The sequence below is a fragment of the Chiloscyllium punctatum genome, chromosome 47 (genome assembly GCF_047496795.1).
Source record: "Chiloscyllium punctatum isolate Juve2018m chromosome 47, sChiPun1.3, whole genome shotgun sequence".
NCBI lineage: Eukaryota > Metazoa > Chordata > Chondrichthyes > Orectolobiformes > Hemiscylliidae > Chiloscyllium > Chiloscyllium punctatum.
Window position 1 is genome coordinate 50,320,549 of NC_092785.1, and position 71,324 is coordinate 50,391,872.

Genomic DNA, 71,324 nt, shown 5'->3' on the forward strand with positions numbered 1-71,324 from the left:
GGGTAAAATCTCAGAACAAACAAATCCAATTTCAAAAAGACATTGTTCCTCTATTCTATACCGCACCCAAACAAATGATCCAGTCACATCAAAAGATGCAAAAATCCCCATCAAAAGCAAAAAGGAACCTTCCTGAATAAATCAGGTTGTTGTTACAGCATACATGAGACAATGTGTGTCCTGAGGTGCAAACATGTTGTGGGATGTACCTCGCCAACTGATGGACAGCACAGCCCCCTATCCAGAAGAATATTACACAAGAGATTTGCTGTGACTGTATATCAATGGGGAAGAAAGGGAATGGGGAAGGTTGTTGGCAATCAAGAGTGCTGTTTTGTCCCACCTGTTGATGAGCTTCTTGTGTTGTTGAAGCAGCATTCAACCAGGCAAGTGGAGAGGATTCCATATCACACCTGACTTATGTCTTGTAAGGTGGGCAGGCAGGAGGTGAGTTGAGCGCTGTAAGATTGTTTTGCCTCTGCCCTGATCTTGTATCAATTGCATGGCTACTCCTGTTCAGTTTCTCATCAATATTACACCCCCGGAATGCTGTTCATGGAGGATTCAACAATGATATTGCTGTGGAATGTCAACAAGGGATACTCGGATATTCTCTTGTTGAAGATGGGCTTTGCCAGGCACGGATGTGATACGGCTGTTACTTACCATTTGTGCAGATTCTAGATGCTGACTAGGTCTTGCTACATATGGATGTGTTGTGTTTGAGAAAATGTTTAGCTCAGGTTGAGGTTCAGGTTGTAAGATTGTTCTCAATGAGAACAAACCTACCAGCTCAGCGAGCAAACTTACAACCTGAACATATGGATATGTGCTACATCAGTATCGGAGCAGTTGAAAATGATGCTGAATATTGTCCAATCGTTAACCAACATCCCCACTTCTGAAGGGAAAGTGATTGACGAAGCAGCTGAAGATGGTTGACCCTGAGACTCCACCCTGAGGGACTCCCCTCGAACTAACAAGGCCTGGATTCTCAAGGCCCACCTCCTTCACAAGTGGGACATGACACGTCTGAACAGGTTGGTTAAAAATGTCACCTGCAGAAAACTCCAGGGGTTCAAGTAGACTGCTGTTTGTTTCAGAGATCACCTGAGGATGAAGCTGTTATAAAGCTAATGCCCAGGACACTGCACCACCCGGGCAATGGGTTCTGAAGAAGATGCACACAGAACTGAAATGGTTCACTCTGTTTCTCTGTCCACATCTCCTGCCAGACCCACTGACTTCCTCCAGCACTTTCTGATTTGATTTGGATGTGAGGCACAGTTAGTAAGTTTGCAGATGACACCAAAGTTAGAGGTGTAGAGGACAGAGAAGAAGGTTACCTCAGATTACAACAGGATCTTGACCAGATGGGCCAATGGGCTGAGAAATGGCAGATGGAGTTTAATTCGGATAAATGCAAGGTTCTGGATTTTGGGAAAGCAAATCTTAGCAGGACTTATATACTTAATGGTAAGGTCCAAGGGAGTGTTGATGAACAAAGAGACCTTGGAGTACAGGTTCATAGCTCCTTGAAAGTGGAGTCGCAGATTAATACGATAGTGAAGAAGGCGTTTGGTATGCTTTCCTTTATTGGTCAGAGTATTGATTACAGGAGTTGGGAGGTTATGTTGTGGCTGTATATGACATCAGTTAGGCCACTGTTGGAATATTGTGTTCAATTCTGGTCTCCTTCCTATTGGAAAGATGTTATGAAACTTGAAAGCGTTCACAAAAGATTTACAAGGCTGTTGCCAGGATTGGAGGATTTGAGCAAGAGGGAGAAGCTGAACAGGCTGGGGCTGTTTTCCCTGGAGTGGCGGAGGTTGAGGGATGACCTGACAGAGGTTTACAAAATCATTAGGGGCATGGATAGGATAAACAGACAAAGATTTTTCCCTGGGGTGGGGGTATCCAGAACTCGAGGGCATAGGTTTAGGGTGAGAGGGGAAAGATATAAAAGAGACCTAAGGGGCAATATTTTCACACAGAGGGTGGTATGTGTATGGAATAAGCTGCCAGAGGAAGTGGTGGAGGCTGGTACAATTGCAACATTTAAAAGGAATTTGGATGGGTATATGAATAGGAAGGTTTGGAGGGATATGGGCCGGGTGCTGGTAGGTGGGACTAGATTGGGTTGGGATATCTGGTCGGTATGGACGGGTTGGACCGAAGGGTCTGTTTCCATGTTGGACATTTCTGTGACTCCAGTCTCAGATTTTCAGCATCTGCATGAATCACCCTCAGGCCCCGCCCCGTGACGTCACATAACCGTGTGCGCATGCGTCCACGGTCCCGGCCAAGATGGCGGATTTTCACCATCGAAATTGCAAAACATTTATCCACACGTTATTTTTCAAGGTGCTCGCTTCTCTCTGGAAGGGTTTATTCTCGGTCCGAATCCCTCTGTCCAGCTCCTGCAGCCTTGCCGTCTGGAAAAGCGCGTCTCTTCCCGTTTCCCACGGAGACAGACCCGGCACTGCGGCTGCGCCGCCCTCGCCTGTAGTGAGTATAGAGGGTATTCCCCACCGCGGGGAATGCTGGGTAGGTACTCCGCCATTGAGGAGATTAACACAGAAGATTAATTCTGTTCATTAATAAGTTTCTCTTTCCTGTATTCCAATCTTCTGCTATCCAAATAATCTTTGGAAGAACACAATTAGCGGTTAGATAAATATCTTAAAATTTGAAGCAACTATCAAATCTCCCAAGTCATCTCTACAACATAACCTTGTCATTAAAATACTAATTCTCTCAAATCATTTGATCAATTCCCGTCCTCAACTGATGGTGGTAGATTTTGGAAACTCCTTCAATAGGTGGATATTTAACACTCAAGCCAAGGGCTGGTTTATTCTGAATGTCTCTCAACATGTTTCTTTTGTCATCTCATTTTACAGAGAAGTGGAATTCATGAAAACGAAGTGTTTGATGCCAGTCCTGTGCTAACTTCTCAGCTACAAGCTTCAGCCAGGGAGTTTACATTGAAGTACAATCACATTGATTCAGAGGTGAATGTTTTTGAACATTCATCTATAATTCAATTGTAAACTTGTTTTGCTGTGGTTCATTGGATAGGCCCTGGTATGATCCCCTTACTATGGATCTGAATGCATACCCATGCATTATTCTGTTTCATCCCTGTCCTTCATGACAATCTCTTTGCCATTGTCCAACCTGCACTACCTTTAATAATGAGTGTTTTGACTTTCTGTGACAGTTTACTGTTATTCTTCCAGTCATGTTCAAATGAGGGTTTCATCACTGCAGGTCCCTGAGGTATGTGCTGTTAATTTATTCCACTCGTATGTGTGGCCTCCCTCACAAACATCACTCAGACTCACTTTATGCTCCCTCTCACACACACTATTCCCTTCCCTGCTCGTACCACCCAGCCTCCTCCAGAGGCTTTCATATTCTGCTGTCTGAACAGCCCTTCCTATGTATTTCACCTTGGGGGAACATCACAGCCGTCCCGATCTGTTTAAACTCCTCCAGCCACTGCAACCTTCCCTATTACTGTCACCTCCACCAAACACTCCATCCCTCCCTATTACTGTCACCTCCACCAAACACTCCATCCCTCCCTATCACTGTCACCTCCTCCAAACACTCCAACCATCCCGAGCACTGTCACCTCCTCCACACACTCCATCCCTCCCTCTCACTGTCACCTCCCCCAGACACTCCAACCCTCCCTATCCCTGTCACCTCCTCCAAACACTCCAACCCTCCCAAGCACTGTCACCTCCTCCAAACACTCCAACCCTCCCTATCACTGTCACCTCCTCCAAACACTCCATCCTTCCCTATCACTGTCACCTCCTCCAAACACTCCAACCCTCCCTATCACTGTCACCTCCTCCAAACACTCCAACCCTCCCTATCACTGTCACCTCCTCCAAACACACCATCCCAATCACTGTCACCTCCTCTAAACACTCCAACCATCCCTATCACTGACACCTCCTCCATATACTCCATCCCTATCACTGTCACCTCCTCCAGACATTCCAACCCACCCTATGACTGTCACCTCCTCCAGACACACCAACCTTCCCTATCACTCTCACCTCCGCCAACCGCACCAAACCTCCCTATCCCTGTCACCTCCGCCAAACACTCCAACCCTCCCTATCACTGTCACCTCCTCCAACCACTCCAACCCTCCCTATCACTGACCACTCCTCCAGTAACATCAACCCTCCCTCTCACTGTAACCTCCTCAATATACTCCAACCCTCAATATCGCTGTCACCTTCTCGAATCACTCCATCCCTCCCTCTCACTGTCACCTCCTCCAGATAATCCATCCCTCCCTATCACTGTCACCACCTCCAAATACTCCATCCCTCCCTATCACTGTCACTTCCTCCAAACAGGCCAATCCTCCCTATCACTGTCACCTCCTCCAGACACTCCAACCCTCCCATTCACTATCACCTTCTCTGTATACTCCAACACTCCCTACCACTGTCACCTCCTCCAGACACTGTAACCTTCCCTATCACTGTCACTTCCTAAAAACACTCCATCCCTATCACTGTCGCCTCCTCCAAACACTCAAACCCCACTATCACTGTCGCCTCCTCCAAACAATCCAACCCTCCCTATCACTGTCACCTCCTCCAACCACTCCAACCCTCCCTATCACTGTCACCTCCTCCAGACAGTGTAACCTTCCCTATCACTGTCACCTCCTCCACACACTCCAACCCTCCCTATCACTGTCACCTCCTCCAACCACTCCAACCCTCCCTATTACTGTCACCTCCTCCAAACCTCCAACCCTCCCGATCACTGTCACCTCCTCCAGACAGTGTAACCTTCCCTATCACTCTCACCTCCTCCAAACACTCCAACCTTCCCTATCACTGTCACCTCCTCCAGACGCTCCATCCCTCCCTATCACTGTCACCTCCTCCACACACTCCAACCCTCCCTATCACTGTCACCTCCTCCAAACACTCCATCCCTCCCTATCACTGTCACCTCCTCAAACACTCCATCCCTCCCTATCACTGTCACCTCCTTCAAACACTCCATCCCTCCCTATCACTGTCACCACCTCCAAACACTCCATCCCTCCCTATCACTGTCACCACCTCCAAACACTCCATCCCTCCCTATCACTGTCACCTCCTCCTAACACTCCAAACCTCCCTATCGCTGTCACCTCCTCCAAACACTCCAACCCTCCCTATCGCTGTCACCTCCTCCAAACACTCCAACCCTTTCAATCACTGTCACCTCCTCCAAACACTCCAACCCTCCCTATCATTGTCACCTCCTCCAAACACTCCAACCCTTTCAATCACTGTCACCTCCTCCAAATACGCCAACCCTCCTGATCACTGTCACCTCCTCCAAACACTCCAACCCTCCCTATCACTGTCACCTCCTCCAAACACTCCAATCCTCCCTATCACTGTCACCTCCTCCAAACACTCCAATCCTCCCTATCGCTTTCACCTCCTCCAAACACTCCAACCCTCCCTATCACTGTCACCTCCTCCAAACACTCCATCCCTCCCTATCACTGTCACCTCTTCCAAACACTCCAACCCTCCCTATCACTGTCACCTCCTCCAAACACTCCATCCCTCCCTATCACTGTCACCTCCTCCAAACACTCCATCCCTCCCTATCACTGTCACCTCTTCCAAACACTCTAACCCTTTCAATCACTGTCACCTCCTCCAAATACGCCAACCCTCCCTATCACTGTCACCTCCTCCAGATACATCAACCCTGCCTCTCACTGTAACTTCCTCAATATACTCCAACACTACGTATCTCTGTCACCTCCTCGAATCACTCCATCCCTCCCTATCACTGTCACCTCCTCCAAACACTCCAACCCTCCCTATCACTCTCACCTCCTCCGGACCCTCAAACCCCACTATCACTGTCATCTCCTCCAAACACTCCAACCTTCCCTATCACTGTCACCTCCTCCAAACACTCCAACCCTCCCTATCACTGTCACCTCCTCCAAACACTCCAACCCTCCCTATTACTGTCACCTCCTCCAAACACTCCAACCCTCCCTATTACTGTCACCTCCTCCAAACACTCCAACCCTCCCTATTACTGTCACCTCCTCCAAACACGCCAACCCTCCCTATTACTGTCACCTCCTCCAAACCTCCAACCCTCCCGATCACTGTCACCTCCTCCAGACAGTGTAACCTTCCCTATCACTGTCACCTCCTACACACACTCCAACCTTCCCTATCACTGTCACCTCCTCCAAACTCCAACCCTCCCGATCACTGTCACCTCCTCCACACACTCCAACCTTCCCTATCACTGTCACCTCCTCCAAACACTCCAACCCTCCCTATCACTGTCTCCTCCTCCATATACTCCAACCCTCCCTATCACTGTCACCTCCTCCAAACACTCCAACCCTCCCTATCACTGTCACCTCCTCCAAACACTCCAACCCTCCCTATTACTGTCACCACCTCCTAACACTCCAACCCTCCCTATCACTGTCACCTCCTCCACACACTCCAACCCTCCCTATCACTGTCACCTCCTCCAAACACTCCATCCCTCCCTATCACTGTCACCACCTCCTAACACTCCAAACCTCCCTATCGCTGTCACCTCCTCCAAACACTCCAACCCTCCCTATCACTGTCACCTCCTCCAAACACTCCAACCCTTTCAATCACTGTCACCTCCTCCAAATACGCCAACCCTCCTGATCACTGTCACCTCCTCCAAACACTCCAACCCTCCCTATCACTGTCACCTCCTCCAAACACTCCAACCCTCCCTATCGCTTTCACCTCCTCCAAACACTCCATCCCTCCCTATCACTGTCACCTCTTCCAAACACTCTAACCCTTTCAATCACTGTCACCTCCTCCAAATACGCCAACCCTCCCTATCACTGTCACCTCCTCCAGATACATCAACCCTGCCTCTCACTGTAACTTCCTCAATATACTCCAACACTACGTATCTCTGTCACCTCCTCGAATCACTCCATCCCTCCCTATCACTGTCACCTCCTCCAAACACTCCAACCCTCCCTATCACTCTCACCTCCTCCGGACCCTCAAACCCCACTATCACTGTCATCTCCTCCAAACACTCCAACCTTCCCTATCACTGTCACCTCCTCCAAACACACCAACCCTCCCTATCACTGTCCACTCCTCCAAACACACCAACCCTCCCTATCACTGTCACCTCCTCCAAACACTCCAACCCTCCCTATTACTGTCACCTCCTCCAAACACTCCAACCCTCCCTATCACTGTCACCTCCTCCAAACACTCCAACCCTCCCTATTACTGTCACCTCCTCCAAACACGCCAACCCTCCCTATTACTGTCACCTCCTCCAAATACGCCAACCCTCCCTATCACTGTCCACTCCTCCAGTAACATCAACCCTCCCTCTCACTGTAACCTCCTCCATATACTCCAACCCTCCGTATCTCTGTCACCTCCTCGAATCACTCCAACCCTCCGTATCTCTGTCACCTCCTCGAATCACTCTATCCCTCTCTATCACTGTCACTTCCTCCAAACAGGCCAATCTTCCCTATCACTGTCACCTCCTCCAAACACTCCATCCCTCCCTATCGCTGTCACCTCCTCCACACACTCCAACCCTCCCAATCACTGTCACTTCCTCCAGTCACTCCAACCCTCCCTATCGCTGTCACCTCCTCCAAACACTCCAACCCTCCCTATCACTGTCACCTCCTCCAAACACTCCAACCCTCCCTATCACTGTCACCTCCTCCAAACACTCCAACCCTCCCTATCACTGTCACCTCCTCCAAACACTCCAACACTCCCTATCACTGTCACCTCCCCCAGACACTCCAACCCTCCCTATCACTGTCACCTCCTCCAAACACTCCAACCCTCCCTATCACTGTCACCTCCTCCAAACACTCCAAACCTCTCTATCACTGTCACCTCCTCCACTCACTTTAAACCTTCCCTCCCAAACCTGCCTCTTACTGTACTTTGTTCAGTCATTCCAAACCGCCCTCTTCCGCCCTAATCTCTCCCCCCACCGTCTTCTTCCCCCCCGTCTCCTTCCCCCCGTCTCCTTCCCCCCCGTCTCCTTCCCCCCCGTCTCCTTCCCCCCAGTCTCCTTCCCCCCTGTCTCCTTCTCCCCCCCGTCTCCTTCCCCCCCGTCTCCTTCCCCCCCGTCTCCTTCCCCCCCCCGTCTCCTTCCCCCCCCGTCTCCTTCCCCCCCCGTCTCCTTCCCCCCCCGTCTTCTTCCCCCCCCGTCTCCTTCCCCCCCCCGTCTCCTTCCCCCCCCGTCTCCTCCCCCCCCCCGTCTCCTTCCCCCCCCGTCTCCTTCCCCCCCATCTCCTTCCCCCCCCCGTCTCCTTCCCCCCCCGTCTCCTTCCCCCCCCCGTCTCCTTCCCCCCCCCGTCTCCTTCCCCCCCCCGTCTCCTTCCCCCCCCGTCTCCTTCCCCCCCCGTCTCCTTCCCCCCCCCGTCTCCTTCCCCCCCCCGTCTCCTTCCCCCCCCCGTCTCCTTCCCCCCCGTCTCCTTCCCCCCCCCGTCTCCTTCCCCCCCCCGTCTCCTTCCCCCCCCGTCTCCTTCCCCCCCCCGTCTCCTTCCCCCCCCCCCGTCTCCTTCCCCCCCCCGTCTCCTTCCCCCCCGTCTCCTTCCCCCCCGTCTCCTTCCGCCCCCGTCTCCTTCCCCCCCCGTCTCCTTCCCCCCCGTCTCCTTCCCCCCCCGTCTCCTTCCCCCCCGTCTCCTTTTCCCCCCCGTCTCCTTTTCCCCCCCCGTCTCCTTCCCCCCACCGTCTCCTTCCCCCCCCCGTCTCCTTCCCCCCCCATCGCCTTCCACCCCCCGTCGCCCCCCCCCCCATTATCTGCCCCTCCCAATCATCCCCCCGCTCCCCATCATTCCTCGGCCCCCATTGTTCCGCCTCCCCTAATTGTCCCCCCCATCATCACCCCTCCTCCCACCGTCTCCCCCGTCCCCATCGAACCCCCCCCACCCCTCACCTGCCCCCTTCTGTCCCCATCATTCCCCAGCAGACCTCATCTGTTTAATTCAGTCCCCACTCACTACCGTTCGTCCCTTGTCCAGTCCCCATCTTTCCCCACCGTTTCCCCCAGTCCCCACCTGTTCCGCTCTGTTCCCCTCTGTCCTGTGTCCCCACCAATCCGCATCTGACCCCATCAGAATCATCAGACCCCACCAGCCTCCGTGTCCCCACAGGTCCCACCAGTCCCAATGTGTCCCCACCAATCCCCCACCAGTCTCCATTTTTCCCCACCAGTCCCCGATCAGTCCCATCAGTCCCCCCATTCCCCATGTGCCCCTACCAGTCCCTATCAGAACCATTTGTCCCCCTCCTGTCTCCTTCTCTCCCCATCAGTTGCCACAAGAACCATCTGTCTCCCTCTGTCCCCTTCTCTCCCCACCTCGCCCCGCCAGTCCCTGCAGTCTCCCTCTGTCCCCACCAGTCCCCATTATTCCCATTCTATCCTCATCAGTCCCTCTCTGTCCCTGTCAGTCGCCACCAATCCCTCTCTTTTCCCCCCTCTCACTCTTTCCCCCCCTCACTCTCTCCACCCCCCCACTCTCCCCATCTGTTGCAACCAGTCCCAATCTCTCCCCATCTGTCGCCACCAGTCATCATCTGTCGCCATTATTCCCATTCTGTCCCCCTCTGCTCCCATCTGTTCCCACCAGTCTCCTCTGTCGCCATTAGTCATCATCTCACCACCAGTCGCCAACTGAATCATCTGTCCCCATCTGTCCCTATCAGTTCCTGTCAGTCCCCATCTGTCATCACCAGTCCCACTCCTTCCCCCTCCATTCCCACCAGTCCACATCTGTCCCCATCAGAATCACCTGTCCCCACCTGACCCCACCTGTCCCCCTCTGTCCCCACCCGTCCTGACCCGTTCCCATCAAATCCTGAGGGTTCTCCCTGAATATAACTGGAATAACCCGAACACTGAGATAACAACCAGAACCAGGTGAATGGGGAGGATTCTGCAGTGAGCATCTCCCTAGCCCCTGTCCCAATGTCAAAACACTCCCCCCTGCCCTGGTCAGTGTTATAATCCAGGACCAGAGCTCGGAATCAATGGGACCTTTGTTTTGGGATCAGGAATTTGCTTTCCCACCAAGACCCTCTTCCCTTCCCCCACCCCTCTCTGCCTTCCACAAGGACCGTTCCCTTTGACACTCCTTGGGTTTGTATCACTCTCACCCCCCAAACCCCCAGGTACCTTCCCCTGTCACTGGAAAAGATACAAACCCTGCTGTTACACCCCCAGCCCCCTCAGCTCCATCCCGGGCCCCCAACCCCTTCTTCCAGGGGAGACAGAGGTTCACCTGCCTCTCCTCCAACCGTGTTTCCAGCATCAGGTGCTCCCGGTGTGGGCTTCTCTACATCAGGAAGACCCAATGGAAACTTAGGGAACGGTTCACTGAGCATCACACCGGGCCCAGAGGGGCTGACCAGACCCGCCAGTCACCGCCCAGTTCACTTCCCCCCCAACATGACCATCCTCGACCTCCTGCATTACCACAACAAACCACACCACAAATTGGAGGAACAACATCTCATCCCCCTCCTGGGAAACCTCCAGCCCAGAGGATTCAACACGGAGTCCTCCAATTTCAAATAACCTCCCTCCCCCTCCCTTCCCCTGCTCTCTCCCACCAACTGGATTCATTCCTCCCATTGTCCAACCAGGTGGGACCCTCTACCTGTCCTCACCCCCTTCGCCCTCATTTCCCCCACCCTGACCTGTTCCACCCCTTCGTCCTCCCTCCCCCTCACCCTCCCACCCTATCCTCCTTCCCCCTCACCCTCAATCCCCCTCCCACCCCATCCTCCCTCCCCCTCCCCCTCTCCCTCCTCCCCCTCCCACCCCATCCTCTCTCCCACTTCCACCCCATCATCCCTCCCCCTCCCACCCCATCATCCCTCCCCCTCCCCCCATCCTTCCTCCCCCTCCCTCCCCCCTTCGTCCTCCCTCACCCTTCGTCCTCCTTCCCCCTCGTCCTCTCTCCCCCCTTGGTCTTCCCTCACCCTCCCTCTCCCTCCCCATCCTCCCATTCCCTCATCCTCCATCCCCATTCCCTCTACCTCTCTCCCCACTCCCTCCCTCCCCACTCCCTCCCTCTCCTGTCGGTCCCTCTCTCCGTTGTTCCACTCCCTTTCCATTCTGTTTTTTGGCCCATCCGTCTTTCTCTGGCCCCCTCCCTCCTTGTTCCTGCCCTCTGAACGTCCCCCTACGTATATAAAAGCCCCTCTGTGTCCTATATACCCTCCTCATTGTCCTCCCCCAATACCCGTCCAGGGGGTACAGGAGCCTGTGGGGACTGGCTGAGACCAGAATCCCTGATGGCTCACAGTCCAGGAGGAGGATATTCAGCCCATCGTGTCTATCCCCCCTTCTATTAACGGCCCAGTGTCCTGCCCCCCTGGGATTTGCCCCTGAATGGCCCCTGACTGAGTCCCCGTTCTGGCAGAGACCGCTCCTCACTGATAGCCCACCACCTCCCCACACAGTGAGCATGTGCAGACACTCACTGGCCTTTTGACTGACCGTGGATGGGCAGAGGAAGATCCCACTCTCCAGCAATTTCGTCACTTCTTCCTCCCCCCCCCCACCCCATGCCCCAATCTCACTCAAAGGGGTTTTACCTGACACCCCCTGCTCCCTAGTTTTCCATATGGATTCCCCCTAATTATTTGCCCTCCCAAAGTTTTGTCCCCACCCCTGGATGTTATGTCTGTTCCTAATTTGGCAGCACCCCCTCCCCCACCCACCCCTTTATGTTGGGGGGACACAGTGAGTACGTGCAGACACTCAGTGACCTTTTGAGGGACTGCTTCACTGCCCCTCACTCCCTGAGACAGGGACTTTACATAAACCTCCCCCCCATCACATTTTCACTCTATTGTGCTGCCCCCCCCCCCCCCCCGCCAATTATATTCCTGACCACAATTCCCAATACCCCCATGTTCAATCTCTCCCCCACTTCGGGGGGGTTTCCAGCCCATCCCCATTTATTTCCCTTTCCAATCCACACCCCCACCAAATATTGCCCCCCAATATTCTGTTCCCCCTACATTTACCATCCCCTTCCTCTGTAACCCCAAAGCCCCCCATCTTCGGCTAATTTGTGACCCCACCCATAATTTTCCACTCCCCTGGAATTTTCCAGCCCCCCCTATTTTCCCCTCCTTCCCCAATCTAATTGCCCCTCTCCCCCTGTGTACCTTCATTTACCCCCTACCCACCCCACTGTCCCCTCTGCCCATACTCCCCTATCTCTGTATAAAAGCCCCCTCTGTGTCTCCATTGTGTACAATTCCCCCACCCTCCCTCACCACCCCCACCCCTCACTGTGTCCCAGGCCATGGGCTGGGGGGGGGGGGTGGCACAGGGAGTATGTGCAGAGACTTACCGGCCATTCGACTGTGTGTGTCTTCATGCACAGCAAGATCCCAGTCCCCAGGCTTCCACCCTGCCCCACTCCACCCTGAGAAAAGGGCGTTATTTCCCCCCACCCACACCCACAGTTTGGACAACAACAGGAGTCCCAGGGAACAGCAAGATCCCACTGTGTTAATGATATGTGCAATACCACACGATACTGAGTCCAAATCTCCCTTAGGGACAGGAGGACAGGGAGGGAGGGCTGGGGCCATACAGACAGATAGAGAGAGGGACAGAGACCGAGGTGGGGAGAGAACACAAACAAGATTAGGGACAGAGAAATGGAGACAGACACAGAAAGAGAGAAAATCCCAGGGTTGGCAGTGTGAGGGAGGGAGAGAGGGAGATGGAAGTTGATTAAATCAGAGCCAAGATCTTTTGAATCAAAAAACAAGAAAAACAAACAAAATCCCATCACTGAGTGACTTCCCAAAGCTCCCGATTTTATCAGCACTTCCCCCTGGTTTTAAACCCAGAGAATGGGAACAGATTTCACTGGGACCCAGGGGGTCAATGCTTTCTGACTGAGACCCCCAACCCCACCCCAAGGGTTTATATTCTGAGACTCGATGGAAGGGAGTTGGTCTCAGAGCCTGGATCTTGTCCCTCCCTCCGTGTTTAACCTGCCCCCTCCAGCTGCTTCTCTCTCTCTCTCCCTCCTTCCCTCACACTGTCTCTCTTTCTCCTTCACTCCTTCCCATCTGTTTCCCTCTCTCATTCTCTCTCTTCTCCCCCACCTCTCTCTCCCTGTCCCTATCCCCCTCTCCATCTCTCCGCTCAGCTTCCTCCTGTTCTCGAGAATGGATTGTTCTCTCTCTCTCTCTCTCTCTCTCTCTCTCCATTCCCCCTTGTTCTGATTGAAATGCCCTCCCCTCCCTTCCTCCCATTTAAAGTGTGTTCCCATCTCCCCGCCCTGTCCTGTAGCCATTAGCCCCCTCACTATCACATTGTGGAGGGAGGGGGAGGAGAGGTGGTGGGGGGTCTGGGCTGGGGAAAGGAGGGATGATACACCCCACCCACTATCAGACCATCAGCAAATGGAGCCCGGGCCCTGTCGACAGACTCCTGTGATGTGTAAGGGGCAACCTGCAGGCTGAGGGGCACACAGCAAGATCCAACAGGAAGCTGGGTGTGGCATACCTGGGTATTTCCTCATCTTTACCCCCTGCGAGAACTAGTGCCATCCCCCAGCAACAACCCCTCCCCACAACAACCCCTCCACAAGCAAAATGCCCCCCCATGTAATTTTCACACAGCAAGATCCCAATAATACCAGCACTTTCCAAATCCAGTTTCTGATCATGAGTCTCTCTCTGTCTGTCTCTCCCTGCCTGGAATCCCACATCCTGTCCTCCACACCCCTCCCCATTAAAATGACGACAAGTCACAGGGTGGGCTATTGATGCACAGTGCGATCCCACAGGGTAGTCCCCTTCGTGCTCCACAATGTGCTCAAATCCCACTTTACATCCAACAGGAGGCTGTGGATTTCTGTGTGTGGGACGGTTTTATTTGTTTGAAAAATCAACCAAAGAAAGACCGAGAGAGAGAGAGATCCCCTCCCAGATACCTGGGGAATTGGCGAACCTGTGTCTTTTCTGTGCGATTATCACATTTGGTCACCCTGGTTGCAACGTAGGCCACCCTGCAGGTAGTTTGAGACACAGCAAGATCCCACATGTAGCATTATTCTGATATTAGAAGAAGTCTTTGGAGAAAGTTTCTCATTTAAGGTTTTACTTCCCTCCTTGGGGAGTCCTGTCTGTCAGACACTCACTGGGGATTGATGTGTTTGTGTCAAATCCCAGGGCCCCAGTTACTTTAACTCCAGGCTTCAAATCTGTTTAAAAACGACAGGGCTGCAATCTGACAGGAGCCAGTTACCCAGAGGCCCCTAAAACCCAGGGTCCCCCAGAGGAGATTAAACCTCGGGGTAAATTAACACACAACTCACGTGGGCCCCCACGGGGTGCAGCCTGTCGACTAGGCCTCAGGCCTCAGGCCCGTGTCCCCTCTGGAGAAAGCTCTTGTTCAAAGGTCTCCTGATCCCAAAGTTTCTCTCTTTGAATCTTCAAGTGGCCAGCAAGATCCCTTGGGAGGAAAGAGACAGCATTCATTGAAAAGCAAAGGAGGAAAATTATTACAGAGCGATAGCACAGCAAGATCCCAGGTTTCCCCCTCTCTCTGTGACACAGACAATTTCCCAGCGACATCCAAACACAAACATATCGGGTGATGAGCTGAGTTTTCATTCCAAAGCTTTGGAGAAACTTTGAGATACCAGGTTACCTGATTAAAACACTCACTGCTTGCAATGACGGCATTGGGGCAGCTGGTGCACAGCAAGATCCCACATGCAACAATGCAGCAGCAGCTAATTACTCTGATCATTTTCCCCCTCTGTGATGCTGCTTCAGTTTAATTATTTCCTGTCACCCCAGAATCAAACATTGCAGAATTTCACAATCTCAACACACCTCTCCCTCTCTCTCCCCTTCTGTTTCCCCTGCTCTCTCAATTTTTCAAATCTCTCTCTCACTCTCTTTCTCTCACTGTTGTATTTTCTCACCCTACCCTCTCTGTAACCAATATTACTCTGACATTATGACAAGTCTTTAGAGAGTGTCACATCATTTGGGTTTTAATTCCCCCTCTCAGATCCTGGGGATGGACATAGAGTCAAAGAGATGTACAGAACGGAAACAGACCCTTCGGTCCAACCCGTCCATACCGACCAGATATCCCAACCCAATCTAGTCCCACCTGCCATCACCCGGCCCATATCCCTCCAAACCCTTCCTATTCATATACCCATCCAAATGCCTTTTCAATGTTGCAATTTTACCAGCCTCCACCACATCCTCTGGCAGCTCATTCCATACACGTACCACCCTCTGCGTGAAAATGTTGCCCCTTAGGTCTCTTTTATATCTTTCCCCTCTCACCCTAAACCTATGCCCTCTAGTTTTGGACTCCCCGACCCCAGGGAAAATACTATGTCTATTTATCCTATCCATGCTCCTCATAATTTTGTAAACCTCTATAAGGTCATCCCTCAGCCTCCGATGCTCCAGGGAAAATAGCCCTAGCCTGTTCAGCCTCTCCCTGTAGCTCAAATCCTCCAACCCTGGCAACATCCTTGTAAATCTTTCAACCCTTTCAAGTTTCACAACATCTTTCCGATTGGAAGGAGACCAGAACTGCACGCAATATTCCAACAGTGGCCTAACCAATGTCCTGTACAGCTGCAACATGACCTCCCAACTCCTGTACTCAATACTCTGACCAATAAAGGAAAGCATACCAAACACCTTCTTCACTATTCTACCTACCTGCGACTTCACTTTCAAGGAGGTATGCACCTGGACTCCAAGGTCTCTTTGTTCAGCAACACTCCCTAGGACCTTACCATTAAGTGTATAAGTCCTGCTAAGATTTGCTTTCCCAAAATGTAGCGCCTCCCATTTATCTGAATTAATCTCCATCTGCCACTTCTCAGCCCATTGGCCCATCTGGTCCAGATCCTGTTGTAATCTGGGGTAACCCTGTTCACTGTTCACTACACCTCCAATTTTGGTGTCATCTGCAAACCTACTAACTGTACCTCTTATGCTCGCATCCAAATCATTTATGTAAATGACATACTTTAACACCAGGCTTCAAACCTGCTTTAAAAATGACAGGGCCGCAATCTGACAGTAGCCAGTTAACCAGATGCCCCTAAAACCCGGGAACCCCAGAGGAGATTAAACCTCGGGGTAAATAAACACACAATCCATGTCGGCCCCCACGGGGTGCAGCCTGTCAACCAGGCCTCAGGCCTCAGAACCACGTCTCCCTCTGGAGCTTGGCCAAGGCTTCCCTCGGCCTGAACATTTTGGATCTTCACGTTGCAGCTTTCCCAACAAAAGTTCAGCGGGATAAAAGAAGGAAAAGATTACTTGTAAGGGAATGTGAGAGCATTTTGAAGGCAAGTTACACAGCAAGATCCCAGGTTTAAAATCACCCCCGTCCATCCCCAATGTATTAATGTATCTAACATAGTCAGCAGTTAGGATGGAACATGGTGTGGGAGCAGATCTTCCCAGGGATTGGAGGGGGATAGTGAGGGAACACCATCAGATTCTTACACTCTGCAGTGACCTGGGATCAATTATCTTTTACTGAAAACAGTTCCCAACTTGTATGTGCCTGGAGCTCCCTCCAGTCTGAAAGTCTCATTCATCTCTATCATGTCTCCTGTCTCTGAGCCAATGGTATATTCATTCCCAGGATAGGGACAACATGGGGCTAGATACAGAGTAAATCTCCCTCCACACTGTCTGCATCGAATACTCCCAGCACATGTGCAGCATGGGGTTAGATACAGAGTATAGATCCCTCTGCACTGTTCCTATCAAACACACACAGGATCGGGACAGCATGGGGTGAGATACAAAGTTAGGCAGCATTGTAGACAGTGCAGATGGTACCTTAACATTACAAAGGGATATCGATAGATTGGGTGAATGGGCAAAGCTGTGTTAGATGGAGTTCAGTGTCAGCAAGTGTGTGGGTATCAGGTTGGAATACAGAGAGGGAGCACAAAGGAGGTTTACAAGAATGATCCTGGAGCGCAGGGATTACATTCTGAGGGGAGACTGGACAAATGAGGCCGTTTTCCTCCAGAATTGAGAAAGCTAAGGGGTGATCTGATCAAAGCCTTCAAGGAATAAACAGAATGAGACAGGATCAATCAAGATCAACGATTCCCACAGGTTGGAGATTCTAGACCAAGAGGGAGCAGAGTCTGAGAATGAGGGCCCAGAGTGTTCAGGAGAGATGGTAGGAAGCACTTTAACACACACAGGGTGGGAGAGGTTTGGGACTCTCTTCCACAAACAGCAGTGGATGCTGGATCAGTCGTTGAGGTTAAATCAGAGAGAGATACATGTTTATTCAGTGAAGATATTGAGGGATATGGGCCAAAGGAAGGAATGTGGAGTTAGGCCACAGATTAGTCATGATCCCATTGAATGATGGAACAGGCTCGAGGGGCTGAATGGCCTCCTCCTGTTCCTATGTTCCAAAATAACGATCCTCCTGCACTTTCCCTATCAACCCCTCCCAGGGCAGGGACAGGATGGGGTTAGATACACAGTAAAGCTCCCTTTTCTGTATCACCATCAACCCTTCCCAGGGTAGGGTCGGAACAGGGTTAGGTACAGAGTAAAGCTCCCCCTACACTGTCCCCATCAACCCATCCCAGGATTGTTTAATGGAGCTTTAATATTTGAAAATGCTTCTATTATTCTGTCATTCACTGTCCCTCAGTAACTGTGTGCGCGTTCGTGCGTGCATAAGTGAGAGACTGAGAGAGAGAAACGGAGACAGAGACCAGGGCCCTGCATTACTGGGTCAGGTAGTGTTGTGGAGAAACTATAGAGAACCACCAGGAGACGCAGAGAGTTCTTCAAGAAATAAGTCTTTTATTTGCCAACAAAAAACCGTGACACTGAGAAAGCAGATTCTCGAATGCCCCCGAACCTCAGGGTCCGTGGATTTTTATATAATTTTTGATCATGTTTCTGTGAGCTTGTCAGCATGACCAACTATCTTAATCAAAGTATCTCACTCCAGCTCCACAATAAACCAGTGATGTTAGTTCCCATTACCTCTTTAGTTGTACATTCTACTTGATGTTATTCGAATGTCATGATTAGATATTTATTGCGAACTCTGCTGCAGTGATCTTCCATTGCAGACTAACCTGTCATGATAGATACTTAGCTATTCCATCTATTACAATAGTCTCCTGTCTCAAGCTGACTCGACTAACTATTAGTTAGATATTTTAATGTCATGTCCCAAATATTTCCGGTCCCAATCCTGTCAGAATAACACTTACCAGAGAAACTTGCTTTATTACTAGTGTTATCTCATCTGGCCATAGTGACCCTTCAGCCTTAACCTTACTCTGCTAATGGGTGTCAGAATGTTCCACTATGGTTATCCCATCCTGCCCCTGCATTCCACAGACCACAGATTCCCAGTGGTCTTCATGCTTTAACCCTTCCTATGCTTTCATGGTCTTTATTTTCCATTGACCTCACTCCAACAACAATACATTTTATTAGTTAAACAGGATGGAAGACAGCATCAATTCTCAGGAAGTGTTTTACTGTTTCTGTTTTTGTTAAAACACTTGGGCGGTGTGCTGGCTCAGTCAGGAGACTGTCTGTGTGGTGTTTGCACATTCTCCCCGTGTCTGCGTGGGTTTCCTCCGGGTGCTCCGGTTTCCTCCCACAGTCCAAAGATGTGTAGGTCAGGTGGATTGGTCATGCTCAATTGCCCGTAGTGTTCGGTACATTAGTCAGAGGGAAATTGGCCTGGGTGGGTTACTCTCCGGAGGGTCGGTGTGGATTGTTTCCACACTGTCGGGAATCTAATCTATTTATGACATAACATCATACATAGTAATCTGAGATTGACCAGGTTCTGAATTTATTGTTACAATGGTTAAAGACTGTCACCTATATGCCCATCTCTCGTCAACTGGTCTGTTGAATTTCCCTCATGTTTTGCTCGATATACCAAGTGGGAAGTTGCTCAGTGACATCTTAGTTAGGTTACTCCGAAGTCCAAGCCCTCAAACAATAAAGTGCTCCTTTGAGATTAAATTTAAAGGTGTTTCTCTGCAAATGGCCAGACTCAAAATGATCACAGCAGATTCAGCCTTCACTTCACAGCAAAGTATCATCTTCCTTTAAATGGGAATATACATCATCTTAAAAGCTAAGGAAATAATTGTGACTTTAAATAAATACTTCCAGTAACTAACATAATCCAATAAATATTGCATACCTTTTGATATTTTTTACTGGAACTGTTAAGCTCAGACTATTATAAAGTTGTTTAAAACATAAGGAACTACAACTACATTAACATTGAAATGACTAATGTGGACTATTAGACCACTCACAACATTCTTAAGCAGGCAGCCCAGAGCATAACATTGCAGTTTGTTTCGATAAGTGTACAGTGAAAATTACCTGGAATAAAATAGCTCGGTTGCTGACTAGATTTTAAACAGGCACAATCATTACTCACAAAATTACACAAAGAACAAAGAACCCCTACAGAACCCCACCTATCCAGCTCGACGTAATTATGCTGTTCCGAGTACATCAGTTCCAATGTTAAACACCAGTATCAATGCTTCAAGTTGAAGTTGGAGGGCAGAAAAGAGAGTTTCTACACAACTCCCTGTTGAACTTTGCAAACCTGTTCAGCTTAGCTCAGCTAAAGAGCTGACCACTGCCCTTTGATTATGTCGGTGAGTTGTCAAGCACGATCACTTTGGCCTGAAGGCTCATCTGTTTACATGTAAACAAAAGGCCTCTTCAAATCCTTTTTATCTCTGTACCACACCAGACTGATCGGAACCTGCACCCCCCCCCCCCCCCCCTCCACCTCCAACAAAAAATCAAGGACAGAGTCTCCTTGAGCCAAGGAACAGCTTTCAGATAAAAATGGACGAGTTTTGTGACACTAAAGAAAGTCCACATTTTTGTTTCAAATGCAATCCCACTGTCTCTGATTACAGATAGTAGCTTTAATTTGGACCCTTGCCAAGTCTAACCTCAATCCTCCAATGTGTAGTCAGCAAACAATCAAACTGCAAGGTCTTGCTTCTTTCAGCAGAAGGACTGCAGTAGTTATTGGGGAGACAGACAGAGGAAGCCGAATCCAGACTGATTAATTCACCAGACTTGGTGCAGTTAATATACTGGTGCAATTATTTTCTGCTCACAACATTTAAAATTCAGTCCTCAGTTATAACTATGTGATCTTTGTTCAGTCTCATTCAACGATGCATGGTTCATCGCAGCTTCTCCCAAGAATTGGGATACAATGTCAGGACAATAAACTTTCCCAAAGTTATTAAGGTTCGAGGGAATGCAGTGAATTGTCACTTTGTTTCAGCACCTGTCAACACAAGTTGTCACCTGCTCCTTTTTCAAATGCACACACTTTTGTTCCACACACAAATCTCTTCACATCACCAAAATCATTTTTCTTGTTTCATATTATCTATTTTTTAAAAATATTACACATTCTGGACAAGATGGATTTTGGCCTGCATTGATGCAGCAATCTTCTATAATTTAAAACCAGCTTTCAGGGGAATATCAATACTGGTTTGAACTCACACCAAGCATAGCACAATAGTGTCTGCTGTTCAAATTTTTTTTAAAATCCTGCGCTAACATGCCTCAGCAATGTGTAACTTTTCCACTGTCTTGTGGACTTTAGTGAGACCGTCAATCAAGGAGTATACAGTGGGATTTAGGTAAAGTATTGTTACTTCTGCAATCATAATTACTTGAGCAAGGTAAATACACTCACACCAGTGGAGAATTGTTTCAACCAAGAGCTGAGTTAACAAGAATGAAAACTATGTGAAGGAAATATATAATTGTTTTTGTATTATCTCAGATGTGCATACAAGAATGAAACATGCCTGTAAACAATGGTAGATGTTATAGACAAATAGATAAGGTGCTGTGAGGGTGGAGGTTAAGCCAGATATGCCTGTACAAACAGTAGTTCGAAGCATCTGTTTCCCACTTCTGTAAAAACAAAAACAAACCCCAATTATAGGGTCATAGAGCTCAATATGGATGAGGAATGGGAGGAAATGTTAAAAGGGAAACAGATGGCAGTGAAGGAGGATATACCTAACAATGGGCCGCAGCAGGATGTGGTGAAATGGCCAAGCAAGACTTCTACTTTGTTATGTACAAGGCTGGATACGGCAAGAGATAGACAACAGTAATGGGCACCGGGTTGGGAGGAGTGAATCCTATATAAGATATGGACTTGCTAAACTCTGGGTGCCTTACGGCAGGCACCACGCTTGCAAGTGTATCATAAACAATACTGATTGCTTCAGATCTTGTCTCTGACTGAAATTATTGAAGTGCATGAGCTTTGTTTCTCAAAACTGGGGGTTCATCCGGGATATTCATCCATTGCTGGGGGGAGTGGCTGGCCCTGGACACTGGGAAGACATGTCCCGTTCCCGATTGAGGAGCGGTCTCGTGTCCCAGTTTGGTCCGCTCCCTTGGGTGACTGGTATGAATCCCACAAGAGAGACATCTGAATCAGACAGTGAACGGAGGTCGATAGAAAATACAGCAGAAAGGGGCAAGGCAACTCTGTGCACAGACCAAGGTAAGAAACCTGACTTTTAAGTATTGCCTTGGTGGCTGAGAAAAGGGGTATTTAATCGCTGAGGGACTGGCGAGGGTCCTGAGAAATGGAGGGTAGGCAGAGTAAGTCAAACTGTGACAAAGTAAAGGAAGAAAAAGTCCCTGCTAACATTCCTCCAGAAAGTCCGTTGGGGAGGATGTTGCGGGAATGGACAAGTAAGACTTGTACAAGGGAAAAAGATAAAAAGAAAATGATGAAATATTGTTGTTTATTATGGACCAAAGAACCAATCCTTCGTCCGGCTGTCTTCTGACCAAAGTATGGTTCGGACGAGGATTGGGCATATCAGTATTTAGATTTGTATGTGAATGAAAAACAACCTTTTAGTCAAGAGGAGGCGGACTATGCGTCTTGTTGGAAGGGCAGTTTGGGAATGATGGTAGTAAAGACAAAGGATTCCCCCTCTGCCCCACCCAGTCTCTGGGATCCTCTTGGCTGCTTCCCCCCGCTCCCCCCACCCCCGTACCATAAAATCAGATTAGGTGGAAATGGAGGAGGAGGAGGAGAGACAGATAGACGGGGACAGGGAACGGATGACCCACAAGAGGAGGAAGAAGGGGCGGTGGATGGGGATGTTTTTGTCCCAGACCCTCAATCCTCATTGAAAGAAAAGGAAGATAAAGTAGATGTTGAGGAGGCTCCGGAGTATCTAAACGAAAGCCTAGGGGAGGAAAACAAAAAAAGGGGAAGAACGTAAAGAGTTATCCCCTTCGGGAGGTACCAGTAGGGGACAAAGAGATTGGGTTTGTAAGTGCCCCCCTCACAAGTGGGGAGGTCAGAACATTTAAAAAGGAGATGAAGGTCCTGGTTGAGGATCCGGTAGGGTTGTCTGAACAAATTGATCAATTCTTGGGGCCCAGTCTGTACACATGGACTGAGTTAATGTCTATTTTGAATATCCTATTTACTGGGAAAGAAAGGGGACTTATTCGAGGAGCATCCATTAAAATATGGGACAGGGAATATCCCACTGGGGATGGGGATGCTGGACAGGGAGAGGTGAAGTTTCCCCTCAGAGACCCCCAGTGGGAAAACCAAAACCCGGATCATAGAGAAACAATGAGGGAATTGAAAGACCTGATTCTAAAAGGAATAAGAGAGGCAGTTCCAAAGTCACAGAATTTGACTAAAGCCTTTGAAGTTAGACAGGAGAAAGATGAGACTCCCTCAGCTTTCTTGAAAAGATTATGAGACTCAATGCGGAAATATTCTGGAATGAACCCTGAGGACCCAGTGGCACAGGGTCTTTTGAAAGTACATTTTGTGACAAAGGCATGGCCAGACATACAGAGAAAGATACAGAAGATAGAAGGGTGGAGTGAAAAACCATTAGATGAATTATTAAGAGAGGCACAGAAAGTGTTTGTAAAGAGAGAGGATGAGAGACAGAAACAGAAGGTGAAAATGATGGGAGCTACGGTTGGTGAGGTAGTTAAGAAACGAATGGAACCAATAGTGAGCAACTGGAGGGTGGGTGGCAGCAGGTAGGACAGAGAGGGAGAGGGAGAGGGGGAGAGGGAGAGGGAGAGGGAGAGGACGAGGGGGAGAGGGAGAGGGAGAGGACGAGGGGGAGAGGGAGAGGGAGAGGACAAGGGGGAGAGGGAGAGGACAAGGACAAGGGGGAGAGGGAGAGGACAAGGGGGAGAGGGAGAGGACAAGGGGGAGAGGGAGAGGACAAGGGGGAGAGGGAGAGGGAGAGGACAAGGGGGAGAGGGAGAGGGAGAGGACAAGGGGGAGAGGGAGAGGGAGAGGACAAGGGGGAGAGGGAGAGGGAGAGGACAAGGGGGAGAGGGAGAGGGGGAGAGGGAGAGGGAGAGGACAAGGGGGAGAGGGAGAGGACAAGGGGGAGAGGGAGAGGACAAGGGGGAGAGGACAAGGGGGAGAGGACAAGGGGGAGAGGACAAAGGGGAGAGGGGGAGAGGACAAGGGGGAGAGGACAAGGGGGAGGGGGAGAGGGAGAGGACAAGGGGGAGGGGGAGAGGGAGAGGACAAGGGGGAGAGGGAGAGGGAGAGGACAAGGGGGAGAGGGAGAGGGAGAGGACAAGGGGGAGAGGGAGAGGGAGAGGACAAGGGGGAGAGGGAGAGGACAAGAGGGAGAGGGAGAGGACAAGGGGGAGAGGGAGAGGGAGAGGACAAGGGGGAGAGGGAGAGGACAAGGGGGAGAGGGAGAGGGAGAGGACAAGGGGGAGAGGGAGAGGACAAGGGGGATAGGGAGAGGGAGAGGACAAGGGGGAGAGGGAGAGGACAAGGGGGATAGGGAGAGGGAGAGGACAAGGGGGAGAGGGAGAGGACAAGGGGGAGAGGGAGAGGACAAGGGGGAGAGGGAGAGGGAGAGGACAAGGGGGAGAGGGAGAGGGAGAGGACAAGGGGGAGAGGGAGAGGACAAGGGGGATAGGGAGAGGGAGAGGACAAGGGGGAGAGGGAGAGGACAAGGGGGAGAGGGAGAGGACAAGGGGGAGAGGGAGAGGGGGAGAGGGAGAGGGAGAGGACAAGGGGGAGAGAGAGAGGGAGAGGACAAGGGGGAGAGGACAAGGGGGAGAGGGAGAGGACAAGGGCGAGAGGGAGAGGACAAGGGCGAGAGGGAGAGGACAAGGGGGAGAGGGAGAGGACAAGAGGGAGAGGGAGATGACAAGAGGGAGAGGGAGAGGACAAGGGGGAGAGGGAGAGGACAAGGGGGAGAGGGAGAGGGAGAGGACAAGGGTGAGAGGGAGAGGGAGAGGACAAGGGGGAGAGGGAGAGGGAGAGGACAAGGGGGAGAGGGAGAGGACAAGAGGGAGAGGGAGAGGACAAGAGGGAGAGGGAGAGGACAAGGGGGAGAGGGAGAGGGAGAGGGAGAGGACAAGAGGGACAGGGAGAGGACAAGAGGGAGAGGGAGAGGACAAGGGGGAGAGGGAGAGGGAGAGGACAAGGGGGAGAGGGAGAGGACAAGGGGGAGAGGGAGAGGACAAGGGGGAGAGGGAGAGGGCAAGGGGGAGAGGGAGAGGACAAGGGGGAGAGGGAGAGGGAGAGGACAAGCGGGAGAGGGAGAGGGAGAGGACAAGGGGGAGAGGGAGAGGGAGAGGACAAGGGGGAGAGGTAGAGGGAGAGGACAAGGGGGAGAGGGAGAGGACAAGAGGGAGAGGGAGAGGACAAGAGGGAGAGGGAGAGGGAGAGGACAAGGGGGAGAGGGAGAGGGAGAGGACAAGGGGGAGAGGGAGAGGACAAGGGGGAGAGGGAGAGGGAGAGGACAAGGGGGAGAGGGAGAGGACAAGGGGGATAGGGAGAGGGAGAGGACAAGGGGGAGAGGGAGAGGACAAGGGGGATAGGGAGAGGGAGAGGACAAGGGGGAGAGGGAGAGGACAAGGGGGAGAGGGAGAGGACAAGGGGGAGAGGGAGAGGGAGAGGACAAGGGGGAGAGGGAGAGGACAAGGGGGAGAGGGAGAGGGAGAGGACAAGGGGGAGAGGGAGAGGACAAGGGGGATAGGGAGAGGGAGAGGACAAGGGGGAGAGGGAGAGGACAAGGGGGAGAGGGAGAGGACAAGAGGGAGAGGGAGAGGACAAGGGGGAGAGGGAGAGGGAGAGGACAAGAGGGAGAGGGAGAGGACAAGGGGGAGAGGGAGAGGGAGAGGACAAGAGGGAGAGGGAGAGGGAGAGGACAAGAGGGAGAGGGAGAGGGAGAGGACAAGAGGGAGAGGGAGAGGGAGAGGACAAGAGGGAGAGGGAGAGGGAGAGGACAAGGGGGAGAGGGAGAGGGAGAGGACAAGGGGGAGAGGGAGAGGGAGAGGACAAGGGGGAGAGGGAGAGGACAAGAGGGAGAGGGAGAGGACAAGAGGGAGAGGGAGAGGACAAGGGGGAGAAGGAGAGGGAGAGGACAAGGGGGAGAGGGAGAGGACAAGGGGGAGAGGGAGAGGGAGAGGACAAGGGGGAGAGGGAGAGGACAAGGGGGAGAGGGAGAGGACAAGGGGGAGAGGGAGAGGACAAGGGGGAGAGGGAGAGGGAGAGGACAAGGGGGAGAGGGAGAGGACAAGGGGGAGAGGGAGAGGGAGAGGACAAGGGGGAGAGGGAGAGGGAGAGGACAAGGGGGAGAGGGAGAGGGAGAGGACAAGAGGGAGAGGGAGAGGACAAGAGGGAGAGGGAGAGGACAAGGGGGAGAGGGAGATGGAGAGGGAGAGGACAAGGGGGAGAGGGAGAGGACAAGGGGGAGCATTTGATGGAGGGTTCGAGCGACAGGGACAGAGATGGAGGTCTCCACAGGCAGGATGCTATTATTGTGGAAAGATAATATTCACAAATGGTTTAGTGTGATAGATTTCAAGGATGCCTTTTGGGCTTGTCTCTTGGCGGAGGAAAGGAGGAATTTGTTTACCTTTGAGTGGGAAGATCCCAAGACAGGACGGAAACAGCAATACCGGTGGGCTGTGCACCCCCAGGAGTTTACGGTCTCCCTGAGTTTATTGAGCTGGCTGTTAGAACAAATATTAGAGAAATTTAGCAGCCCCAAGGGGACTACCCTGTTGCAGGATGTAGACGACCTCTTAGTAACAGGAAAACGAAGAGAAAGAGTAGTAGAAGCCACTAACAAATTATTGAATTTCCTGGGTCAGCAGGGACTGAGGATATCTAAGAACAAACTACAATATGTGGAGTGAGAAGTGAAATACTTGGGACATTTAGTTAGTGAGGGAAAGCGAAAGATAAGCCCGGAAGAGATAGAGGGAATAGTGGGAATGCCACTGCCCAGGACTTAACGGGAGTTACGTACATTTTTGGGTCTAACGGGATATTGCAGATTGTGGATTGATTCCTATGGACAGAAGACTAAGAAATTATATCTCAAACTATTAGAGGGGGAACCAAAATGTCTAAGTTGGGATGATCGGGAAAAAGAACGAGTTGAGGAACTCAAAAGAGATCTGATCCATGCCCCCGAGTCAGCCTTACCTTCTCTAGATAAACCTTTCCACCTCTTTGTTACCGTAGATAAGGGAGCGGCTCTGGGAGTATTGACCCAGAGGTGGGGTGGAATGAGACAACCAGGAGCATATCTTTCGAAGCTATTGGATCCAGTATCCCGGGGGTGACCTGAGTGTGTGCAGGCTGTCGCTGCCACTGCACTGTTGGTGGAGGAAAGCAGGAAGCTTACATTTGGGGGAGCCCTAATAGTAAGCACCCCACACCAAGTGAGAACGATCATAAACCAAAAAGCTGGGCGATGGTTGGCAGACTCGCGGATTCTGAAATATGAGGCAATATTAATAGAAAAGGATGATCTAGTGTTGGTCACGGACAATTCTTTAAATCCAGCTGCCTTTCTTTGGAAAGGGGAAGGAGAATCTCCTTAGAATCCAGGGCACGACTGCCTTGACATTATAGAATACCAAACTAAGGTCCGCATGGACCTGAGAGATATTCCACTTCATGCAGGAGCCCCACAATTTATAGACAGATCATCCCGGGTGACTGAAGGGAAAAGACATAATGGGTATGCAGTCGAAGATGGGATGGAAGGTAGTGTGGTGGAGACAGGAAGGTTGCCAAATGGGTGGTCAGCTCAGACCTGCGAACTCTATGCATTGGAAAGAGCCCTTAGGGCGTTAGAAAATAAAGAGGGAACAGTATACACTGACTCTAAATATGTATTTGGTGTTGGCACGTTCGGAAAGATATGGCAGGAAAGAGGACTGATCAATACCCGGGGGAAAGAATTAGTACACGAAGAGTTGATTAAACGGGTCTTGGAGTCCCTATTACTCCCCCGAGAAATAGCAGTAGTGCATGTAAATGCTCATCAGAAAGGAAATGAACCTGAAGTTAGGGGGAATAGATTAGCCGATGAAGTGGCTAAGGAAGCAGCCCTGAACCCACAAGAAGTGGTGATCCATTCCCTAATACCTACTGTCCCAGGTCCTAGGGAAGCTCCTATATTTACTGAAAGAGAGGAAAATAATTGAGAGATTTAGGGGCTGTAAAAACAGCAGATGGGCATTGGAGGTTACCTGATGGAAGGGAAATGTTAAACAAAATGATGATGGGAGAGATTATGGCTGTCCTACATCAAGGCAGGCATTGGGGAGTACAAGCAATGTGTGATTTAGTTCTTAGGGAATATGGATGTAAAGGAATGTATACAATTGTTAAACAAATATGTGAGGGATGTATAATATGCAGAAAGGTAAATAAGAAAGTCTTGAGAAAACAGACCCCAGGAGGAAGAGACCCAGGATTGAGATCCTTCCAGAGTATACAAGTAGATTATACTGAACTACCCAGAGTAGGGAGACTAAAGTATATGTTGGTTATAGTAGATCATCTATCTGGTTGGGTTGAAGCATACTCCCGAGCTACTGCCACTGCGAGTGGGGTGTCTAAAACAATATTAGAGAACATAATTCCCCGATATGGGCTAGTGAACCATATAGATTCTGACCAAGGAACTTATTTTACCTCTAAAGTGTCACAGGGGTAATGAAAGGGTTGGGAATTTCCTGGGAGTTCCATACTCAATGGCACCCGCCATCATCAGGAAGGGTTGAGAGAATGAACCAAACACTCAAACGACAGCTCGCTAAACTGATAATAGAAACCAGACTCCCTTGGATCAAATGTTTACCTATAGCTCTCTTGTGAGTACGAACAGCCCCAAGGAAAGATTTGGGACTATCCCCCTATGAAATCTTATTTGGATTACCTTATCTGGGAACAAATGGGGAATTGCCACTTCCCGAAACTAAAGACTTGTTCTTAAAGAAGTATATACTGGGTTTGTCCTCCTCTTTGTCTTTCCTCAGGGAACAGGGTTTATTGGCACAGACTCCACCCCTTGAATTCACCGTTCATCCCATCCGGCCGGGAGATTGGGTCTCAGTAAAATCATGGACAGAGACTAAATTACAGCCGGACTGGGAAGGGCCGTACCAGGCTCTTTTGACGACCGAAACGTTAATAAGGATAGTGGGGGAAAGGCTGGACTCACTACACTCGGATCAAAGGGACAGTGGAATCTCCAGTTGGGGAAGAAGTCTGGACAGTCGGATCAACGGAAGACCCGCTGAAACTCAGACTAAAGAGACTTTGAGTAACTGATTATACAGTGGTGATGCGAGCGCGGGATTATTTCTGTAAGATTGTATATTAAGTCGTTTTGTGCTTCGCCATCATGTTTAGAATGCTGGAGATGCTTAGAGTTATGATGCTAGCTCTCTTCGTATTGGGATTTTGTCAAATATCATTTTCATATGTGTTATTAACAGTTCCTCAGTCTGATAATCCACAAGTAATAGACGCTGATGCATGCAGCTTAAATTGTGGGGATGTAGATAATCAGAGACAGTACCACAGCTCAGAGATACATCTTAAGTTCTATGGGGATGGCCTTGGGGATGGTACTTGGTATAGTGGTCTCGTCACAGTACACCGGGCCCCCTTCCGATCAGCTCGCGATTGTCCCGATAAAAAGTGTAACCCAATATACTTAACGATGAAGAAAACCACATGGCACAGAGCAATTCTGGGGGTGGGGGGGGTAGGGGGGGGCACCTATGAGAGACAATTAAATGAAACATTTGGGATAGAAATGAAAGCAAATGGGAAGGATTTCTTGGGCTGTTGTTTTCGAATTAGCGTAGGACAGGGAAAACGGGCAGAACTACTGCGTCACCCCTCCCAATGACCCTAAAGTAGTAAAAATTACACAGGAAAAGGACTTAAAACAGACCATCAAAGTAGAAACTGGAAATGGTGATGCAAACGCCTGGGTTAAATGGGTAAAGTATACTGTAAAAAGTCTGAACAAGACCAATTGCTCTGCATGTGCCTCCGGTCGGCCAGTGGCCCAGGTGGTTCCCTTTCCGCTCGGGTGGAAGGGAGACAGGAAGGGCATGAAATGTATGATAGCCCTGTACCAGGATGAGACTGCATGGAATGATAGGAATTGTACCTCCCTATCTCTGATGTTCCCTCCCTTGGAGAAGAAAGACTCAAAACCCCCACCCCCCCCACGTTTCCAGCCACAGTCAGAAATCACACATGGTGTGTGTGTAGACGAGGTACAAATCGGTCTGGAGACTTGGGGGGAGCTGAAATTATGTACAGAGATTAAGGATGTTACTGAAACGGAGAAGGGAGGGAACTACTCAGCACTGAAGGTTCCCCGAGTGGATCTGTGGTGGGACTGTGGAGGCAAAATAGAGAGACCCACCCTCCCTCTGGATTGGAGAGGGATATGTGGAATTGTACAGTTGGCAATTCCATTTACCCTGGCATTTGAGAAGGAAAAGCTAGTAGGGAAAAAGAGAAGGGGTAAGAGATCACTATTAGACACTTCTTTCAATGACAGGATTTATCTCGATTCTGTAGGAGTCCCTGGGGCGGGGGGGTACCTGATGAATTCAAGGCTCGTAACCAGATTGCAGCAGGCTTTGAGTCAGCTCTCTTCTGGTGGGTAACAATTAATAAAAATATAGATTGGATAAATTACATTTTCTATAATCAACAGTGATTTATAAATTATACAAGAGATGTGGTTAAAGGAATATCAGACCAGCTTGATGTGACAAGTGGGATGGCTTGGGAAAATAGAATGGCCCTTGAGATGATTCTAGCGGGAAAAGGGGGTGTGTGTGTGATGTTAGGAGGAAGCTGGTGCACCTTTATTCCTAATAACACTGCACCTGATGGTTCAATCACTCGGGCCTTAAGGGGATTGACTCCCTTAGCAGATGAACAGGCTGAGAATTCGGGAGTAGACACATCTCTCACGGGATGGCTTGAATCCTGGTTTGGAAAATGGAAGGGGGGTGGTGGTTTCTATCCTTCCTTCCCTGACAGTAGTAGCCGGGGTGTTGGTAGCCACTGGCTGTTGTATCATACCCTGTATACGAGGACTCACCCAAAGACTGATTGAGACAGCCTTAATGAAACAGATGCCCCTAAAAGGGAATCAGGCAGGGGAACTTTATCGACTAAATAATGAGGGGATGAGTGAGACCAAGATGGATGAAATCTCCGGAATGATGCTTGTGAATTTCGGGGGCGATGCTTAAAAGAAAAATTGCAGAAGGTAACAAATGGTAATTAAAGAAAATGGGGAAATTGTGGGATGTGGGAAAACTAGTGTTACTTCTGCAATTCCATTTACTTGTACAAGGCAAAAAAAACTCACACCAGTGTGTAATTGTTTTAGCCAAGAGCTGAGTCAACAAGAATGGAAACGATGTGGAGGAAATACATAATTGTTTTTGTATTAGCTAAAATTGTATGCAAGAATGAAACGTGACTGCAAAACAATGGTAGATATTACAGGCGAATAGATAAGATGCTGTGAGGGGAGGAAGTTCAGCTAGGTACGCCTGTACAAACAGGAGATATAAACATCTGTTTCCCACTTTTACAGAGATACAGGAACAAACCCCAATTAAAAGGGTCATAGGGATCAGGGGAAGGTACAGATGGAGGGAGTAGATAATGGTGAAGAATATGCCTAACAATGACCTACAGCAGGATGAGGTCAAACAGCCTTGTGAGGCCAGAAATAAGCATTTTGTCACAGACAAGGCCGGATAAGGCAAGAGATAAACAGGGGTAATGGGGGTCGGTCGTAGGGAAGTGGACGATGTAAACAGGGGAGGAGCAATGAAAAACAAAAGAAACCAAATTATATAAATATTGTGTATGAATTGAATTTGGGGTGTGTATGTCCCTTGCCTTGTAGACACTGGACATCACACCCTCTTGCAAGAGTAAAATAAAGGACACTACTGATTCAGATTTTGTCTCGGACTGCAATTATTGAAGTGTGTGAGCTTTGTTTCTCATAGTTCCAGACCCTAACCCCTGGATTAATCCGGCCTATCCCACTCTCTCAGACACTGTATTCCAGACCCTAACCACTGGATTAACCCGGCCAACCCCACATTCTCTGACACTGTATTCCAGACACTAAACTCTGGATTAATCCAACCTATCCCACTCTCTCAGACACTGTATTCCAGACCCTAACCACTGGATTAACCCGGCCAACCCCACATTCTCTGACACTGTATTCCAGACACTAAACCCTGGATTAATCCAACCTATCCCACTCTCTCAGGCACTGTCTTCTCAAACCTAACCATTGGATTAATCCAGCACACCCACACTCGCAGACACCGCATTCCAGAACCTACGTCCTGGATTAATCCGGCCTATCCCAAACATTCTCGGACACTGTGTTCTAGACCCTAATCCCTGGATTAATCCGAACAATCCCACACTCTCAGACATTGTGTTCCAGAACGTAACTCGTTGATAGAATGGGCCGATCCTACACTCTCAGACACTGTGTTCCAGACCCTAGCCCCTGGATTAATCCGGCCTATCCCACACTCTCAGACACTGTGTTCCAGACCCTAACCCCTGGATTAATCCGACCAAATCCACATTCTCAACCACTATGTTCCAGATCCTAACACCTGGATTAATCCGACCTATCCCACTCTCTCAGGAACTGTGTTCCAGACACTAACTGCTGGATTAGTCCGACCTATCCCACTCTCTCAGGAACTGTGTTCCAGTCCCTAACTCATGGATTAGTCCGGCCTATCCCACTCTCTCAGGCACTGTGTTCCAGACTCTATTCCCTGTATTAATCCTGCCTATCCTACTCTCTCAGGCACTTTGTTGCAGACACTAAACTCTGGATTAATCTGGCCTATCCAACAATGTCAGACACTCTGTTCCAGTCCCTAACCCCTGGATTAATCCAGCCTATCCAACTCTCTCAGGCACTGTGTTCCAGACCCTAACCACTGGATTGACCCTGCCTATCCCACACCCTCGGGCACTGTGTACTGACCCTAACCCCTGGATTAATTTAGCCTAACCCACACTCTCTAAAAGTGTATTCCAGACAACAAACCCTGGATTAATCCGACCTATCCTACTCTCTCAAGCACTGCTTTCCAGACCCTAAATCCTGGAATATTCCGGCCTATCCCACACTCACACACTGTGTTCCAGACCCTAACGCATGGATTAATCCAGTCTATCCCATAAACTCAGACATTGTATTCCAGACCCTAACCCATGGATTGACCCGGCCTCCCCAAACTCTCTGACACTGTGTTCCCGACCCTAACCCATGGATTGACCCGGCCTCCCCAAACTCTCTGACACTGTGTTCCAGACCCTAACCCATGGATTAATCCCGCCTATTCCACACTCTCAGATACTGTATTCCAGAGCCTAGCCCTTGGATAAATCTGGCCTATCCCACACCCTCAGACCCGTGTTCCAGACACTAATCCCTGGATTATTCCGACCTACGCCACTCTCACAAGTACTATAATCCAGACACAAACCCCTGGATTAATCCGGCCTAGCACACATTCTCAGGCACTGTGTTCCCGACCCTAACCCCGGATTAATCTGGCCTATCCCACACTCTCAGGCACAGTGTTCCAGACCCTATTTCCTGTATTAATCCGACCTATCCCACTCTCTCAGACACTGTTTTCCAGAACCTAACCCTTGGATTAATCCGGCCTATCCCACTCTCTCAGGCACTGTGTTCCAGACTCTAACCCCTTGATTAATCCGACCAATCACACACTCTCAGACATTTTGTTCCAGAATGTAAACCCTGGATTGACCGGGCCTATCCCACACTCTCAGACATTGTATTCCAGACCCTAACCCCTGGATTAATCTGGCCTATCCCACACTCTCAGACACTGTGTTCTAGGACCTAACCCCTGGATTAATCTGGCCTATCACACACTGTCAGACACTGTTCCAGACCCTAACCCCTGGATTGACCCGGCCTCCAACACACTCTTAGACACTGTGTTTCAGATCTAATCCCTGGATTCTCCGGCCTCCCCCAGACTCTCAGGCACTGTGTTCGAGACCCTAAACCCAGGATTAATCCAGCCCATTCCACACTCTGAGGCACTGTGATGCAGACCCTAACCCCTGGATTAATCCGGCCTATCCCACAGTCTCAGGGGCTGTGTTCCAGACACTAACCATTGGATTGACCCGGTCTATCCCACACTCTCAGACACTGTTCCAGACCCTAAATCCTGGACTATTCCGGCCACCCCCACATTCTCAGGCTCTTTGTTCCAGAGCCTAGCCCCTGGATTAATCCGGCCTATCCCACACTCTCAGACACTGTGTTCCAGACCAAAACCCTGGAATATTCCAGCCTGCCCCACACTCTCAGACACTGTGTTCCAGACCCTAACCCCTGGATTATTCCGTCCTACCCCACACTCTCAGACACTGTGTTCCAGACCCTAATGCCTTGATTAATCCGGCCTATCCCACACTCCCAGGTACTTTGTTCCAGACTCTAACCCCGGGATTGAATCGGCCTTCTCCACACTTTCCGGAACTCTGTACCAGACCCTAACCCCTGGATTAATCCTGCCTATCCTACGCTCTCAGACACTGTGTTCCAGACCGTAACCCCTGGATTAATCCGACCTATCCTACTCCCGCACTGTGTTGCAGACCCTAACCCCTGGATTGACCCGGCCTATCCTACACTCTCAGACACTGTGTTCCAGACCGTAACCCCTGGATTAATCTGGCCTATCCCACTCTCTCAGACACTGTGTTCCAGACGCTAACTCCTGCATTAATCCGGCCTATCCCACTCTCTCAGACACTGTGTTCCAGACCCTAACCCCTGGATAGACCCGGTGTCCCCACACTCTCAGGCACTGAATTCCAGACCCTAACTCCTGCATTAATCCAGCCTAACCCACACTCTCAAACGTTGTGTCCCAGACCTTCACACCTGGATTAATCCGGCCTATCCCTCACGCTCATACACTGTGTTCCAGACCCCAACCCATGGATTAATCCAGTCAATACACACTCTCAGGCACTGTGTTTCAGACACTAACCCCTGGATTAATCCGACCTATCCCACTCTCTCAAGCACTGCATTCCAGACCCTAACTCCTGGAATATTCCGGTCTATCCCACACTCACACTCTGTGTTCCAGACCCTAACCCCTGGATTAATCTGGTCTATCCCATAAACTCAGACAATGTATTCCAGACCCTAACCCCTGGATTAATCTGGTCTATCCCATAAACTCAGACAATGTATTCCAGACCCTAACCCCTGGATTGACTCGGCCACCCCAAACTCTCTGACACTGTGTTCCAGATCCTAACCCCTGGATTAATCCAGTCAATACACACTCTCAGGCACTGTGTTTCAGACACTAACCCCTGGATTAATCCGACCTATCCCACTCTCTCAAGCACTGCATTCCAGACCCTAACACCTGGATTATTACGGCCTCCCCAAACTCTCATGCACTTTGTTCCAGACCCTAATCCCTGGATTAATCCGGCGTACCCACACTCTCAGACACCCTGTGTTCCAGACTCTAACCCCTGGATTAATCCGGCCCATCCCACACTCCTAAATAATTTGTTCCAGACTCTAAACCCGGGATTGAATCGGCCTTCCCCACACGTTCCGGCACTTTGTACCAGACCCTAATCCCTGGATTAATCCGGCCTATCCTACTCCCGCAGACACTGAATTCCAGACCCACACTGCTGGATTCATCCAGCCTATCCCACACTCTCAGACACTGTGTTCCAGACCCTAATCCCTGGATTAATCCGGCCTATCCTACTCCCGCAGACACTGAATTCCAGACCCACACTGCTGGATTCATCCAGCCTATCCCACACTCTCTGACACTGTGTTTCAGACCCTAACCCCTGGATTGACCTGGCCTATCCCATACTCTCAGGCACAGTGTTCCAGACCGTAACTCCTGCATTAATTCAGTCTATCCCACACTCTCAAATGCTGTGTCCCAGACCTCAACACCTGGATTAATCCGACCGATCCCACACTCTCAGAAATTGTGTTCCAGATCCTAACCCCTGGATAGACCGGGCCTATCCTACACTCTCAGACACTGTGTTCCAGGCCCTAACCCCTGGATTAATCCGGCCTCTCCCACACTCTCAGGTTCTTTGTTCCAGACCCTAATCCCTGGAATCTTCCAGCCTACCCCACACTCTCAGACACTGTGTTCCAGACCCGAACCTATGGATTATTCCGGCCCATCCCACACTCTCAGACACTGTGTTAGACACTAACCCCTGGACTATTCCGGCCAACTCCACACCCTCAGCCACTGTGTTCCAGACACTAACGCCTGGATTGTTCCGGCCTATCCCACACCCTCAGCCACTGTGTTCCATACGAGAACCCATGCATTAATCCGGCCTATCCCACACTTACCAGCACTTTGGTCCAGACCCTAAGCCCTGGATTTTCCGGCCTATCCCACACTCTCAGGCACTTTGTTCCAGATCCTAACCCCTGGAATAGTCCGGCCAATCCCTCACTCTCAGACACTGTGTTCCACACCGTAATGCATGGACTAATCCGGCCTATCCCACACTCCCAGATACTTTATTCCAGTCTCTAACCCAGGGATTCACCCGGCCACACCAAACTCTCTGACACTGTGTTCGAGACCCTAAATTCTGGATTGAACCGGCCATCAGTTCATCTCTTGGATCATCTCCTCGAGCCTGTGTGAGTTAGATTGTCAGAGTGGGGTCAGTCTGCTCTTCCCTGGGTGTGTTACATTGACAGAGTGGGGTCAGTCTGCTCTTCCCTGGGTGTGTTACATTGACAGAGTGGGGTCAGTCTGCTCTTCCCTGGGTGTGTTACATTGACAAAGTGGGGTCAGTCTGCTCTTCCCTGGGTGTGTTACATTGACAGAGTGAGGTCAGTCTGATCTTCGCTGGGTGTGTTATATTGACAGAGTGAGGTCAGTCTGATCTTCCCTGGATGTGTTACATTGACAGAGTGGGGTCAGTCAGCCCTTCCCTGGGTGGGCTACATTGACAGAGTGGGGTCAGTGTGCTCTTCCCTGGGTGGGCTACATTGACAGAGTGGGGTCCGTCTGCTCTTCCCTGGGTGTGTTACATTGACAGAGTGGGGTCAGTCTGCTCTTCCCTGGGTGGGCTACATTGACAGAGTGGGGTCAGTCTGCTCTTCCCTGGGTGTGTTACATTGACAGAGTGGGGTCCGTCTGTTCTTCCCTGGGTGTGTTACATTGACAGAGTGGGGTCAGTCTGCTCTTCACTGGGTGTGTTACATTGACAGAGTGGGGTCAGTCTGCTCTTCCCTGGGTGGGCTACACTGACAGAGTGGGGTCAGTCTGCTCTTCCCTGGGTGTGTTACATTGACAGAGTGGGGCAGTCTGCTCTTCCATGGGTATGTTACACTGACAGAGTTTGGTCAGTCTGCTCTTTTTTGGGTGTGTTACATTGACAGAGTGGGGTCAGTCTGCTCTTCCCTGGGTGTGTTACATTGACAGAGTGGGGTGAGTCTGCTCTTCCCTGGGTGTGTTACATTGACAGAGTGGGGTCAGTCTGCTCTTCCCTGGGTGGGCTACACTGACAGAGTGGGGTCAGTCTGCTCTTCCCTGGGTGTGTTACATTGACAGAGTGGGGCAGTCTGCTCTTCCATGGGTATGTTACACTGACAGAGTTTGGTCATTCTGCTCTTTTTTGGGTGTGTTACATTGACAGAGTGGGGTCAGTCTGCTCTTCCCTGGGTGTGTTACGTTGACAGAGTGGAATCAGTTTGCTCTTCCCTGTGTGGGTTACATTGACAGAGTGGGGTCAGTCTGCTCTTCCCCGGGTGAGTTACATTAACAGAGTGGGGTCTATCTGCTCTTCCTTGTGTGGGTTACATTGACAGAGTGGGGTCAGTCTGCTCTTCCCTGGGTGTGTTACTTTGACAGAGTGGGGTATGTCTGTTCTTGCCTTGGTGTGTTACATTGACAGAGTGAGTTCATTCTGCTCTTCCCTGGTTGGGTTACATTAACAGACTTGGGTCAGACTGCTCAACCCTGGGTGGGTTACATTGGCAGAGTGAGGTCTGTCTTCTCTTCCCTGGGTGTGTTACATTGAAAGAGTGAGGTCATTCTGCGATTCCCTGGGTGTGTTACATTGACAGAGTGGGGTCAGTCTGCTCTTCCCTGGGTGTGTGACATTGACAGAGTGGGGTCATTCTGCTCTTCCCTGGGTGTGTTACATTGACAGAGGGGTGTCATTCTGCTCTTCCCTGGGTGTGTTACATTGACACAGTGGGGTCAGTCTTCTCTTTCCTGGTAGTGTTACATGGACAGAGTGGGGTCAGTCTGCTCTTCCCTGGGTGTGTTACATTGACAGAGCGGGGTCAGTCTGCTCTTCCTTTTTTGAGTTACATTGACAGATTGGGGTCAGTCTGCTCTTCCCTGGGTGTGTTCCATTGACAGAGTGGGGTCAGTCTGCTCTTCCCTGGGTGTGTTACATTGACAGAGTGGGGTCAGTCTGCTCTTCCCTGGGTGTGTTACATTGACAGAGTGGGGTCAGTCTGCTCTTCCCTGGGTGTGTTACATTGACAGAGTGGGGTCAGTCTGCTCTTCCCTGGGTGTGTTACATTGACAGAGTGGGGTCAGTCTGCACTTTCCTGGCTGGGTTACGTTGACAGAGTGGGGTCAGTGTGCGCTTCACTGGGTGTGTTACATTGAAAGAGTGGGGTCGGTCTGCTCTTCCCTGGGTGTGTTACATTGACAGAGGGGGGTCAGTCTGCCCTTCCCTGGGTGTGTTACATTGACAGATTGGGGTCAGTCTGCTCTTCCCTGGGTGTGTTACATTGACAGAGTGAGGCCAGTCTGCTCTTCCCTGCGTCTGTTACATTGACAGAGTGGGGTCAGTCTGCACTTCCCTGTGTGTGTTACAATGACAGAGTGTGCTCAGTCTGCTCTTCCCTGGGGGTGTTAAATTGACAGAGTGGGGTCAGTCTGCTCTTCCCTGGGGGTGTTACATTGAAAGAGTGGGGTCAGTCTGCTCTTCCCTGGGGGTGTTAAATTGACAGAGTGAGGTCAGTCTGCTCTTCACTGGGTGTGTTACATTGACAGAGTGGTGTCAGTCTGCTCTTCCCTGGGTGTGTTACTTTGATAGAATGGGGTCAGTCTGCTCTTCCCGGGGTGTGTTATATTGACAGAGTTGGGTCAGTCTGCTCTTCTCTGGGGGTGTTACATCGACAGAGCTGGGTCAGTCTGCTCTTGCCTGGGGGTGTTGTATTGAAAGAGTGTGGCCAGTCTGCTATTCCCTGGGTGTGTTGTATTGACAGAGTGTGGTCAGTCTGCTCTACCCTGGGTGTGTTACATTGACAGAGTGGCGTCAGTCTGCTCTTCCCTGTGTGTGTTACATTGACAGAGTGGGGTCAGTCTGCTCTTTCCTGGGTGGGTTACAGTGACAGAGTGGGGTCAGTGTGCTCAAACCTGGGTCTGTTACATTGACAGAGTGGGGTCAGTCTGCTCTTTTCAGGTTGTGTTACATTGACAGAGTTAGGTTGGTCTGCCCTTCCCTGTGTGTGTTACGTTGACAGAGTGGGGTCAGTGTGCTCAAACCTGGGTGCGTTAAATTGACAAAGTGGGCTCAATCAGCTCTTCCCTGTGTGTGTTACATTGACAGAGTGGGGTCAGTCTGCTCTTCCATGGGTGTGTTACATTGACAGAGTTGTGTCAGTCTCTTCTTCCCTGGGTCTGTTACATTGACAGAGTGGGGTCAGTCTGCTATTCCCTGTGTGTAACATTGACAGAGTGGGGTCAGTCTGCTCTTCCCTGTGTGTGTTAGATTGACAGAATGGGGTCAGTCTGCCCTTCCCTGGATTTGTTACATTGTCAGAGTGGGCTCAGTCTGCACTTCCCTGTGGGTGTTACATTGTCAGAGTGGGGTCAGTCTGCTCTTTAATCGGGGTGTTAAATTAACAGAATGGGGTCAGTTTGCGCTTCCCTGGGTGTGTTACATTGTCAGAGTGGGGTCGGTCTGCCCTTCCCTGTGTGTTTTACATTGACAGAGTGGGGTCAGTCTGCTCTTTACAGAGTGTGGTACATTGACAGAGTGGGGTCAGTCTGTTCTTCCCAAAGTGTGTTACATTGACAGAGTTGGGTCCGTCTGCTCTTCCCTGGGTGTGTTCCATTGACAGAGTGCGGTCTGTTTGCTTTTCCCTGGGAAGGTTACATTGACCGAGTGGGGTCAGTCTGCTCTTAACTGAGTGGGTTACATTGACAGACTTGGGTCAGTCTGCTCTTCCCTGTGTGTGTTACATTGACAGAGTGGGGTCAGTCTGCTCTTTCCTGGGTGGGCTACATTGACAGAGTGGGGTCAGTGTGCTCAAACCTGGGTGCGTTAAATTGACAGAGTGGGGTCCGTCAGTTCTTCCCTGGGTGTGTTACATTGACGGAGTGGGGTCGGTCTGCCCTTCCCTGTGTGTTTTACATTGACAGAGTGGGGTCAGTCTGGTCTTTACAGGGTGTGTTACATTGACAGATTGGGGTCAGTCTGTTCTTCCATGGGTGTGTTACATTGACAGAGTTGGGTCAGTCTGCTCTTCCCTGGGTGTGTTACATTGACAGAGGGGGGTCAGTCTGCTCTTCCCTGTGTGTTACTTTGAGAGAGTTGGGTCAGTCTGCTCTTCCCTGTGTGTGTTACATTGACTGAGAAGGGTCAGTCTGCTGTTCCCTGGGTGTGTTAGATTGACAGAATGGGTTCAGTCTGCCCTTCCCTGGGTGTGATACATTGACAGAGCAGGGTCAGTCTGCTCTTCCCTGGGTGGGTTACATTGACAGAGTGGGGTCAGTCTGCTCTTCCCTTTTTGAGTTACATTGACAGATTGGGGTCGGTCTGCTCTTCCCTGGGTGTGTTACATTGACAGAGTGGGGTCAGTCTGCTCTTCCCTGTGTGTGTTACATTGACAGAGTGGGGTCAGTCTGCTCTTCCCTTTTTGAGTTACATTGACAGACTGGGGTCGGTCTGCTCTTCCCTGGGTGTGTTACATTGACAGAGTGTGGTCAGTCTGCTCTTCCCTGGGGGTGTTACATTGACAGAGGGGGGTCAGTCTGCCTTTCCTGGGTGGGTTCCACTGACCAATTGGGGTCAGTCTGCTCTTCCCTGGGTCTGTTACATTGACAGAGGGGGGTCAGTCTGCCCTGCCCTGTGTGTGTTACATTGACAGAGTGTGATCAGTCTGCTCTTCCCTGGGGGTCTTACTTTGATGGAATGGGGTCAGTCTGCTCTTCCCTGGGTGTGTTACATTGACAGAGTTCGGTCAGTCTGCTCTTCCCTGGGTGTGTTACATTGACACAGTGGGGTCAGTCTGCTCTTCCCTGGGTGTGTTACATTGACAGAGTGGGGTCAGTCTGCTCTTTCCTGGGTGGGTTACATTGACAGAGAGGGGTCAGTGTGCTATTCCCTGGGTGTCTTAAATTGACAGAGTGGGGTCAGTCTGCACTTCCCTGGGTGTGTTACATTGACAGAGTGGGGTCAGTCTGCTCTTCCCTTTTTGAGGTACATTGACAGATTGGGGTCAGTCTGCTCTTCCCTGGGTGTGTTACATTGACAGTGTGGGGTCAGTCTGCTCTTCCCTGGCGGTGTTACATTGACAGAGTGGGGTCAGTCTGCTCTTCCCTGGGTGTGTTACATTGACAGAGTGGGGTCAGTCTGCTCTTTCCTGGGTGGGTTACGTTGACAGAGTGGGGTCAGTGTGCTCTTCCCTGGGTGTGTTATATTGACAGAGTGGGGTCGGTCTGCTCTTCCCTGGGTGTGTTACATTGACAGATTGGGGTCAGTCTGCCCTTCCCTGTGTGTGTTACATTGACAGAGTGTGCTCAGTCTGCTCTTCCCTGGGGGTCTTACATTGACAGAGTGGGGTCAGTCTGCTCTTCCCAGGGTGGGTTACATTGACAGAGTGGGGTCGGTCTGCTCTTCCCTGGGGGTGTTAAATTGACAGAGTGGGTTCAGTCTGCTCTTCCCTGTGTGTGTTACATTGACAGAGTGGGGTCAGTCTGCTCTTCCCTGGGGGTGTTAAATTGACAGAGTGAGGTCAGTCTGCTCTTCACTAGGTGTGTTACAGTGACAGAGTGGGGTCTGTCTGCTCTTCCCTGCGTGTATTACTTTGATAGAATGGGGTCAGTCTGCTCTTCCCTGGGTGTGTTATATTGACAGAGTTGGGTCAGTCTGCTCTTCCCTGGGGGTGTTACATCGACAGAGTGGGGTCAGTCTGCTCTTCCCTGTGTGTGTTACATTGACAGAGTGGGGTCAGTCTGCTCTTTCCTGGGTGGGTTACATTGACAGTGTGGGGTCAGTGTGCTCAAACCTGGGTGTGTTACATTGACAGAGTGGGGTCAGTCAGCTCTTCCCAGTGTGTGCTACATTGACAGAGTGGGGTCAGTCTGCTCTTTACAGGGTGTGTTACATTGACATAGTGGGGTCAGTCTGTTCTTCCATGGGTGTGTTACATTGACAGAGTTGTGTCAGTCTGCTCTTCCCTGGGTGTGTTACATTGACAGTGTGGGGTCAGTCTGCTATTCACTGTGTGTAACATTGACAGAGTGGGGTCAGTCTGCTCTTCCCTGTGTTTGTTAGATTGACAGAATGGGGTCAGTCTGACCTTCCCTGGATGTGTTACATTGGCAGAGTGGGGTCAGTTGGATCTTCCCTGGGTGAGTTACATTAACAGAGTGGGGTCAGTCTGCACTTCACTGTGGGTGTTACATTGAAAGAGTGGGGTCAGTCTCCTCTTCCCTGGGGGTGTTAAATTAACAGAATGGGGTCAGTCTGCCCTTCCCTGGATGTGTTGCATTCACAGAAAAGGGTCAGTCTGTTCTTCCCTGGGTGTGTTACATTGTCAGAGTGGGGTCGCTCTGCCTTTCCCTGTGTGTTTTACATTGACAGAGTGGGGTCAGTCTACTCTTTACAGAGTGTGTTACATTGACAGAGTGGGGTCAGTCTGTTCTTCCTTGAGTGTGTTACATTGACAGAGTTGGGTCAGTCTGCTCTTCCCTGGGTGTGTTCCATTGACAGAGTGCGGTCTGTTTGCTCTACCCTGGGAAGGTTACATTGACCGATTGGGGTCAGTCTGCTCTTAACTGAGTGGGTTACATTGACAGAGTTGGGTCAATATGCTCATCCCTGTGTGTGTTACATTGACAGAGTGGGGTCAGTCTGCTCTTTCCTGGGTGGGCTACATTGACAGAGTGGGGTCAGTCTGCTCTTCCCTGGGTGTGTTACATTGACAGAGTGGGGTCAGTCTGCTCCTGCCTGTGTGTTACATTGACAGAGTGGGGTCAGTCTGCTCTTCCCTGTGTGTGTTACATTGACAGAGTGGGGTCAGTCTGCTCTTCCCTGGGTGTGTTATAATGACAGAGTTGGGTCAGTCTGCTCTTCCCTGGGGGTGTTACATCGACAGAGTGGGGTGAGTCTGCTCTTCCCTGGGGGTGTTTTATTGACAGAGTGGGGTCAGTCTGCTCTTCCCTGGGTGTGTTATATTGACAGAGTGGGGTCAGTCTGCTCTTCCCTGTGTGTGTTACATTGACAGAGTGGGGTCAGTCTGCTCTTTCCTGGGTGGGTTCCATTGACAGAGTGGGGTCAGTGTGCTCAAACCTGGGTGTGTTACATTGACAGAATGGGGTCAGTCTGCTCTTTGCAGGGTGTGTAACATTGACAGAGTTAGGTTGGTCTGCCCTTCCCTGTGTGTGTTACGTTGACAGAGTGGGGTCAGTGTGCTCAAACCTGGGTGCGTTAAATTGACAGAGTGGGGTCAGTCAGCTCTTCCCTGTGTGTGTTGCATTGACAGAGTGGGGTCACTCTGCTCTTTACAGGGTGTGTTACATTGACATAGTGGGGTCAGTCTGTTCTTCCATGGGTGTGTTACATTGACAGAGTTGTGTCAGTCTGCTCTTCCCTGGGTGAGTAACATTAACAGAGTGGGGTCAGTCTGCACTTCCCTGTGTGTGTTACATTGACAGAGTTGTGTCAGTCTGCTCTTCCCTGGGGGTGTTAAATTAACAGAATGGGGTCAGTCTGCTATTCCCTGTGTGTAACATTGACAGAGTGGGGTCAGTCTGCTCTTCCCTGTGTGTGTTCGATTGACAGAATGGGGTCAGTCTGACCTTCCCTGGATGTGTTAAATTGACAGAGTGGGGTCAGTTGGATCTTCCCTGGGTGAGTTACATTAACAGAGTGGGGTCAGTCTGCTGTTCCCTGGGTGTGTTCCATTGTCAGAGTGGGGTCGGTCTGCCCTTCCCTGTGTGTTTTACATTGACAGAGTGGGGTCAGTCTGCTCTTTACAGAGTATGTTACATTGACAGAGTGGGGTCAGTCTGTTCTTCCTTGAGTGTGTTACATTGACAGAGTTGGGTCAGTCTGCTCTTCCCTGGGTGTGTTCCATTGACAGAGTGCGGTCGGTTTGCTCTACCCTGGGAAGGTTACATTGACCGATTGGGGTCAGTCTGCTCTTAACTGAGTGGGTTACATTGACAGAGTTGGGTCAATCTGCTCATCCCTGTGTGTGTTACATTGACAGAGTGGGGTCAGTCTGCTCTTTCCTGAGTGGGCTCCATTGACAGAGTGGGGTCAGTCTGCTCAAACCTGGGTGCGTTAAATTGACAGAGTGGGGTCCTTCAGCTCTTCCCTGGGTGTGTTACATTGACAGAGTGGGGTCGGTCTGCCCTTCACTGTATGTGTTACATTGACAGAGTGGGGTCAGTCTGCTCTTTACACGGTGTGTTACATTGACAGAGTGGGGTCAGTCTGCTCTTCCCTTTGTGAGTTTCATTGACAGAGTGGGGTCAGTCTGCTCTTCCCTGGGTGTGTTACATTGACACAGTGGGGTCAGTCTGCTCTTTCCTGGTAGTGTTACATTGACAGAGTGGGGTCAGTCTGCTCTTTCCAGGGTGGGTTACATTGACAGAGTGGGGTCAGTCTGCTCTTCCCTGGGTGTGTTACATTGACAGAGTGGGGTCGGTCTGCTCTTCCCTGGGTGTGTTACATTGACAGAGGGGGGTCAGTCTGCTCTTCCCTGGGGGTCTTACATTGACAGAGTGGAGTCAGTCTGCTCTTCCCTGGGGGTGTTACATTGAAAGAGTGCGGTCAGTCTGCTCTTCCCTGGGGGTGTTAAATTGACAGAGTGAGGTCAGTCTGCTCTTCCGTGGGTGTGTTACATTGACAGAGTGGGGTCAGTCTGCTCTTCCCTGGGGGTCTTACATTGACAGAGTGGAGTCAGTCTGCTCTTCCCTGGTAGTGTTACATTGACAGAGTGGGGTCAGTCTGCTCTTCCCTGGGCGTGTTACATTGACAGAGTGGGGTCAGTCTGCTCTTCCCTGGGGGTCTTACATTGACAGAGTGGAGTCAGTCTGCTCTTCCCTGGGGGTGTTACATTGAAAGAGTGCGGTCAGTCTGCTCTTCCCTGGGGGTGTTAAATTGACAGAGTGAGGTCAGTCTGCTCCTCCGTGGGTGTGTTACAGTGACAGAGTGGGGTCAGTCTGCTCTTCCCTGGGTGTGTTACTTTGCTAGAATGGGGTCAGTCTGCTCTTCCCTGGGTGTGTTATATTGACAGAGTTGGGTCAGTCTGCTCTTCCCTGGGGGTGTTTCATCGACAGAGTGGGGTCAGTCTGCTCTTCCCTGTGTGTGTTACATTGACAGAGTGGGGTCAGTCTGCTCTTTCCTGGGTCGGTTACATTGACAGAGTGGGGTCAGTGTGCTCAAACCTGGGTGCGTTAAATTGACAGAGTGGGGTCAGTCAGCTCTTCCCTGTGTGTGTTACATTGACAGAGTGGGGTCAGTCTGCTCTTTACAGGGTGTGTTACATTGACAGAGTGGGGTCAGTCTGCTCTTCCCTGGGTGTGTTACATTGACAGAGTGTGCTCAGTCTGCTCTTCCCTGGGGGTCTTACATTGACAGAGTGGAGTCAGTCTGCTCTTCCCTGGGGGTGTTACATTGAAAGAGTGCGGTCAGTCTGCTCTTCCCTTTGTGTTTTACATTGACAGAGTGGGGTCAGTCTGCTCTTTACAGAGTATGTTACATTGACAGAGTGGGGTCAGTCTGTTCTTCCCTGAGTGTGTGACATTGACAGAGTTGGGTCAGTCTGCTCTTCCCTGGGTGTGTTTCATTGACAGAGTGCGGTCTGTTTGCTCTTCCCTGGGAAGGTTACATTGACCGATTGGGGTCAGTCTACTCTTAACTGAGTGGGTTACATTGACAGAGTTGGGTCAATCTGCTCATCCCTGTGTGTGTTACATTGACAGAGGGGGTCAGTCTGCTCTTTCCTGAGTGGGCTACATTGACAGAGTGGGGTCAGTGTGCTCAAACCTGGGTGCGTTAAATTGACAGAGTGGGGTCCGTCAGCTCTTCCCTGGGTGTGTTACATTGACAGAGTGGGGTCGGTCTGCCCTTCACTGTATGTGTTACATTGACAGAGTGGGGTCAGTCTGCTCTTTACAGGGTGTGTTACATTGACAGAGTGGGGTCAGTCTGCTCTTCCCTGGGTGTGTTACATTGACAGAGTGGGGTCAGTCTGCACTTCCCTGTGTGTTACATTGACAGAGTGGGGTCAGTCTGCTCTTCCCTGTGTGTGTTACATTGACAGAGTGGGGTCAGTCTGCACTTCCCTGGGTGTGTTAGATTGACAGAATGGGGTCAGTCTGCCCTTCCCTGGGTGTGTTACATTGACAGAGAAGGGTCAGTCTGCTCTTCCCTTTGTGAGTTTCATTGACAGAGGGGGGTCAGTCTGCCCTTCCCTTGTGTGTTTTACACTGACAGATTGGGGTCAGTCTGCTCTTCCCTGGGTCTGTTACATTGACAGAGTGGGGTCAGTCTGCTCTTCCCCGGGGGGGGGTGTTACATTGACAGAGTGTGCTCAGTCTGCTCTTCCCTGAGGGTCTTACATTGACAGAGTGGAGTCAGTCTGCTCTTCCCTGGGGGTGTTACATTGAAAGAGTGCGGTCAGTCTGCTCTTCCCTGGGTGTGTTACATTGACACAATGGGGTCAGTCTGCTCTTTCCTGGTAGTGTTACATTGACAGAGTGGGGTCAGTCTGCTCTTTCCAGGGTGGGTTACATTGACAGAGTGGGGTCAGTCTGCTCTTCCCTGGGTGTGTTACATTGACAGAGTGGGGTCGGTCTGCTCTTCCCTGGGTGTGTTACATAGACATGGGGGGTCAGACTGCTCTTCCCTGGGTGTGTTACATTGACAGAGTGGGGCCAGTCTGCTCTTCCCTGGGGGTCTTACATTGACAGAGTGGAGTCAGTCTGCTCTTCCCTGGGTGTGTTACATTGACAGAGTGGGGTCAGTCTGCTCTTTACAGAGTGTGATACATTGACAGAATGAGGTCAGTCTGCTCTTCCGTGGGTGTGTTACAGTGACAGATTGGGGTCAGTCTGCTCTTCCCTGGGTGTGTTACTTTGCTGGAATGGGGTCAGTCTGCTCTTCCCTGGGTGTGTTATATTGACAGAGTTGAGTCAGTCTGCTCTTCCCTGGGGGTGTTTCATCGACAGAGTGGGGTGAGTCTGCTCTTCCCTGGGGGCGTTTTATTCACAGAGTGGGGCCAATCTGCTCTTCCCTGGGTGTGTTATATTGACAGAGTGGGGTCAGTCTGCTCTTCCCTGGGTGTGTTACATTGACAGAGTGGGGTCAGTCTGCTCTTCCCTGTGTGTGTTACATTGACAGAGTGGGGTCAGTCTGCTCTTTCCTGGGTGGGTTACATTGACAGAGTGGGGTCAGTGTGCTCAAACCTGGGTGTGTTACATTGACAGAGTGGGGTCAGTCTACTCTTTGCAGGGTGTGTTACATTGACAGAGTGAGGTTGGTCTGCCCTTCCCTGTGTGTGTTACATTGACAGAGTGGGGTCAGTGTGCTCAAACCTGGGTGCGTTAAATTGACAGAGTGGGGTCAGTCAGCTCTTCCCTGTGTGTGTTACATTGACAGAGTGGGGTCAGTCTGCTCTTTACAGGGTGTGTTACATTGACAGAGTGGGGTCAGTCTGCTCTTCCCTGGGTGTGTTACATTGACAGAGTGTGCTCAGTCTGCTCTTCCCTGGGGGTCTTACATTGACAGAGTGGAGTCAGTCTGCTCTTCCCTGGGGGTGTAACATTGAAAGAGTGCGGTGAGTCTGCTCTTCCCTGGGGGTGTTAAATTGACAGAGTGAGGTCAGTCTGCTCTTCCCTGGGTGTGTTACTTTGCTAGAATGGGGTCAGTCTGCTCTTCCGTGGGTGTGTTATATTGACAGAGTTGGGTCAGTCTGCTCTTCACTGGGGGTGTTACATCGACAGAGTGGGGTGAGTCTGCTGTTCCCTGGGGGTGTTTTATTGACAGAGTGGGGCCATTCTGCTCTTCCCTGGGTGTGTTATATTGACAGAGTGGGGTCAGTCTGCTCTTTACAGGGTGTGTTACATTGACAGAGTGGGGTCAGTCTGCTCTTCCCTGGGTGTGTTACATTGACAGAGTGTGCTCAGTCTGCTCTTCCCTGGGGGTCTTACATAGACAGAGTGGAGTCAGTCTGCTCTTCCCTGGGGGTGTTACATTGAAAGAGTGCGGTCAGTCTGCTCTTCCCTGGGGGTGTTAAATTGACAGAGTGAGGTCAGTCTGCTCTTCCCTGGGTGTGTTACTTTGCTAGAATGGGGTCAGTCTGCTCTTCCCTGGGTGTGTTATATTGACAGAGTTGGGTCAGTCTGCTCTTCACTGGGGGTGTTACATCGACAGAGTGGGGTGAGTCTGCTCTTCCCTGGGGGTGTTTTATTGACAGAGTGGGGCCAGTCTGCTCTTCCCTGGGTTTGTTATATTGACAGAGTGGGGTCAGTCTGCTCTTCCCTGGGTGTGTTACATTGACAGAGTGTGGTCAGTCTGCTCTTTACAGAGTGTGTTACATTGACCGAGTGGGCTCAGTCTGTTCTTCCATGTGTGTGTTACATTGACAGAGTTGGGTCAGTCTGCTCTTCACTGGGTGTGTTACATTGACAGAGTGGAGTCAGTCTGCTCTTCCCTGTGTGTTAAATTAACAGAATGGGGTCAGTCTGCTCTTCCCTGGGGGTGTTACTTTGATAGAATGGGGTCAGTCTGCTCTTCCCTGGGTGTGATACATTGACAGAGAAGGGTCAGTCTGCTCTTCCCTGGGTGGGTTACATTGACAGAGTGGGGTGAGTCTGCTCTTCCCTGGGTGTTTTATATCGACAGAGTGGAATCAGTTTGCTCTTCCCTGGGTGTGTTACATTAACAGAGTGGGGTCAGTCTGCTCTTCCCTTTGTGAGTTTCATTGACAGAGTGGGGTCAGTCTGCTCTTCCCTGGGTGTGTTACATTGACACAGTGGGGTCAGTCTGCTCTTTCCTGGTAGTGTTACATTGACAGAGTGGGGTCAGTCTGCTCTTCCCTGGGTGTGTTACATTGACAGAGTGGGGTCGGTCTGCTCTTCCCTGGGTGTGTTACATTGACATGGGGTGTCAGTCTGCCCTTCCCTGGGTGTGTTACACTGACAGATTGGGGTCAGTCTGCTCTTCCCTGGGTCTGTTACATTGACAGAGTGGGGTCAGTCTGCTCTTCCCTGGGTGTGTTACATTGACAGAGTGTGCTCAGTCTGTTCTTCCCTGGGGGTGTTACATTGAAAGAGTGGGGTCAGTCTGCTCTTCCCTGGGGGTGTTAAATTGACAGTGAGGTCAGTCTGCTTTTCCGTGGGTGTGTTACAGTGACAGAGTGGGGTCAGTCTGCTCTTCCCTGGGTGTGTTACTTTACTAGAATGGGGTCAGTCTGCTCTTCCCTGGGTGTGTTATATTGACAGAGTTGGGTCAGTCTGCTCTTCCCTGGGGGTGTTACATCGACAGAGTGGGGTGAGTCTGCTCTTCCCTGGGGGTGTTTTATTGACAGTGTGGGGCCAGTCTGCTCTTCCCTGGGTGTGTTATATTGACAGAGTGGGGTCAGTCTGCTCTTTCCTGGGTGTGTTACATTGACAGAGTGGGGTCAGTGTGCTCTTTCCTGGGTGGGTTACATTGACAGAGTGGGGTCAGTGTGCTCAAACCTGGGTGTGTTACATGGACAGAGTGGGGTCAGTCTGCTCTTTGCAGGGTGTGTTACATTGACAGAGTTAGGTTGGTCTGCCCTTCCCTGTGTGTGTTACGTTGACAGAGTGGGTCAGTGTGCTCAAACCTGGGTGCGTTAAATTGACAGAGTGGGGTCAGTCAGCTCTTCCCTGTGTGTGTTACATTGACAGAGTGGGGTCAGTCTGCTCTTTACAGGGTGTGTTACATTGACATAGTGGGGTCAGTCTGTTCTTCCATTGGTGTGTTACATTGACAGAGTTGTGTCAGTCTGCTCTTCCCTGGGTGAGTTACATTAACAGAGTGGGATCAGTCTGCACTTCCCTGTGTGTGTTACATTGAAAGAGTGGGGTCAGTCTGCTCTTCCCTGGGGGTGTTAAATTAACAGAATGGGGACAGTCTGCCCTTCCCTGGATGTGTTGCATTCACAGAGAAGGGTCAGTCTGCTCTTCCCTGGGTGTGTTACATTGTCAGAGTGGGGTCGGTCTGCCCTTCCCTGTGTGTTTTACATTGACAGAGTGGGGTCAGTCTGCTCTTTACAGAGTGTGTTACATTGACAGAGTGGGGTCAGTCTGTTCTTCCATGTGTGTGTTACATTGACAGAGTTGGGTCAGTCTGCTCTTCCCTGGGTGTGTTACATTGACAGAGTGGGGTCAGTCTGCTCTTCCCTGTGTGTTAAATTGACAGAGTGGGGTCAGTCTGCTCTTCCCTGGGGGTGTTACTTTGATAGAATGGGGTCAGTCTGCTCTTCCCTGGGTGTGTTATATTGACAGAGTTGTGTCAGTCTGCTCTTCCCTGGGGGTGTTACATCGACAGAGTGGGGTGAGTCTGCTCTTCCCTGGGGGTGTTTTATTGACAGAGTGGGGCCAGTCTGCTCTTCCCTGGGTGTGTTACATTGACAGAGTGGGGTCAGTCTGCTCTTCCCTGTGTGTGTTACATTGACACAGTGGGGTCAGTCTGCTCTTCCCTGGGTGTGTTACATTGACAGAGTGGGGTCAGTCTGCTCTTCCCTGGGTGTGTTAAATTGACAGTGAGGTCAGTCTGCTCTACCGTGGGTGTGTTACAGTGACAGAGTGGGGTCAGTCTGCTCTTCCCTGGGTGTGTTACTTTGCTAGAATGGGGTCAGTCTGCTCTTCCCTGGGTGTGTTATATTGACAGAGTTGGGTCAGTCTGCTCTTCCCTGGGGGTGTTACATCGACAGAGTGGGGTGAGTCTGCTCTTCCCTGGGGGTGTTTTATTGACAGTGTGGGGCCTGTCTGCTCTTCCCTGGGTGTGTTATATTGACAGAGTGGGGTCAGTCTGCTCTTTCCTGGGTGTGTTACATTGACAGAGTGGGGTCAGTCTGCTCTTTCCTGGGTGGGTTACATTGACAGAGTGGGGTCAGTGTGCTCAAACCTGGGTGTGTTACATGGACAGAGTGGGGTCAGTCTGCTCTTTGCAGGGTGTGTTACATTGACAGAGTTAGGTTGGTCTGCCCTTCCCTGTGTGTGTTACGTTGACAGAGTGGGTCAGTGTGCTCAAACCTGGGTGCGTTAAATTGACAGAATGGGGTCAGTCAGCTCTTCCCTGTGTGTGTTACATTGACAGAGTGGGGTCAGTCTGCTCTTTACAGGGTGTGTTACATTGACATAGTGGGGTCAGTCTGCTCTTTACAGGGTGTGTTACATTGACAGAGTTGTGTCAGTCTGCTCTTCCCTGGGTGAGTTACATTAACAGAGTGGGGTCAGTCTGCACTTCCCTGTGTGTGTTACATTGAAAGAGTGGGGTCAGTCTGCTCTTCCCTGGGGGTGTTACTTTGATAGAATGGGGTCAGTCTGCTCTTCCCTGGGTGTGTTACATTGACAGAGTTCGGTCAGTCTGCTCTTCCCTGGGTGTGTTACATTGACAGAGTGGGGTCAGTCTGCTCTTCCCTGTGTGTGTTACATTAACACAGTGGGGTCAGTCTGCTCTTCCCTGGGGGTGTTACATCGACAGAGTGGGGTGAGTCTGCTCTTCCCTGGGGGTGTTTTATTGACAGAGTGGGGCCAGTCTGCTCTTCCCTGGGTGTGTTACATTGACAGAGTTCGGTCAGTCTGCTCTTCCCTGGGTGTGTTACATTGACAGAGTGGGGTCAGTCTGCTCTTCCCTGTGTGTGTTACATTGACACAGTGGGGTCAGTCTGCTCTTCCCTGGGTGTGTTACATTGACAGATTGGGGTCAGTCTGCTCTTCCCTGGGTGTATTATATTGACAGAGTGGGGTCAGTCTGCTCTCCCTGGGTGTGTTACATTGACAGAGTGTGGTAAGTCTGCTATTCCCTGTGTGTAACATTGACAGAGTGGGGTCAGTCTGCTCTTCCCTGTGTGCGTTAGATTGACAGAGTGGGGTCAGTGTGTTCTTCCCTGGGTGTGTTACATTGACAGAGTGGGGTCAGTCTGTTCTTCCATGGGTGTGTTACATTGACAGAGTTGTGTCAGTCTGCTCTTCCCTGGGTGTGTTACATTGACAGAGTGGGGTCAGTCTGCTATTCCCTGTGTGTAACATTGACAGAGTGGGGTCAGTCTGCTCTTCCCTGTGTGTGTTAGATTGACAGAATGGGGTCAGTCTGACCTTCCCTGGATGTGTTAAATTGACAGAGTGGGGTCAGTTGGATCTTCCCTGGGTGAGTTACATTAACAGAGTGGGGTCAGTCTGCTCTTCCCTGGGTGTGTTCCATTGTCAGAGTGGGGTCGGTCTGCCCTTCCCTGTGTGTTTTACATTGACAGAGTGGGGTCAGTCTGCTCTTTACAGAGTATGTTACATTGACAGAGTGGGGTCAGTCTGTTCTTCCTTGAGTGTGTTACATTGACAGAGTTGGATCAGTCTGCTCTTCCCTGGGTGTGTTCCATTGACAGAGTGCGGTCGGTTTGCTCTACCCTGGGAAGGTTACATTGACCGATTGGGGTCAGTCTGCTCTTAACTGAGTGGGTTACATTGACAGAGTTGGGTCAATCTGCTCATCCCTGTGTGTGTTACATTGACAGAGGGGGTCAGTCTGCTCTTTCCTGAGTGGGCTACATTGACAGAGTGGGGTCAGTGTGCTCAAACCTGGGTGCGTTAAATTGACAGAGTGGGGTCCTTCAGCTCTTCCCTGGGTGTGTTACATTGACAGAGTTGGGTCAGTCTGCCCTTCACTGTATGTGTTACATTGACAGAGTGGGGTCAGTCTGCTCTTTACAGGGTGTGTTACATTGACAGAGTGGGGTCAGTCTGCTCTTCCCTGGGTGTGTTACATTGACAGAGTGGGGTCAGTCTGCACTTCCCTGTGTGTTACATTGACAGAGTGGGGTCAGTCTGCTCTTCCCTTTGTGTGTTACATTGACAGAGTGGGGTCAGTCTGCACTTCCCTGGGTGTGTTAGATTGACAGAATGGGGTCAGTCTGCCCTTCCCTGGGTGTGTTACATTGACAGAGAAGGGTCAGTCTGCTCTTCCCTTTGTGAGTTTCATTGACAGAGGGGGGTCAGTCTGCCCTTCCCTGGGTGTGTTACACTGACAGATTGGGGTCAGTCTGCTCTTCCCTGGGTCTGTTACATTGACAGAGTGGGGTCAGTCTGCTCTTCCCTGGGTGTGTTACATTGACAGAGTGTGATCAGTCTGCTCTTCCCTGAGGGTCTTACATTGACAGAGTGGGGTCAATCTGCTCTTCCCTGGGGGTGTTACATTGAAAGAGTGCGGTCAGTCTGCTCTTCCCTGGGGGTGTTAAATTGACAGAGTGAGGTCAGTCTGCTCTTCCGTGGGTGTGTTACAGTGACAGAGTGGGGTCAGTCTGCTCTTCCCTGGGTGTGTTACTTTGCTAGAATGGGGTCAGTCTGCTCTTCCCTGGGTGTGTTATATTGACAGAGTTGGGTCAGTCTGCTCTTCACTGGGGGTGTTACATCGACAGAGTGGGGTGAGTCTGCTCTTCCCTGGGGGTGTTTTATTGATAGAGTGGGGCCAGTCTGCTCTTCCCTGGGTGTGTTATATTGACAGAGTGGGGTCAGTCTGCTCTTTACAGGGTGTGTTACATTGACAGAGTGGGGTCAGTCTGCTCTTGACAGAGTGTGTTACATTGACAGAGTGGGGTCAGTCTGTTCTTCCATGTGTGTGTTACATTGACAGAGTTGGGTCAGTCTGCTCTTCCCTGGGTGTGTTACATTGACAGAGTGGAGTCAGTCTGCTCTTCCCTGTGTGTTACATTGACAGAGTGGGGTCAGTCTGCTCTTCCCTGGGGTGTTACTTTGATAGAATGGGGTCAGTCTGCTCTTCCCTGGGTGTGATACATTGACAGAGAAGGGTCAGTCTGCTCTTCCCTGGGTGGGTTACATTTACAGAGTAGGGTGAGTCTGCTCTTCCCTGGGTGTTTTATATCGACAGAGTGGAATCAGTTTGCTCTTCCCTGGGTGTGTTACATTAACAGAGTGGGGTCAGTCTGCTCTTCCCTTTGTGAGTTTCATTGACAGAGTGGGTCAGTCTGCTCTTCCCTGGGTGTGTTACATTGACACAGTGGGGTCAGTCTGCTCTTTCCTGGTAGTGTTACATTGACAGAGTGGGGTCAGTCTGCTCTTTCCAGGGTGGGTTACATTGACAGAGTGGGGTCAGTCTGCTCTTCCCTGGGTGTGTTACATTGACAGAGTGGGGTCGGTCTGCTCTTCACTGGGTGTGTTACATTGACAGAGGGAGGTCAGTCTGGCCTTCCCTGGGTGTGTTACACTGACAGATTGGGGTCAGTCTGCTCTTCCCTGGGTGTGTTACATTGACAGAGTGGGGTCAGTCTGCTCTTCCCTGGGGGTCTTACATTGACAGAGTGGAGTCAGTCTGCTCTTCCCTGGGGGTGTTACATTGAAAGAGTGCGGGCAGTCTGCTCTTCCCTGGGGGTGTTAAATTGAAAGAGTGAGGTCAGTCTGCTCTTCCGTGGGTGTGTTACAGTGACAGAGTGGGGTCAGTCTGCTCTTCCCTGGGTGTGTTACTTTGCTAGAATGGGGTCAGTCTGCTCTTCGCTGGGTGTGTTATATTGACAGAGTTGGGTCAGTCTGCTCTTCCCGGGGGGTGTTTCATCGACAGAGTGGGGTGAGTCTGCTCTTCCCTGGGGGTGTTTTATTGACAGAGTGGGGCCAGTCTGCTCTTCCCTGGGTGTGTTATATTGACAGAGTGGGGTCAGTCTGCTCTTCCCTGTGTGTGTTACATTGACAGAGTGGGGTCAGTCTGCTCTTTCCTGGGTGGGTTACATTGACAGAGTGGGGTCAGTGTGCTCAAACCTGGGTGGGTTACATTGACAGAGTGGGGTCAGTCTACTCTTTGCAGGGTGTGTTACATTGACAGAGTTAGGTTGGTCTGCCCTTCCCTGTGTGTGTTACGTTGACAGAGTGGGGTCAGTGTGCTCAAACCTGGGTGCGTTAAATTGACAGAGTGGGGTCAGTCTGCTCTTTACAGGGTGTGTTACATTGACAGAGTGGGGTCAGTCTGCTCTTCCCTGGGTGTGTTACATTGACAGAGTGTGCTCAGTCTGCTCTTCCCTGGGGGTCTTACATTGACAGAGTGGAGTCAGTCTGCTCTTCCCTGGGGGTGTTCCATTGAAAGAGTGCGGTCAGTCTGCTCTTCCCTGTGTGTTTTACATTGACAGAGTGGGGTCAGTCTGCTCTTTACAGAGTATGTTACATTGACAGAGTGGGGTCAGTCTGTTCTTCCCTGAGTGTGTGACATTGACAGAGTTGGGTCAGTCTGCTCTTCCCTGGGTGTGTTCCATTGACAGAGTGCGGTCTGTTTGCTCTTCCCTGGGAAGGTTACATTGACCGATTGGGGTCAGTCTGCTCTTAACTGAGTGGGTTACATTGACAGAGTTGGGTCAATCTGCTCATCCCTGTGTGTGTTACATTGACAGAGGGGGTCAGTCTGCTCTTTCCTGAGTGGGCTACATTGACAGAGTGGGGTCAGTGTGCTCAAACCTGGGTGCGTTAAATTGACAGAGTGGGGTCCGTCAGCTCTTCCCTGGGTGTGTTACATTGACAGAGTGGGGTCGGTCTGCCCTTCACTGTATGTGTTACATTGACAGAGTGGGGTCAGTCTGCACTTCCCTGGGTGTGTTAGATTGACAGAATGGGGTCAGTCTGCCCTTCCCTGGGTGTGTTACATTGACAGAGAAGGGTCAGTCTGCTCTTCCCTTTGTGAGTTTCATTGACAGAGGGGGGTCAGTCTGCCCTTCCCTTGGGTGTGTTACACTGACAGATTGGGGTCAGTCTGCTCTTCCCTGGGTCTGTTACACTGACAGATTGGGGTCAGTCTGCTCTTCCCTGGGTGTGTTACATTGACAGAGTGTGCTCAGTCTGCTCTTCCCTGAGTGTCTGACATTGACAGAGTGGAGTCAGTCTGCTCTTCCCTGGGGGTGTTACATTGAAAGAGTGCGGTCAGTCTGCTCTTCCCTGGGTGTGTTACATTGACACAGTGGGGTCAGTCTACTCTTTCCTGGTAGTGTTACATTGACAGAGTGGGGTCAGTCTGCTCTTTCCAGGGTGGGTTACATTGACAGAGTGGGGTCAGTCTGCTCTTCCCTGGGTGTGTTACATTGGCAGAGTGGGGTCGGTCTGCTCTTCCCTGGGTGTGTTACATTGACATGGGGGGTCAGTCTGCTCTTCCCTGGGTGTGTTACATTGACAGAGTGGGGTCAGTCTGCTCTTCCCTGGGGGTCTTACATTGACAGAGTGGAGTCAGTTTGCTCTTCCCTGGGTGTGTTACATTGACAGAGTGGGGTCGGTCTGCTCTTCCCTGGGTGTGTTACATTGACATGGGGGGTCAGTCTGCTCTTCCCTGGGTGTGTTACATTGACAGAGTGGGGTCAGTCTGCTCTTCCCTGGGGGTCTTACATTGACAGAGTGGAGTCAGTTTGCTCTTCCCTGGGTGTGTTACAGTGACAGAGTGGGGTCAGTCTGCTCTTCCCTGGGTGTGTTACTTTGCTAGAATGGGGTCAGTCTGCTCTTCCCTGGGTGTGTTATATTGACAGAGTTGAGTCAGTCTGCTCTTCCCTGGGGGTGTTACATCGACAAGTGGGGTGAGTCTGCTCTTCCCTGGGGGTGTTTTATTGACAGAGTGGGGCCAGTCTGCTCTTCCCAGGTGTGTTATATTGACAGAGTGGGGTCAGTCTGCTCTTCCCTGGGTGTGTTACATTGACAGAGTGGGGTCAGTCTGCTCTTCCCTGTGTGTGTTACATTGACAGAGTGGGGTCAGTCTGCTCTTTCCTGGTTGGGTTACATTGACAGAGTGGGGTCAGTGTGCTCAAACCTGGGTGTGTTACATTGACAGAGTGGGGTCAGTCTACTCTTTGCAGGGTGTGTTACATTGACAGAGTTAGGTTGGTCTGCCCTTCCCTGTGTGTGTTACGTTGACAGAGTGGGGTCAGTGTGCTCAAACCTGGGTGCGTTAAATTGACAGAGTGGGGTCAGTCAGCTCTTCCCTGTGTGTGTTACATTGACAGAGTGGGGTCAGTCTGCTCTTTACAGGGTGTGTTACATTGACAGAGTGGGGTCAGTCTGCTCTTCCCTGGGTGTGTTACATTGACAGAGTGTGCTCAGTCTGCTCTTCCCTGGGGGTCTTACATTGACAGAGTGGAGTCAGTCTGCTCTTCCCTGGGGGTGTTACATTGAAAGAGTGCGGTCAGTCTGCTCTTCCCTGGGGGTGTTAAATTGACAGAGTGAGGTCAGTCTGCTCTTCCCTGGGTGTGTTACTTTGCTAGAATGGGGTCAGTCTGCTCTTCCCTGGGTGTGTTATATTGACAGAGTTGGGTCAGTCTGCTCTTCACTGGGGGTGTTACATCGACAGAGTGGGGTGAGTCTGCTCTTCCCTGGGGGTGTGTTAATGACAGAGTGGGGCCAGTCTGCTATTCACTGTGTGTAACATTGACAGAGTGGGGTCAGTCTGCTCTTCCCTGTGTTTGTTAGATTGACACAATGGGGTCAGTCTGACCTTCCCTGGATGTGTTACATTGGCAGAGTGGTGTCAGTTGGATCTTCCCTGGGTGAGTTACATTAACAGAGTGGGCTCAGTCTGCACTTCACTGTGGGTGTTACATTGAAAGAGTGGGGTCAGTCTGCTCTTCCCTGGGGGTGTTAAATTAACAGAATGGGGTCAGTCTGCCCTTCCCTGGATGTGTTGCATTCACAGAAAAGGGTCAGTCTGCTCTTCCCTGGGTGTGTTACATTGTCAGAGTGGGGTCGGTCTGCCTTTCCCTGTGTGTTTTACATTGACAGAGTGGGGTCAGTCTACTCTTTACAGAGTGTGTTACATTGACAGATTGGGGTCAGTCTGTTCTTCCTTGAGTGTGTTACATTGACAGAGTTGGGTCAGTCTGCTCTTCCCTGGGTGTGTTCCATTGACAGAGTGCGGTCGGTTTGCTCTACCCTGGGAAGGTTACATTGACCGATTGGGGTCAGTCTGCTCTTAACTGAGTGGGTTACATTGACAGAGTTGGGTCAATATGCTCATCCCTGTGTGTGTGACATTGACAGAGTGGGGTCAGTCTGCTCCTGCCTGTGTGTTACATTGACAGAGTGGGGTCAGTCTGCTCTTCCCTGTGTGTGTTACATTGACAGAGTGCGGTAAGTCTGCTCTTCCCTGGGTGTGTTAGATTGACAGAATGGGGTCAGTCTGCTCTTCCCTGGGTGTGTTATAATGACAGAGTTGGGTCAGTCTGCTCTTCCCTGGGGGTGTTACATCGACAGAGTGGGGTGAGTCTGCTCTTCCCTGGGGGTGTTTTATTGACAGAGTGGGGCCAGTCTGCTCTTCCCTGGGTGTATTATATTGACAGAGTGGGGTCAGTCTGCTCTTCCCTGGGTGTGGTACATTGACAGAGTGGGGTCAGTCTGCTCTTCCCTGTGTGTGTTACATTGACAGAGTGGGGTCAGTCTGCTCTTTCCTGGGTGGGTTACATTGACAGAGTGGGGTCAGTGTGCTCAAACCTGGGTGTGTTACATTGACAGAATGGGGTCAGTCTGCTCTTTGCAGGGTGTGTTACATTGACAGAGTTAGGTTGGTCTGCCCTTCCCTGTGTGTGTTACGTTGACAGAATGGGGTCAGTGTGCTCAAACCTGGGTGCGTTAAATTGACAGAGTGGGGTCAGTCAGCTCTTCCCTGTGTGTGTTGCATTGACAGAGTGGGGTCACTCTGCTCTTTACAGGGTGTGTTACATTGACATAGTGGGGTCAGTCTGTTCTTCCATGGGTGTGTTACATTGACAGAGTTGTGTCAGTCTGCTCTTCCCTGGGTGAGTAACATTAACAGAGTGGGGTCAGTCTGCACTTCCCTGTGTGTGTTACATTGACAGAGTTGTGTCAGTCTGCTCTTCCCTGGGGGTGTTAAATTAACAGAATGGGGTCAGTCTGCTATTCCCTGTATGTAACATTGACAGAGTGGGGTCAGTCTGCTCTTCCCTGTGTGTGTTAGATTGACAGAATGGGGTCAGTCTGACCTTCCCTGGATGTGTTAAATTGACAGAGTGGGGTCAGTTGGATCTTCCCTGGGTGAGTTACATTAACAGAGTGGGGTCAGTCTGCTGTTCCCTGTGTGTGTTCCATTGTCAGAGTGGGGTCGGTCTGCCCTTCCCTGTGTGTTTTACATTGACAGAGTGGGGTCAGTCTGCTCTTTACAGAGTATGTTACATTGACAGAGTGGGGTCAGTCTGTTCTTCCTTGAGTGTGTTACATTGACAGAGTTGGGTCAGTCTGCTCTTCCCTGGGTGTGTTCCATTGACAGAGTGCGGTCTGTTTGCTCTACCCTGGGAAGGTTACATTGACCGATTGGGGTCAGTCTGCTCTTAACTGAGTGTGTTACATTGACAGAGGGGGTCAGTCTGCTCTTTCCTGAGTGGGCTACATTGACAGAGTGGGGTCAGTGTGCTCAAACCTGGGTGCGTTAAATTGACAGAGTGGGGTCCTTCAGCTCTTCCCTGGGTGTGTTACATTGACAGATGGGGTCGGTCTGCCCTTCACTATATGTGTTACATTGACAGAGTGGGGTCAGTCTGCTCTTTACAGAGTGTGTTACATTGACAGAGTGGGGTCAGTCTGCTCTTCCCTGGGTGTGTTACATTGACAGAGTGGGGTCAGTCTGCACTTCCCTGTGTGTTACATTGACAGAGTGGGGACAGTCTGCTCTTCCCTGTGTGTGTTACATTGACAGAGTGGGGTCAGTCTGCACTTCCCTGGGTGTGTTAGATTGACAGAATGGGGTCAGTCTGCCCTTCCCTGGGTGTGTTACATTGACAGAGAAGGGTCAGTCTGCTCTTTCCTTTGTGAGTTTCATTGACAGAGGGGGGTCAGTCTGCCCTTCCCTGGGTGTGTTACACTGACAGATTGGGGTCAGTCTGCTCTTCCCTGGGTCTGTTACATTGACAGAGTGGGGTCAGTCTGCTCTTCCCTGGGTGTGTTACATTGACAGAGTGTGCTCAGTCTGCTCTTCCCTGAGGGTCTTACATTGACAGAGTGGGGTCATTCTGCTCTTCCCTGGGGGTGTTACATTGAAAGAGTGCGGTCAGTCTGCTCTTCCCTGGGGGTGTTAAATTGACAGAGTGAGGTCAGTCTGCTCTTCCGTGGGTGTGTTACAGTGACAGAGTGGGGTCAGTCTGCTCTTCCCTGGGTGTGTTACTTTGCTAGAATGGGGTCAGTCTGCTCTTCCCTGGGTGTGTTATATTGACAGAGTTGGGTCAGTCTGCTCTTCACTGGGGGTGTTACATCGACAGAGTGGGGTAAGTCTGCTCTTCCCTGGGGGTGTTTTATTGACAGAGTGGGGCCAGTCTGCTCTTCCCTGGGTGTGTTATATTGACAGAGTGGGGTCAGTCTGCTCTTCCCTGGGTGTGTTACATTGACAGAGTGGAGTCAGTCTGCTCTTCCCTGTGTGTTACATTGACAGAGTGGGGTCAGTCTGCTCTTCCCTGGGTGTGTTACATTGACAGAGTGGAGTCAGTCTGCTCTTCCCTGTGTGTTACATTGACAGAGTGGGGTCAGTCTGCTCTTCCCTGGGGTGTTACTTTGATAGAATGGGGACAGTCTGCTCTTCCCTGGGTGTGATACATTGACAGAGAAGGGTCAGTCTGCTCTTCCCTGGGTGGGTTACATTGACAGAGTAGGGTGAGTCTGCTCTTCCCTGGGTGTTTTATATCGACAAAGTGGAATCAGTTTGCTCTTCCCTGGGTGTGTTACATTGACAGAGTGGGGTCAGTCTGCTCTTCCCTTTGTGAGTTTCATTGACAGAGTGGGGTCAGTCTGCTCTTCCCTGGGTGTGTTACATTGACACAGTGGGGTCAGTCTTCTCTTTCCTGGTAGTGTTACATTGACAGAGTGGGGTCAGTCTGCTCTTTCCAGGGTGGGTTACATTGACAGAGTGGGGTCAGTCTGCTCTTCCCTGGGTGTGTTACATTGACAGAGTGGGGTCGGTCTGCTCTTCCCTGGGTGTGTTACATTGACAGAGTGGAGTCAGTCTGCTCTTCCCTGGGGGTGTTACATTGAAAGAGTGCGGTCAGTCTGCTCTTCCCTGGGGGTGTTAAATTGACAGAGTGAGGTCAGTCTGCTCTTCCGTGGGTGTGTTACAGTGACAGAGTGGGGTCAGTCTTCTCTTCCCTGGGTGTGTTATATTGACAGAGTTGGCTCAATCTGCTCTTCCCTGGGGGTGTTTCATCGACAGAGTGGGGTGAGTCTGCTCTTCCCTGGGGTTGTTTTATTGACAGAGTGGGGCCAGTCTGCTCTTCCCTGGGTGTGTTATATTGACAGAGTGGGGTCAGTCTGCTCTTCCCTGGGTGTGTTACATTGACAGAGTGGGGTCAGTCTGCTCTTTCCTGGGTGGGTTACATTGACAGAGTAGAGTCAGTGTGCTCAAACCTGGGTGTGTTACATTGACAGAGTGGGGTCAGTCTACTCTTTGCAGGGTGTGTTACATTGACAGAGTTAGGTTGGTCTGCCCTTCCCTGTGTGTGTTACGTTGACAGAGTGGGGTCAGTCTGCTCTTCCCTGGGTGTGTTACATTGACAGAGTGGGGTCAGTCTGCTCTTTCCTGGGTGGGTTACATTGACAGAGTAGAGTCAGTGTGCTCAAACCTGGGTGTGTTACATTGACAGAGTGGGGTCAGTCTACTCTTTGCAGGGTGTGTTACATTGACAGAGTTAGGTTGGTCTGCTCTTCCCTGTGTGTTTTACATTGACAGAGTGGGGTCAGTCTGCTCTTTACAGAGTATGTTACATTGACAGAGTGGGGTCAGTCTGTTCTTCCCTGAGTGTGTGACATTGACAGAGTTGGGTCAGTCTGCTCTTCCCTGGGTGTGTTCCATTGACAGAGTGCGGTCTGTTTGCTCTTCCCTGGGAAGGTTACATTGACCGATTGGGGTCAGTCTGCTCTTAACTGAGTGGGTTACATTGACAGAGTTGGGTCAATCTGCTCATCCCTGTGTGTGTTACATTGACAGAGGGGGTCAGTCTGCTCTTTCCTGAGTGGGCTACATTGACAGAGTGGGGTCAGTGTGCTCAAACCTGGGTGCGTTAAATTGACAGAGTGGGGTCCGTCAGCTCTTCCCTGGGTGTGTTACATTGACAGAGTGGGGTCGGTCTGCCGTTCACTGTATGTGTTACATTGACAGAGTGGGGTCAGTCTGCTCTTTACAGGGTGTGTTACATTGACAGAGTGGGGTCAGTCTGCTCTTCCCTGGGTGTGTTACATTGACAGAGTGGGGTCAGTCTGCACTTCCCTGTGTGTTACATTGACAGAGTGGGGTCAGTCTGCTCTTCCCTGTGTGTGTTACATTGACAGAGTGGGGTCAGTCTGCACTTCCCTGGGTGTGTTAGATTGACAGAATGGGGTCAGTCTGCCCTTCCCTGGGTGTGTTACATTGACAGAGAAGGGTCAGTCTACTCTTCCCTTTGTGAGTTTCATTGACAGAGGGGGGTCAGTCTGCCCTTCCCTTGGGTGTGTTACACTGACAGATTGGGGTGAGTCTGCTCTTCCCTGGGGGTGTTTTATTGACAGAGTGGGGCCAGTCTGCTCTTCCCTGGGTGTGTTATATTGACAGAGTGGGGTCAGTCTGCTCTTCCCTGGGTGTGTTACATTGACAGAGTGGGGTCAGTCTGCTCTTCCCTGTGTGTGTTACATTGACAGAGTGGGGTCAGTCTGCTCTTTCCTGGTTGGGTTACATTGACAGAGTGGGGTCAGTGTGCTCAAACCTGGGTGTGTTACATTGACAGAGTGGGGTCAGTCTACTCTTTGCAGGGTGTGTTACATTGAAAGAGTTTGGTTGGTCTGCCCTTCCCTGTGTGTGTTACGTTGACAGAGTGGGGTCAGTGTGCTCAAACCTGGGTGCGTTAAATTGACAGAGTGGGGTCAGTCAGCTCTTCCCTGTGTGTGTTACATTGACAGAGTGGGGTCAGTCTGCTCTTTACAGGGTGTGTTACATTGACAGAGTGGGGTCAGTCTGCTCTTCCCTGGGTGTGTTACATTGACAGAGTGTGCTCAGTCTGGTCTTCCCTGGGGGTCTTACATTGACAGAGTGGAGTCAGTCTGCTCTTCCCTGGGGGTGTTACATTGAAAGAGTGCGGTCAGTCTGCTCTTCCCTGGGGGTGTTAAATTGACAGAGTGAGGTCAGTCTGCTCTTCCCTGGGTGTGTTACTTTGCTAGAATGGGGTCAGTCTGCTCTTCCCTGGGTGTGTTATATTGACAGAGTTGGGTCAGTCTGCTCTTCACTGGGGGTGTTACATCGACAGAGTGGGGTGAGTCTGCTCTTCCCTGGGGGTGTGTTAATGACAGAGTGGGGCCAGTCTGCTATTCACTGTGTGCAACATTGACAGAGTGGGGTCAGTCTGCTCTTCCCTGTGTTTGTTAGATTGACAGAATGGGGTCAGTCTGACCTTCCCTGGATGTGTTACATTGGCAGAGTGGGGTCAGTTGGATCTTCCCTGGGTGAGTTACATTAACAGAGTGGTCTCAGTCTGCACTTCACTGTGGGTGTTACATTGAAAGAGTGGGGTCAGTCTGCTCTTCCCTGGGGGTGTTAAATTAACAGAATGGGGTCAGTCTGCCCTTCCCTGGATGTGTTGCATTCACAGAAAAGGGTCAGTCTGCTCTTCCCTGCGTGTGTTACATTGTCAGAGTGGGGTCGGTCTGCCTTTCCCTGTGTGTTTTACATTGACAGAGTGGGGTCAGTCTACTCTTTACAGAGTGTGTTACATTGACAGAGTGGGGTCAGTCTGTTCTTCCTTGAGTGTGTTACATTGACAGAGTTGGGTCAGTCTGCTCTTCCCTGGGTGTGTTCCATTGACAGAGTGCGGTCTGTTTGCTCTACCCTGGGAAGGTTACATTGACCGATTGGGGTCAGTCTGCTCTTAACTGAGTGGGTTACATTGACAGAGTTGGGTCAATATGCTCATCCCTGTGTGTGTGACATTGACAGAGTGGGGTCAGTCTGCTCCTGCCTGTGTGTTACATTGACAGAGTGGGGTCAGTCTGCTCTTCCCTGTGTGTGTTACATTGACAGAGTGCGGTAAGTCTGCTCTTCCCTGGGTGTGTTAGATTGACAGAATGGGGTCAGTCTGCTCTTCCCTGGGTGTGTTATAATGACAGAGTTGGGTCAGTCTGCTCTTCCCTGGGGGTGTTACATCGACAGAGTGGGGTGAGTCTGCTCTTCCCTGGGGGTGTTTTATTGACAGAGTGGGGCCAGTCTGCTCTTCCCTGGGTGTGTTATATTGACAGAGTGGGGTCAGTCTGCTCTTCCCTGGGTGTGGTACATTGACAGAGTGGGGTCAGTCTGCTCTTCCCTGTGTGTGTTACATTGACAGAGTGGGATCAGTCTGCTCTTTCCTGGGTGGGTTACATTGACAGAGTGGGGTCAGTGTGCTCAAACCTGGGTGTGTTACATTGACAGAATGGGGTCAGTCTGCTCTTTGCAGGGTGTGTTACATTGACAGAGTTAGGTTGGTCTGCCCTTCCCTGTGTGTGTTACGTTGACAGAATGGGGTCAGTGTGCTCAAACCTGGGTGCGTTAAATTGACAGAGTGGGGTCAGTCAGCTCTTCCCTGTGTGTGTTGCATTGACATAGTGGGGTCAGTCTGTTCTTCCATGGGTGTGTTACATTGACAGAGTTGTGTCAGTCTGCTCTTCCCTGGGTGAGTAACATTAACAGAGTGGGGTCAGTCTGCACTTCCCTGTGTGTGTTACATTGACAGAGTTGTGTCAGTCTGCTCTTCCCTGGGGGTGTTAAATTAACAGAATGGGGTCAGTCTGCTATTCCCTGTGTCTAACATTGACAGAGTGGGGTCAGTCTGCTCTTCCCTGTGTGTGTTAGATTGACAGAATGGGGTCAGTCTGACCTTCCCTGGATGTGTTAAATTGACAGAGTGGGGTCAGTTGGATCTTCCCTGGGTGAGTTACATTAACAGAGTCGGGTCAGTCTGCTCTTCCCTGGGTGTGTTCCATTGTCAGAGTGGGGTCGGTCTGCCCTTCCCTGTGTGTTTTACATTGACAGAGTGGGGTCAGTCTGCTCTTTACAGAGTATGTTACATTGACAGAGTGGGGTCAGTCTGTTCTTCCTTGAGTGTGTTACATTGACAGAGTTGGGTCAGTCTGCTCTTCCCTGGGTGTGTTCCATTGACAGAGTGCGGTCTGTTTGCTCTACCCTGGGAAGGTTACATTGACCGATTGGGGTCAGTCTGCTCTTAACTGAGTGGGTTACATTGACAGAGTTGGGTCAATCTGCTCATCCCTGTGTGTGTTACATTGACAGAGGGGGTCAGTCTGCTCTTTCCTGAGTGGGCTACATTGACAGAGTGGGGTCAGTGTGCTCAAACCTGGGTGCGTTAAATTGACAGAGTGGGGTCCTTCAGCTCTTCCCTGGGTGTGTTACATTGACAGATGGGGTCGGTCTGCCCTTCACTATATGTGTTACATTGACAGAGTGGGGTCAGTCTGCTCTTTACAGAGTGTGTTACATTGACAGAGTGGGGTCAGTCTGCTCTTCCCTGGGTGTGTTACATTGACAGAGTGGGGTCAGTCTGCTCTTCCCTGGGTGTTACATTGACAGAGTGGGGTCAGTCTGCACTTCCCTGGGTGTGTTAGATTGACAGAATGGGGTCAGTCTGCCCTTCCCTGGGTGTGTTACATTGACAGAGAAGGGTCAGTCTGCTCTTTCCTTTGTGAGTTTCATTGACAGAGGGGGGTCAGTCTGCCCTTCCCTGGGTGTGTTACACTGACAGATTGGGGTCAGTCTGCTCTTCCCTGGGTCTGTTACATTGACAGAGTGGGGTCAGTCTGCTCTTCCCTGGGTGTGTTACATTGACAGAGTGTGCTCAGTCTGCTCTTCCCTGAGGGTCTTACATTGACAGAGTGGGGTCATTCTGCTCTTCCCTGGGGGTGTTACATTGAAAGAGTGCGGTCAGTCTGCTCTTCCCTGGGGGTGTTAAATTGACAGAGTGAGGTCAGTCTGCTCTTCCGTGGGTGTGTTACAGTGACAGAGTGGGGTCAGTCTGCTCTTCCCTGGGTGTGTTACTTTGCTAGAATGGGGTCAGTCTGCTCTTCCCTGGGTGTGTTATATTGACAGAGTTGGGTCAGTCTGCTCTTCACTGGGGGTGTTCCATCGACAGAGTGGGGTAAGTCTGCTCTTCCCTGGGGGTGTTTTATTGACAGAGTGGGGCCAGTCTGCTCTTCCCTGGGTGTGTTATATTGACAGAGTGGGGTCAGTCTGCTCTTCCCTGGGTGTGTTACATTGACAGAGTGGAGTCAGTCTGCTCTTCCCTGTGTGTTACATTGACAGAGTGGGGTCAGTCTGCTCTTCCCTGGGGTGTTACTTTGATAGAATGGGGTCAGTCTGCTCTTTACAGAGTGTGTTACATTGACAGAGTGGGGTCAGTTTGTTCTTCCATGTTTGTGTTACATTGACAGAGTTGGGTCAGTCTGCTCTTCCCTGGGTGTGTTACATTGACAGAGTGGAGTCAGTCTGCTCTTCCCTGTGTGTTACATTGACAGAGTGGGGTCAGTCTGCTCTTCCCTGGGGTGTTACTTTGATAGAATGGGGACAGTCTGCTCTTCCCTGGGTGTGATACATTGACAGAGAAGGGTCAGTCTGCTCTTCCCTGGGTGGGTGACATTGACAGAGTCGGGTGAGTCTGCTCTTCCCTGGGTGTTTTATATCGACAAAGTGGAATCAGTTTGCTCTTCCCTGGGTGTGTTACATTGACAGAGTGGGGTCAGTCTGCTCTTCCCTTTGTGAGTTTCATTGACAGAGTGGGGTCAGTCTGCTCTTCCCTGGGTGTGTTACATTGACACAGTGGGGTCAGTCTGCTCTTCCCTGGGTGTTACATTGACAGAGTGGGGTCAGTCTGCACTTCCCTGGGTGTGTTAGATTGACAGAATGGGGTCAGTCTGCCCTTCCCTGGGTGTGTTACATTGACAGAGAAGGGTCAGTCTGCTCTTTCCTTTGTGAGTTTCATTGACAGAGGGGGGGTCAGTCTGCCCTTCCCTGGGTGTGTTACACTGACAGATTGGGGTCAGTCTGCTCTTCCCTGGGTCTGTTACATTGACAGAGTGGGGTCAGTCTGCTCTTCCCTGGGTGTGTTACATTGACAGAGTGTGCTCAGTCTGCTCTTCCCTGAGGGTCTTACATTGACAGAGTGGGGTCATTCTGCTCTTCCCTGGGGGTGTTACATTGAAAGAGTGCGGTCAGTCTGCTCTTCCCTGGGGGTGTTAAATTGACAGAGTGAGGTCAGTCTGCTCTTCCGTGGGTGTGTTACAGTGACAGAGTGGGGTCAGTCTGCTCTTCCCTGGGTGTGTTACTTTGCTAGAATGGGGTCAGTCTGCTCTTCCCTGGGTGTGTTATATTGACAGAGTTGGGTCAGTCTGCTCTTCACTGGGGGTGTTCCATCGACAGAGTGGGGTAAGTCTGCTCTTCCCTGGGGGTGTTTTATTGACAGAGTGGGGCCAGTCTGCTCTTCCCTGGGTGTGTTATATTGACAGAGTGGGGTCAGTCTGCTCTTCCCTGGGTGTGTTACATTGACAGAGTGGAGTCAGTCTGCTCTTCCCTGTGTGTTACATTGACAGAGTGGGGTCAGTCTGCTCTTCCCTGGGGTGTTACTTTGATAGAATGGGGTCAGTCTGCTCTTTACAGAGTGTGTTACATTGACAGAGTGGGGTCAGTTTGTTCTTCCATGTTTGTGTTACATTGACAGAGTTGGGTCAGTCTGCTCTTCCCTGGGTGTGTTACATTGACAGAGTGGAGTCAGTCTGCTCTTCCCTGTGTGTTACATTGACAGAGTGGGGTCAGTCTGCTCTTCCCTGGGGTGTTACTTTGATAGAATGGGGACAGTCTGCTCTTCCCTGGGTGTGATACATTGACAGAGAAGGGTCAGTCTGCTCTTCCCTGGGTGGGTTACATTGACAGAGTCGGGTGAGTCTGCTCTTCCCTGGGTGTTTTATATCGACAAAGTGGAATCAGTTTGCTCTTCCCTGGGTGTGTTACATTGACAGAGTGGGGTCAGTCTGCTCTTCCCTTTGTGAGTTTCATTGACAGAGTGGGGTCAGTCTGCTCTTCCCTGGGTGTGTTACATTGACACAGTGGGGTCAGTCTGCTCTTTCCTGGTAGTGTTACATTGACAGAGTGGGGTCAGTCTGCTCTTTCCAGGGTGGGTTACATTGACAGAGTGGGGTCAGTCTGCTCTTCCCTGGGTGTGTTACATTGACAGAGTGGGGTCGGTCTGCTCTTCCCTGGGTGTGTTACATTGACAGAGTGGAGTCAGTCTGCTCTTCCCTGGGGGTGTTACATTGAAAGAGTGCGGTCAGTCTGCTCTTCCCTGGGGGTGTTAAATTGACAGAGTGAGGTCAGTCTGCTCTTCCGTGGGTGTGTTACATTGACAGAGTGGGGTCAGTCTGCTCTTCCCTGGGTGTTACATTGACAGAGTGGGGTCAGTCTGCACTTCCCTGGGTGTGTTAGATTGACAGAATGGGGTCAGTCTGCCCTTCCCTGGGTGTGTTACATTGACAGAGAAGGGTCAGTCTGCTCTTTCCTTTGTGAGTTTCATTGACAGAGGGGGGTCAGTCTGCCCTTCCCTGGGTGTGTTACACTGACAGATTGGGGTCAGTCTGCTCTTCCCTGGGTCTGTTACATTGACAGAGTGGGGTCAGTCTGCTCTTCCCTGGGTGTGTTACATTGACAGAGTGTGCTCAGTCTGCTCTTCCCTGAGGGTCTTACATTGACAGAGTGGGGTCATTCTGCTCTTCCCTGGGGGTGTTACATTGAAAGAGTGCGGTCAGTCTGCTCTTCCCTGGGGGTGTTAAATTGACAGAGTGAGGTCAGTCTGCTCTTCCGTGGGTGTGTTACAGTGACAGAGTGGGGTCAGTCTGCTCTTCCCTGGGTGTGTTACTTTGCTAGAATGGGGTCAGTCTGCTCTTCCCTGGGTGTGTTATATTGACAGAGTTGGGTCAGTCTGCTCTTCACTGGGGGTGTTCCATCGACAGAGTGGGGTAAGTCTGCTCTTCCCTGGGGGTGTTTTATTGACAGAGTGGGGCCAGTCTGCTCTTCCCTGGGTGTGTTATATTGACAGAGTGGGGTCAGTCTGCTCTTCCCTGGGTGTGTTACATTGACAGAGTGGAGTCAGTCTGCTCTTCCCTGTGTGTTACATTGACAGAGTGGGGTCAGTCTGCTCTTCCCTGGGGTGTTACTTTGATAGAATGGGGTCAGTCTGCTCTTTACAGAGTGTGTTACATTGACAGAGTGGGGTCAGTTTGTTCTTCCATGTTTGTGTTACATTGACAGAGTTGGGTCAGTCTGCTCTTCCCTGGGTGTGTTACATTGACAGAGTGGAGTCAGTCTGCTCTTCCCTGTGTGTTACATTGACAGAGTGGGGTCAGTCTGCTCTTCCCTGGGGTGTTACTTTGATAGAATGGGGACAGTCTGCTCTTCCCTGGGTGTGATACATTGACAGAGAAGGGTCAGTCTGCTCTTCCCTGGGTGGGTGACATTGACAGAGTCGGGTGAGTCTGCTCTTCCCTGGGTGTTTTATATCGACAAAGTGGAATCAGTTTGCTCTTCCCTGGGTGTGTTACATTGACAGAGTGGGGTCAGTCTGCTCTTCCCTTTGTGAGTTTCATTGACAGAGTGGGGTCAGTCTGCTCTTCCCTGGGTGTGTTACATTGACACAGTGGGGTCAGTCTGCTCTTCCCTGGGTGTTACATTGACAGAGTGGGGTCAGTCTGCACTTCCCTGGGTGTGTTAGATTGACAGAATGGGGTCAGTCTGCCCTTCCCTGGGTGTGTTACATTGACAGAGAAGGGTCAGTCTGCTCTTTCCTTTGTGAGTTTCATTGACAGAGGGGGGGTCAGTCTGCCCTTCCCTGGGTGTGTTACACTGACAGATTGGGGTCAGTCTGCTCTTCCCTGGGTCTGTTACATTGACAGAGTGGGGTCAGTCTGCTCTTCCCTGGGTGTGTTACATTGACAGAGTGTGCTCAGTCTGCTCTTCCCTGAGGGTCTTACATTGACAGAGTGGGGTCATTCTGCTCTTCCCTGGGGGTGTTACATTGAAAGAGTGCGGTCAGTCTGCTCTTCCCTGGGGGTGTTAAATTGACAGAGTGAGGTCAGTCTGCTCTTCCGTGGGTGTGTTACAGTGACAGAGTGGGGTCAGTCTGCTCTTCCCTGGGTGTGTTACTTTGCTAGAATGGGGTCAGTCTGCTCTTCCCTGGGTGTGTTATATTGACAGAGTTGGGTCAGTCTGCTCTTCACTGGGGGTGTTCCATCGACAGAGTGGGGTAAGTCTGCTCTTCCCTGGGGGTGTTTTATTGACAGAGTGGGGCCAGTCTGCTCTTCCCTGGGTGTGTTATATTGACAGAGTGGGGTCAGTCTGCTCTTCCCTGGGTGTGTTACATTGACAGAGTGGAGTCAGTCTGCTCTTCCCTGTGTGTTACATTGACAGAGTGGGGTCAGTCTGCTCTTCCCTGGGGTGTTACTTTGATAGAATGGGGTCAGTCTGCTCTTTACAGAGTGTGTTACATTGACAGAGTGGGGTCAGTTTGTTCTTCCATGTTTGTGTTACATTGACAGAGTTGGGTCAGTCTGCTCTTCCCTGGGTGTGTTACATTGACAGAGTGGAGTCAGTCTGCTCTTCCCTGTGTGTTACATTGACAGAGTGGGGTCAGTCTGCTCTTCCCTGGGGTGTTACTTTGATAGAATGGGGACAGTCTGCTCTTCCCTGGGTGTGATACATTGACAGAGAAGGGTCAGTCTGCTCTTCCCTGGGTGGGTTACATTGACAGAGTCGGGTGAGTCTGCTCTTCCCTGGGTGTTTTATATCGACAAAGTGGAATCAGTTTGCTCTTCCCTGGGTGTGTTACATTGACAGAGTGGGGTCAGTCTGCTCTTCCCTTTGTGAGTTTCATTGACAGAGTGGGGTCAGTCTGCTCTTCCCTGGGTGTGTTACATTGACACAGTGGGGTCAGTCTGCTCTTTCCTGGTAGTGTTACATTGACAGAGTGGGGTCAGTCTGCTCTTTCCAGGGTGGGTTACATTGACAGAGTGGGGTCAGTCTGCTCTTCCCTGGGTGTGTTACATTGACAGAGTGGGGTCGGTCTGCTCTTCCCTGGGTGTGTTACATTGACAGAGTGGAGTCAGTCTGCTCTTCCCTGGGGGTGTTACATTGAAAGAGTGCGGTCAGTCTGCTCTTCCCTGGGGGTGTTAAATTGACAGAGTGAGGTCAGTCTGCTCTTCCGTGGGTGTGTTACAGTGACAGAGTGGGGTCAG

At 50.8% G+C, this 71,324-nt stretch overlaps 1 long non-coding RNA gene across 1 annotated transcript; it reads left to right on the forward strand.

Moving 5' to 3' along the window:
• Positions 1–2,352: 2,352 nt before the first annotated feature.
• LOC140468477 (uncharacterized) lies at positions 2,353–28,743 on the forward strand. The gene is made up of 3 exons (XR_011955663.1): positions 2,353–2,508; positions 2,904–3,014; positions 28,488–28,743. It is a non-coding gene; the product is annotated as an uncharacterized lncRNA (long non-coding RNA).
• Positions 28,744–71,324: the final 42,581 nt, after the last annotated feature.